Genomic DNA, 72,089 nt, shown 5'->3' with positions numbered 1-72,089 from the left:
GATATAGAAGTATCTGTCAATTAGGGGATTGATGCCGTCAGTTACATCAAACTTTACAAGATCACGCATGCCTTCCTGTCCATTGTGTGTGTACAAAATGAGCCCTCTGTTCACCTCATTTTGTGTAAAGTTCATGCCAACTGTTATGTTCTCTGTAGATCCAGCAGATCTCTTTTCCACAGATCCTGCTGATTTTCTATACAGTAAGCCTTGAGCTGGGCCGTAGCGAATAATGAAAGTAAGGGACTCGTCGTCTGAGTCCAAATCAGTAGCTTTCAGCACTTTAGCATTTATCTCTTTTGTTTCACCAATCTCAATTTCAAGCCCATCATTTATGGCAAGCCTTGGTGTTTCATCATCCACTGGAATAATCATGATCATGACTGTGCCTTCAGCAGAATGTTTCCCATCTGTAAGAAGAACATCAAACTTGTCTTCGGTGGTTTCAGAATCATCATGTTCATAAATTATGCTAGAGGCTTCTTTGATTTGTTCCAGAGTGAAGTTTGTGACTGGGACAGAGCCACTGGCGAGCTGATTGAGAATGAACCCATGATTGGGAAGTTTGGTGATAATAAACATCAACTCTTGAACAGGAACATCAGCATCGACTCCATTCAAGAGTGGCGTGTCAATAATAACATTCATACCCTCCATTACAACAACCTCTCGCATGAAGATTTCTGGTTTTTCATCATTTGTGGGGATAATGACAATGGGAAAGAACTGTCTCTCTGAGAAATTCACACCATCAGAACATCTGAACGTGAACCTGTCCTCCACTGGCTCAACTCCTTTGTGTATGCTTTGGACATAATAAATATGACCTTCATTCACATCACTGATGGTGAAAGCACTCACTGCCGTTCCTGCTCTTGACTTTTCAGAGCCTGGAGCTGGAGAAATGTTCTCCACATATCCTGATGTGGGCTGAACGATAATGGTGCACAGGATGTCCTCGTTTGGTGTGTCGGCATCCTCGACTTTAATCTGATGGCTCCCGATAATGTTTTTATCTGCTTCAAAGACATTAAAAGTAGGGCCAACTGTGACCAATGGAGTCTGGTTATCTACAGGGAGAATGGTGACATGAACACGGACTCCGTGTACTCGGTTACCCCCTACATTCCACTCATCAGACATGTCAGAGAGGGTCAAACTGAAAAAATCTTCAATTGAAGTAAGACCAATCTCACCACTGGTGTGCGCATACACAACAAGACCACTGATGATGTCAGCTTGGGTGAATCTGCTTGAGGAAACTCCATTCACCAGAATTTCTCCAAACTTAGGTGCTTCTTCCACAATGAATGTCAACTGCAGGTCATCAGTGTCCTCATCTTTCCCCTGAATGACATTGGGAGTAATTTCTGTAGCCCCATTTTCCAGCACATCCAATCTAGAGCCAAAGGTGCCCTTTGTGAGGCTAAGTGTTGGTGTCTCATCATCAATAAGCTTTACAGTTATCTTCACAGTGATCGTTACAACATGAACACCGTCACTAACATCTAGTTTAAAAGAGTCACTTGTCGTTTCATCCCCATTGTGGACATATGACACCTGACCATCAGAGATATCCATCAAGTTGAAATGACTCCCTTTTTTCAAGTCAGTAAACGTATGTTGAAGATGACCGTGCAGTGGAGTTTGACTTAGCGTGAATGATATTAGCTTGATGTCAGTGTCAAGGTCATTGGCGTCAAGTTCGGCGCTCGTAATAACATGCACCCCTCTCTCAAGGACTGTGAATCCAGAGTTTGTTATCTGTGGGGGTTTGTTGTTTACAGGCTGCAGAAAGATTGTAAAAACTCCATCAGCACCATTTCCAGCAGTGTCCTCTACTGTGAAATGGAACTGCACCACATGAGGTATGATGCCGAGTTCAAGGTCTGGCGGGCTGTAGGAAATCTTATGATGGTTAATTTGCGCTTGGGTAAATTCGGTTACATCAGTATCGGGGCTGTCAGTTAAAACAATAGAGCCAAATTTGACAGGATTGTTTTCATCCATATCAGTTGGTGCTTCAGTTATTGTGTATTTCAGGTCACGGTCCTCTGAGTCCAAGTCGGTGTAACGAAGAACATTCTTGCTTAAATGAGTCAGCTGGTACTCATGTACTGTCATCTGTAAAGTAGTGCCTGGGAACAGCACGGGTGGAATATCATCAATAGGCAAAATTTTAATAATAAAATTATTCTCACTGGACTGGTTGGGAGGATCAGCGTCATCTTTCACTTTAAACACAAACTGATCTGTAACAGTCTCTGTGATATGTGGACCCGTATGCCTATAGAAGAGCTTTTCATCTGTAATATCTTTCTGGAGCCACTCTGTCACTACTTTCTCATACACACCGTCGTCTGCATTAAATTTCCAGGATGACGGATCCTCTGGTGCTTCAGATTGCCTCAACACGACCTCGCCAATAGCTGAAAAGGGAGGCTCGATTGTAAATTTAATAATGGAATCTTCAGAGTCAATATCTGCTGCACTGAGCATGAGCTGCGAGATGGGCACCATCTGATTTTTGAATAATATCAGTCCAGTGTTTGCATTTATGATGGGTGGTTCATCGTCTGTGGGTACTATTGTGATGGGGAACAAAAACTCCACTTCATTTTTCCCGTCTGTCATTCTGAATATTATATTATCACTGTATGTGTCACTGCCATCATGCTGGTAAACCACAATGCCAACCTCCAAGTCAGCCGGAGTAAAATACTTTCTGTTGGAGCCCAAAACAGTTAGGACACCATGACGCAGCCCATCAACCACTGTTATTCTCACACTGTCCAGGTTGTCTTCGTCGCTAATTTCTAAATTGTTTTGAGTAAACAAAGACCTAGACTGGCCTTCATATAAAAGCTGGCCAGAATTTTTAGTGACTATCGGCGCTAATGTATTCATGGGCTTCACAACGATCATGAAAGCAAAAGGATCTGAAATGCCACCATCTGGGTCGATGACCTCAAACTCTATTTGAAAGATACGCTCAGTGTCTGAGTCCAAAGAGGGGGGTTTGTATGCTATTTTCAGATCTTTCAGATCCTTTTGATAAAAGGATGTAATAGGTAAATTCCTGTCATCTGTACTCACGATATAACCCTCCTCAATGGACAGAGGAGAAGTGATGTTGAAAATGAGATCATCAGTATTGGATTCAGTGTCCTCGGCAGCCAACATATCAGGAGTTAAAGCCGTCATTACAAACTGATCAACTTCCATCATCATCATAGCCACAAAACTGGGTCTAGGGGGAGTGTTTTCTTCACCCTCTTTGATCCGGATCATCACATGGAAAAACTCCTGTTTCAGCAAATTATTTTCTTTGTTTCGTAGCTCCACAACCATGGGGATGTAATCCTTATTGGGGGACTTGTGGCTAGACGTGTGCTCATAACGGATATTTGATTTGAGGAACAACTCACAGCTCATCATTTTCTCCAGCTTTCTATCATCAACAACTTTACCGTATTTAGGAAGAACACTGCTGGCAGCCAGTGACGTTACCTCACATTGTTCAGAGTCTTTTTCATAAGTGAAATCTAAAATCTTTTTATTAATAGGATTACTAGTTCCATGTAGTTTATCAACAACCAGAGGCATGTTCTTAGTAACAACCTCCAATTGTGTGAAAACAACCTCCACTTCCAGCATAAAGGGGATGATGATAGTTTCAGTCTGTGTGTCATACCTGAGTTGCAGCTTCACTCTGTCCCCTGCAGGGCTCCTAGAACCGAAATGAGAGTATCTCACATCGTTAGGACCGAATTCGCACGGGAACTTTTTAGGAGACACGTGTCCCGGTCTCTGAGACAGCGGATCATTATCCAGAACTGTTATAGTGCACCTGTCTCCCGGCTGAAGTTCAATAACCAAGTCGTTGATCGGATCTATGTAAACAGATCTCCCGAAAGGCACATGTATGCCGTTGTTTGCAACCAGTATAGCGTCCTCGGAGAGTTCAGGCTTGGACGCGTACGACAGTCCGTGCGTTTCAAGTGCGCTCACGGAACTGCCTGTCAGTGATAGCAGGAGGAGAAGAAATCTGTGAAGTTCCATGTTGAAGGCGAACGTAAACAGCCGCAGGAGGAACTTATGTAATTGAAATATCCAAATGGGGGCTCGATGGGGGGTTCCGCTTTATGTCCACGAGGGAAAAAGACACAAAAAGTTGAGAAATCCCACACGCGCGCCAGGATGCTCGCGCGTCATTCCCACAGACTCAGAGAGAGCTCAGCTTTAACTTGTGCGTGGATGGCAGCAGGAGGACACGCCCACTGATCATGCTATTGGACGGAGAGTTGGATTCCCACGTTTGCAGGTGAAGATCTCAAAGGATTTGTCTGTTATCTTTAGTGATGCTGTTAATTTAATAAGCGTGTCTGGACACAATTACAACTGTCTGCATTTCTTAAGTTACACACAATTATAGAGTGATTTATTCTGCACGTTATCAGTGAAATTATAATGAAAAATACGTTTCTTCTGTTTACATGCCTTTTGCCTTCATTTTATTTTCAAGTCGTTGGTTTAAAACATAACATGTTAAATTGATCTACTCATGTTTTGAAACACACATATAACTTCTTTAGTCATGCAATTTATATTTCCGATGTACCTCATTAATAGGATAGTAAACCATAAAAAAATCTTAATTAGTTGAAAATTTATTTGCCCATTGTGAACATCCAAAACAAAGCAAAGGTTACAGGCCCTTTATTGAAAGGGAAAAAAGATTAAAAAGAGATTAAAAACATATCCAGGCAAAAATCATTAACTTGCATCTTCACAATGTGTGAGGCTCTGTGAAGCTAAATGATATGCCTGTGCAAGAAACTGAACATTATTTACAACATTATTGCCTTTAATCCACATCCTTTGCAAACAATTCCGAGCACATTCACTATAGCATGATTATCATTTTATGATTCACCAAGGACCAGTTTCAACTGAAAAAAAAAAAATGTGTCAAAACAATTGTGAAGAAAAAAGTGACCTAGATGGATAGCCAGAGACTAAATAATTCAACTGCAAAATTGTGTGAGTATGTGTGTGTACTACTATACCTTTAAAGCTGTGGGTCCTCTACCCAGTGAATGCATGAATTATTGACAGTTGACCCTTTAAAGTGATGTAATTTACTTTAAATTAAAAAAGGCGCTTGACTTGCCTTAAGGTCCCCTTATAATAACACTAAGAAATTACACGCACTTATTCACTGTCCCTCCCTTCGGCATCTGGAATATCTGTAGCCCCCAGGATACAGAAAGCATTTAAGAGATCAAATAAACTTCACATATACTCACACTGTCACCGGGAGCCATAAAAAACTTAATCTTATCTAAGCTATGATGCTGGAGGCTATTGTAATGCTAGCTGTGAATTAAAAATCATTTGACTGATTTCAACTATTGAATATTTAAAATATAAAATTAACATGATTTCATTAAGGTGTCTAGACTTAAGTTGAATATATTTATCCCATTTTATATAGCGTACACAGACCTTTGCTTTAAGCACACATTATTCTCAACAGCTAAAAGAAATATATGAGTTCAACAATTATACTGCAATAGTAAACAGTAAATATTACAGTAAAAGTTAGTAACAGTAAATGTTAGTGATTAGTGATCTGATTTGGTTTGTGAAGCAGTTTTGATTTGTCTTTAAGATGCACTAATAAGGCAAATCTTCTGCTCATTTTCACAGATCTTGACACATTGGACAATGGATTCTTCAGGGGAAGAAAAACACAGGATAGAGAGAGGACAGGAGAGAGTCTTCAGAAGTTTGTTGGGACACATGTTTTATAATTACAGTATGAAAGACCAAAGTCTGTGTTTTCACGTGTGAAACAGAATGGCTGTTTCTCACAAACTCCAAACCTGTAATCAATCATCTGTTCAGACACCATAAAAACTCCTGATGGCTTGACTGAGTTAGAGTCTTGGTATTTTCTCTCCCCGACTCGGTTTTCAATTTAATTTTTTGTCTGAATGTAGCCCTGGGAAAATATGTCCACTTTATTGGTGGAGCTAGACAGAATCAATCAAACCTCTAATCTCTGTGATCAAGAATACAACAAACTTTGTCCAAAGGGAGAAAAAGTCTGCACAAAGTGGGGCAAAACAGTACTTGAAAACAAAGGAGAGAAATAAAGAAAAAGTGCCAGTGTTTAAACTAATATTTGAATAATAAGTATACGCTGTAAACAAAGTGATTAGTTGACTTAACTTAAAAAATAAGTAAACCTGTTCCTTTTAAAGCAATTAGTTGACTTTAATTTTAAAAATTAAGTAAACCACTTGCCTTCAAATTATTAACTAAATGAACTGTGCATGCAATATAACATTTAACTAAATCTAACAGTTTAAATTTAGCTACTCGCTTTTCAAAGTAATCACTTTTTTACAGTTTAGGTTGCTTAAAGTGATGCGATCATGGGATGATCTAAATATGTCAACCTCATATTAAGCTTACCGCTGTTGGTAGTCCAGTCCCAAGTTTCCTCTGTTCTCCTGTGGTGAGTCTGTCAGTTAGTGAGGCTACAGACTGAGAAATGTTCAGAATTACAATAGCAAATTGTACATGCCTAGTATATGGCAGGAGAAAATACCACCCAGACATTCTGAGCTAGCCAGACAGACTCACTGAGTCATGAATAAAAAAATAAACAGTTTTAAAACAATGTTAGAACTTTGATTCTACACTTTCTATGCAATTTATTTCAGACATTATTTAAAGTAAATTTGTATATTGACTATGTGATCTTTCAAATGCATGTGGCAATATCTTATTCTTGAAAGAGCAACAGTTTCTTCACAAACTGGTCTCACTTTATTTTATTTATTAATTTAGCTATTTGGCAGTCTGTAAAGATGCACACAGAAAAGACAACATTGGACTTTGCGCTAATCTTTTCTGCATTATATTGTGACATTATTTTTTTTTCAAATGTGAAAACATGAAATTGTCATTTGTTATTGGTTCTCATTTGAGTGCCTGGTTACAACACACAAACATGTCAATGAATAAATTAATGGATGGATAATTTAATGAATGAATGAATAAATAAATAAATAAATAAATGGTTTTGGGTTTTGATTTGTGGCGATATAAAAGACATTGGATGCTCTATCCAATAAAAGTATAAAAGTGTCCATTCTGGAACTTAATGGTACATATTAGTACCTAAAAATAGTACAGAAATGTACCTCTTGATTTTTTTTTTTTTGGAACTAACATATACCTCTGGGGTAATAATTTGAACCATTTAGCTACAAATGTAAACCTTTTAAGAAGGTCCCACCCCAGTGACAATGTACCCATAATCCCCGTTCTTCCCCAAATAACAGGATATACGAAACAGATCTTGGTGCTTAATTAACAAGACATTTTGTAGCTTTTGTCCCCCAGTGGATCTGAAAGAAGCTACAGCACAGTTAAAGATATCTCTTGTTAAAGTCGCTTGTCCATTTTTCCACCTTTAACATCATCCAAGGGATTTGTGAGAAAGTATCAAAACTTCATCATGTATTTTCTAAAAGGTCACTCGTTCCTCTTGAGTGCTGTTGCCATTTCTGGATGCTTGAAGGGAAGCGAAATATCCTCAAGTCAGGATAGAATGTGGTGTAAAACAGCTGCTAACACACTAAAGACATGAGAAAGGAGGATGGAGGTGTTGTTGCTCCTCTTTAGATCTTTAGGTTCAAATTAGACCTTTGTTTGGACCTTTAAAGACCATCATTAGTAACAACTGCTCTGCTGATGCCTCTGGGCTCGAGTCAGACCAGAAGTATGTTTGCTCTGAGGAACAGCAGTTGAGTACTTTTGCTTCTACTTCCAACTACTGTAAATTGCCTCCATCCAACAATAAATATAAGGAACAAATACAATGTATTATATATGCTCTAAAATGCTGAGTTCCACATAATTCTTTCATGTTGTCCCAACACAGATTTTAATTAACTTAATTGTTTTTGTAATTGTAAGTGGATTAAACAAAACTATCAAGTTGTCCAACAAAAAACTAACACAAGAATTGTTTGGATTTAGCTTATTTTGAATAAGCTGTTTGAACACCCAGTCAAAATAATTTGAGTGTGTGTGCACTACTTAACAAAAGTCTTGTTGCTTATCCAAGTTTTAGGAACAACAAATAAGAACTTAACTTCTAGTTGATCATTTGGTATCAGAAGTGCCTTATATGAAAGGCAAAGGTCTCTAGATTATGCTTATTTTACCAAAATAAAATCTGAAATCTGTGCAGTGGAAAAAAATATATATATTGTGTATGACTCCCATGAGCTTGAAGGACTGCTTCCATACATCTCTGTAATGACTCAAATAACTTATTAATAAAGTCATCTGCAATGGCAAAGTAAGTGTTCTTGAAGGACTTCCAGAGTTTATCAAGATTCTTTAGATTCATCTTCAATGCCTCCTTCATCTTACCCCAAACATGCTCAATAATGTTCATGCCTGGTGACTGGGCTGGCCAATCCCAAAGCAGCTTGACCTTCTTTGCTTTCAGGAACTTTGATGTGGAGGCTAAAATATGAAAAGGAGCTATCCTGCTTAAGAATTTGCTCTCTCTTTTTTTAAAGTAATGGTTAACACAAATGTACCTCTGGCTGTTGATGTTGCCATCCACTCTGCAGATCTCTCGCACACCCCAATACTGAATGTAACCCCAAACCATCATGGGTCCATGCAGATTCCAATAGGTCTTCTGCAGTATTTGTGATGAGTTAGATGCAGTTCAACAGATGATTCATCGGAAAAATCTACCTTCTACCACTTTTCCAAATGATCAACTAGAAATCGGGTTATTATTTTTTGCTCTTACAACTGGGGTAGATGACAAGACTTTTTTTCAGGTGGTGTGTATTTGCTGTTTATTATTAGAGTAGCATTAGAACAGTCCCCACAAAAGAGTGTGCATAGTTCTAAGGCAAACAAAGTTAATGAAAATCCATCATGGTTATTTCAGGTAAATACTGTAGAGCAAAAATATTTAAATTATGAATAAAAAAAGTAATAATTACAACATAAATGTCATTACTTTTACACAAAATATTGAATTCTAAAATAATAATGTAACTCTATGAGATACCAAGTTATAAGTATGACAATTGCAATTCAACTAATTAATAATTAATTTCGTAATAAATATTTTATTTGGAAGCCTCTATCCATTTGGATTGAGCTCTTTTTGTACTACATAAGAAAATAAATAAATAAATCACTGCTTCAATAAAATCATAATTAATGTCAGATTGATCAAAAACTTTCAAAACTATCAACTGCGAAGGTATAGTAAGTAAAAATTCTTTGATAAAAAATTCAGCATTGATTAATGTTGGTAAATGAAAAAGCTTGCACAATCAACAATCTTGGTATGCTTGGCTGCATATTAGTTCTATAGTTTCTTTAAATATTTTGGAATAATTCAGATGAAGTTAAAGCCAATAGAACCCATATGTCAGAGTCCTCCCTTTGGAAAGAAATTTATGCAGATATTACATTCACACCATTGACATTTTAGACTAATTTCTCTGTATTAGTGCTTCAGGGATGGAGTGGGTGGAGGGATAATGATCTTAATTAATAAATTGTTACCCTTATGTAAATGTCAACCTATGGTAAATATTTACATATCTCCCTCTACCCCAGACATGGCAGAAAAGCCCTCATTAATGCCTCATTTCCATGCATAACTATCAGTAAAAATGACTTGTAAGCTAGGAGTATTAAGGAGCAAGAATCAATGCCAAACCTTCAGCTCTTTATGGTCGAATATTAAAGTATATAGGCCTATATGGTCTACATACAGTATGAGTCAGTGAGGTATAATTTACAAGTTGTCAGCCAGCAATGTGTCACCTGCTGTTATTACCAAGGCTAATTTTCAAAAGTGACCTGCAGGAGAGCGAAAACTCGCAATACAGCTACCTGTTTCCAGAGATTAATTGAGTGTTACATAAAGGGTTGTGATTGTAGGGGCTGAGAAGTACAGACCTCATCAGCTTTGTGGCAGCCAGTTATAATTAGGCATCATTACAGCGTCACTGCAAATTTCCAAAATCCACGGGCAATAAGGGTAGTGTTCCAGAAGAGGGCACTGTTGTATTTATTATTCCACATCACGGGCTCTCAAGACTTTATGATCTGAAGAACAGCAACAGTGGATGATTAGTGTGTAGATTAAAGTTGTAATGAAAATTTGAAAGAAGGGCAGAAAAGTGAGATGAAATAACCAGTATCTTAACTGATAGGCCAGTCTTTATTTTCGAGTGAATTTGTGGATATTTTGAAAATGCTAAACAGAAATGTTTGTTTTCTCGTCACGTTCAGACGTGAACGTATGTTTTGTTCAATTCAAAAAGGTAAACATTTGACAAAAAGGTCTAGTTGTTTACAACCTCGTTATTACTAGGTCGTTGTACATTTAAAACACATCTTTCAGATTTTTAATATATTTCTTTAATAACTTACCTCAGGTCACTAGTTCGAGCCGGCTGGGTCAGTTGGCATTTCTGTGTGGAGTTTGCATTTTCTCCCCATGTTGGTGTAGGTTTTTTTGGAGCTCCAGTTTCCCCCACCGTCCAAATACATGCGATATAGCTAAATTGGCCGTAATATATGTGTGTGGATGCAAGAGTGTATGAGTATTTCCCAGTGTTGAGTTGCAGCTGGAAGGGCATCCGCTGTGTGAAACATATGCTGGATAAATTAGCGGTTCATTCCGCTGTGGTGACCCCTGATTAATAAAGGGACTAAGCTAAAAATAAAATGAATGAATGAATAACTTACCTCACCCTTTCATGGCCATTAAGAACTGAACAAGAACATTAAAGATTATCGGCTGAAATTCAGAACATTTTTAGCTGATTCATTAAATGTAATGGTTATTGGCAGTTTGAGTCTCTCTCTCTCTCTCTCTCTCTCTCTCTCTCTCTCTCTCTCTTTCTCTCTCTCTCTCTCTCTCTCTCTCACACACACACACACACACACACACACACACACACACACACACACACACACACACACACACACACACACACACACACACACACACACACACACACACACACACACAAACACACATGCACAAAACAACTCTTGTGAAGCAAGAACTGAACCTTTGATCCGCAGCTTCTGCAGTCATATAGCACATGATTTATATACAGGGCAAAAACTCACACATGAGCTCATGCTGTTTATTTACAACTAGCGTTGACAAGATTACTTCATAAATGTTAATATACTGCAGACTACTTACAGATTGCAAGTTACCCCTAAAATGAATATATATTAAATAAACCATCTGCTCACACTTTATGAGAATTTTTTTTCTGTTTAACATTAATACAGACATTTTGTAGATTTAACTATGTTTCCTTCCAAAGAAGCGATTTAGACTTGTGCGCAAAACAAGAATTTGATTAGACCACCAGTTGAGTCATTGAGAACAAAATCGTCACTTCCTGATAAACTGACACTAAATATAAAAAAAGTATAGTTGTATGCAGTAGGAGAAGGCACGGTGAGTCTGCTTATAATAAATGACTTGCACCTCAGAAAACTAAACACAATAAATGCGCAGTGGCTTTTGGAGATTCGAGACACTTTTTGGGAGCACAGCCACTCAAGACTGGTAATAATACTGAACCACTTTGTCTTTTAAGATAGACTATAGCGATTTTGGAAAGGCCAAAACAACATTGTTTCTTAGGTGTTAATCTGCTTTTTGTTCCATTCAACCTGACTATTTTTATCACACAACCCGTTAAAACAAAATCACATGTCGTTTTTGATGTGCATGCTGTAATTTTTTCAGTAAATGTGTTTTCATCATAGTGTATGCACATCTTTTTTATTATATTAAAAGTTTCTTATACTTAGTTGCAAGTTTTTATGGCCATTTTCAAAACATAGATGAAACAGCTATATTGACTACTATGGATGACAATGGCTACTGGTTTCCACCATTCTTCAAAGTGTCTGTTTTTCTGTTCAACTGGCGAAAAAACTCATAAAAGAGTGCAATCACTTGAAGCTGAGTAAATGATGAATTTGTTTATTTTTGGGTGAACTATTTCTTTAATGTCAAAACAAAAATAAAGCATATACATTAACCAAAATAGGATTTAAAAGTTGTTCAATAAGCACGTTTCCTATTCTGTGTCTTCAAATTCTGAAGCAATGGTCTCAAATTTTAGAGCAGTTATCGCAGTTTGGGAAATTCTCTTTATGTCCGCGTGCTTCTTCAGGTCCAGTGTTGAAACCTTAGATGCCAAAAAAAATTTAATAACTTGATAGCAACTATGAGACAGGTTGTCAGCTAAAATCTTTCAATGGCAATGTGGATTAATGTAAAATAACCAGCCTGATCTCACTAGAATTATCCACTAAATTAAAAAGTTACGAATTGCCATGAGATTGTGTTGAAAGTAACTGGCTTTAGCAATCAGCTATTAAATAGCAGGAGTCAACAAGGGTATTAGTTTAGGTGTTTCTGTATATATGTTTATTTATTTATTTTATTCAGTTACAATAGATGTTGACTTGCATTTGGTGGTTACAGCCCTTGTATTCATCCAAACAACTGACTTTCAAGCTATTGGTTTTTTGCTGTCAGATTGAAATTGAAAGACCAAGCTTGAAGTTGAGTGGAGAGGAATCAAGGAAGCTGAAGGCTTGAAAGAAATGTTTGTTTTTGGTGTGTGTTCAGACCCCGAGAGGTCTCTTGGATTTCCATTAGTGGCAGGTAATCTAAAATGAGATCTAATGCAGGCTCTGTGGAGAGCAGACAGATAGAGTCGCTGCTATCAGGACAGGCCACAGGCGAAGATCTGCTCAACCAGAAAGAGCTGTGCCACGGCAGAGCGCTAATAGTTTCTCATTTCACTATTGGAAAGAATGAAATTTAGTTTTCTGGTCAGACCCTTACTGTGAATCTGACTACTAATTGAAAGAGAATTCAAAGTCAAGCTAAGGTTTTTGAAAAAGACATGGAAAAATATGGACAACAGTATTTCACATACAGCTCAAATGCAAATGTGATGAATAAAAATTCTAATTATGATTATGATAGATTGTTTTTCAATTTTGAAAGTCAAATGTACACAATATGTGAAATGAAAAAAAATTTTGGTGAAAAAACTCATGGCTTTATTATTTGAAAAAACTAATTAGTTGGGCTGGATGAGAGAAATCAGTGACTCCTTTGAATAAATAACCAGCTCACCCTTGTTTAGCAGCAGTAATCTCCATTACTGTTTTTTTCTTTGGTAAACATGTAACAATGGGTTTTAACCACAGCGGTTCGAACTGTAGTTCTGCTGAATGACTAAAAAGTTATCAGTATTGATGGTAAAAAACTGTACATTTCTAGTCAAACCATTCTTCTGCAATCTCATACCAAAAACACAATTAGTGCAGGACAAAAATTAATCCGCATCCAAAGATTATTGATATAATATGTGTACTGTGTATATGTATTATGTGCAGTATATATAAATACACTCATACATGCATATATTTGAGAAAATGTATATAAAATATACATGTATGTTATACAAATTACATATAAATTTAAATATCTAAGTAACAATACAGTTTTATATAGTTTAATTAACCTAGTTAAGTCTTAAAATTGCACTTTAGACTCAATACTAGCATCTTGCAAAATAACGAGTAAATATGTAGTCATCATGGCCAAGACAAAACAATTATTAGAAATTGGTTATTAAAATGGATATGCTTAAAAGCATGCTGAAAAATAACTGTTAAACAGCACTTGGAAAATACTAGAAAGTATTTGCAATTGCTAACACACACACATTACTACAGTAAATAACAAAAAGTATGCATCATATCAACTAATTCTGAATGCTATTAGCATTCATAATACAGGTAAAATGACAGTGCTTTACTTTACTTTCAGAGATTAATACAAATATTATATTATTTATATGTGTATAAATGCACTACAAGCCCAAATTAAATGTATATTAAACTCCCACATATTATAGCCACAAATCACATTTAATACAGTTTTACCAACACTTATTAAAGGTGTTGTATGTAAGTTTTTGACTCTTCTAAAGCATAAAAATACCATAATATGTTTGCAGATATTTGAAAAACATGCTAAGTGAACACTTGTTTATTTGAAAAACAATGCTGAAGTTGGATATTCTGCTTTGAAAATGTCTGTTACGTGCCGGAAAGTCTGTCTTTGTTTTGGTCATTTAATTCAATTCAATTCAATTGAGCTTTATTTGTATAGCGCTTTTACAATGTAGACTGAGTCAAAGCAGCTTCACAAAAATGGTCATAGTAACTGGATCAGGGTAGTTCAGTTTTTTAGTGTTTAAGTTCAGTTCAGTTTAGCTCAGTTCAGTGTGGTTTAACGGTCCGTGTATCATCCGTTCATTTGATTATTCCTTTTATTACGGAAAACGAAACATCAGAAAAACGATTAATATTTCGTTTTTCTGTTTATTCTGTAGGCAGAAAAAACGGAAACTCATCTGTTATTCTGCTTATTAACTTAAAACGAAATATTAAAACAAACACAAAACCAAAACGAAATAATGAGTCAAAAAATGGTCCGTGTACGGTCCGTGTACGTTTTGTTCATTTGTTTTCCATTTTCAAACGGAATAAAGGAAATGGAGAAAACGGACGTTTTTCCGTTTTTCTTTTGCTCACGAGAAAACGAAAAAACGAGATTTTGGCTGGATTTTCGTTTTTTTGGTTTAGGGTAGGAAAACGGATAAACGACTTTAAAATTCATTTACACATGTAGGCGGTGCTGAAACGCCCACTTTCCTCTAATTGGTTAACCAAATCTGCGCTCGTGACGTCACCCTCAAAATAAAAGCCTTACACGCAGGCTTTTAATTATTATTATTTAATTATATATATAAACAAAGTTTACATATTCTATCATTTGAACCACACACAGTTAGCAGGCTTACATTCATTGCGTATGTATAAATTAAATTAAAACGTAAAGCAGTATTCTTAGACATTTGTCATTAAAATAAGGTCATAGTTCACTGCCAAGCTTCTTGCTGCTGTGCACCTGATGCTGAGCAAAGAAAGCCATTTCCGAGCAGCACCTAGTTTACATGATTGTTTCAGAGCTATTGTAGGCCTAAATAATAGCCTACTCTGTATAAAATAATAATTTATTATTATTATTATTATTATTATTATTATTATTATTAGGCATATTATTATTAGTATTGTTATTATTATTATTTACTTAGTTATTCAATGGTTGTAAGAACACATTAGACCCTGCATGGGGCTATAATAAATGGTACCATTTGTTTCTATTGGATTTTCTCCTATTTTAATTTAATATATGCCTTTAGCCTATTGTAAATATTTATTTGATAATTAATACTTTTTTATTGCAACGTCAAAGTAGGCCTGTCTTATTATTATTATTTTTTATTATTATTTTGTCGTTATTGTTGTTATTATTATTGTAGCAGAGACATAGCCACAGGTGTGGCAGAGTGTGCTGGTGCCACCCAAAGTGGCATCTTGCACCTGAAAATAGATACCTTCGCGCTCAAGCGCGCGCAAAAAAACTTGCACAGGCAAAAGTAATGATGAATGTGTTGAAGGAAAAAAAAAACATTCTAATTATTTGTTAATAAAATAGTGCAACATTATTCTCAGTCAGTGTAGGCTGAAAAAATTAAGATCTCCAGCATTTCAAGGGTGGTTTTATTTTTAGTTCATTGCTGTGACGCGCTATATTTCACTAAGGCTGCATGAGACTGCGCATCTTGCTTATTTTCTCTATTTTACATACAGAACATATCATACAGTCCAGGTTCTACCGTTCTAGTGAGAGTGGGGCATTGCTTTACAGTGGTAAAGTGGATTATTTCTTGGCAAATTCATAATGATTCACTTTGTTTAGTAATAAATTTCATAGTTATAAAATAACTACATTTCAATAATATGTTAACACTTTCAACTATTTAGGATTATTTATTGCATCAAAAGTAATTTCAAAGTAACATTAAATGTACGTATAAACTGCTTAATTGTGTGTGTAAACACCTAAGATGCAAAAAGCTTATTTAGACCAGAATAGGCCTACTAAATGCAACGGTCAATGTATGTAAACTTATGACCTAAAATGTCTTAAATGACTAAATTTAAGTCTTTTTAAGTTTTTAAATAATTTAAGTTTAACATAAATGATTTAAACTTTAAACTTCAAATTAACAGAGTATGGCAAATAAATTGTTTATTAAATGGAGGTCAGGTGTCTATCTTAATTATAATTATTAAATATTATGACACTACGGTGGTGTATTGGAGAGTACGCACCTTTTAATTAATTAATTTTAAATAAGTGGTTTATCCTAAATAAAATGCAATGGGATCGGTGTGCAATGAATAGTTTGAAAACCCCTGGTTCAGACTAGACGAGCTAGCTGTCTGTGCGCTGCGCTAATAACTTGGCATTTGCTCTTTTCGGTGCTGCCAGATGCATTTATAGTGCATAAAAAATATATATATGAATATGTCGAATTAAGTTCTCTTTTTCTTTAATCAAGACTTTTCCATTCGAGGAATTACAGTTATTAATAGCTTAGTCCTTATAAACGATCAGTTTATAAAATACACAATTTACGGATCAAGCCTAATGAAGAATAAGAAGAATATGCAACGCATTATGATCCTTGAATGATCAGAGCGCATTTATATAAACTATATATTTTATATAATCCATAAATATTAAAAAACATTATACATTTAAAGTAATGGAACATTATATGTTATAAAATCTAAACTATTATTTAGGCTACAGGCTAAATAGAGGCGCCTTTTCGGGGCTGTTCATCGCGTGCGTCAAAGAAAAGACATGACACAATCTCTATAAAAACTTGTTTATTTACAATATCTAAAGGGATATAAAACATCTAACATGCATCTCCATTCTCAACGAGTTTCTGTGTTCTGCATCCTTCACAGACCGAGGTCTCATTCCGAGGTAATCTGTAAATATTCTCATTTGGTTCTGGCACATTCTTGATTAAAGGTGAAACTGACCAGCGCAACGGATGATTTGTCATCTAGAGTGACTACAGTTATAATACAGGTTATGGAACTATTTCACTTTAATTTCATATTATTATTTTATTAAACAAACAAACCAGTTTTTGTTTTGGCTCTGCATGCAACGTATTGGATCTTTGAAGCATTGCACTTCAAATGTTATTCCTTTTTTTATTATTGTATTTTTAATATTTTTAATTATACAACACAAAATTGGTTCTAAAGATACATTTTCCTATAGGCTATGATGAAGTGTATATTTTTGTTCACACAGGTCCTATACAAAACTGTGTGGATGGATGATTTGGTTCTCTGTGAAAATCACTAATTTAATAAGCAAAACAGGCCAAAATGTTGTTTAGCTTGCGTCAAACTGGATGGACAATTTACAAACATATTGAATACAAAGGCTGGTTATTTTATGCAATGAGGGACCTATTACAAATTAAAGAAAATTATTTGCATATTAAAACGAAAATATATAATACAACAACAGATCCTATACCTCGTAAGAAATGACTTTAGATAATGTAAATAAGCATCAAGTTTTTTTTTGAGATTGTGTGTCTAATTCAGTAGTGTAGTGCGTTCGCGTGGGTTTCCTCCGGGTGCTCCGGTTTTCCCCACAGTAAAAAGACATGCGGTACAGGTGAATTGGGTAGGCTAAATTGTCCGTACTGTATAAGTGTGTGTGTATTTGTGGATGTTTCCCAGAGATGGGTTGTGGCTGGAAGGGCATCCGCTGCATAAAAACTTGCTAAATAAGTTGGCGGTTCATTCCGCTGTGGCGACCCCAGATTAATAAATGGACTAAGCCGACAAGAAAATGAATGAATAATGTGCAATACTAATTTAAAATATGTATCACTAACCTTATATGTGAAATATCAGGGCCCGCTGTAGCACTTTCTCAAGAAGAGCAAATGTCAAATTATTAGCGCAACGCACATGTAGCGAGCTCATCTGTTTGTCGGAACTACTAGACACAATTTTTTTTATCAACTATAATGTGTTTAATTAGTTAATTTGAAATTTATTTCATTATTCCAGCAATAATTGTTGAGTGAAAGAATGCGCTAGAAATATGCATTGCGGCTCCCTTTATTGTACAGGCTTATTGCACGTAAACTTTTTTAGGTTCGGCTCTCGAATTAGTAAGGTTATGAGTAAATGTTATTTAAAATATTTAAAGCCTGCCATCTAGCCTACAATAACAGCAAATTTAATAATAAAAAAAAATAATAAGACAGGCCTACTTTGGCGTTGCAATAAAATAGTATTAATTATCAAATAAATAATTACAATATATAATTAAAATAGGTAGAAATAAATGAAAACAAATGGTACCCTTTGTTTTTATAGCAGGGCCCAAAGTGTTCTTATTCTGGTTCTGGTAACAACTATTAAAAAGAAAAAAAACACACCAAACAATAAAAACACTAGTAACTGATAATAATAATAATAATAATAATAATAATAATAATAATAATAATAATAATAATAATAATAATAATAATAATTATTATTATTATTATAAAGCCCTTGCTCTGAAACAATCATGCAAACCAGGTGCTGCTCGGAAATGGCTATCTTTGCTCTGCATCAGGTGCACAGCAGCAAGAAGCTTGGCAGTGAACTATGACCTTATTTTAATGACAAATGTCTAAGAATACTGCTTTACGTTTTAATTTAATTTATACATACGCAATGAATGTAAGCCTGCTAACTGTGTGTGGTTCAAATGATAGAATATATAAACTTTGTTTATATATATAATTAAATAATAATAATTAAAAGCCTGCGTGTAAGGCTTTTATTTTGAGGGTGACGTCACGAGCGCAGATTTGGTTAACCAATTAGAGGAAAGTGGGCGTTTCAGCACCGCCTACATGTGTAAATGAATTTTAAAGTCGTTTATCCGTTTTCCTACCCTAAACCAAAAAAACGAAAATCCAGCCAAAATCTCGTTTTTTCGTTTTCTCGTGAGCAAAAGAAAAACGGAAAAACGTCCGTTTTCTCCATTTCCTTTATTCCGTTTGAAAATGGAAAACAAATGAACAAAACGTACACGGACCGTACACGGACCATTTTTTTGACTCATTATTTCGTTTTGGTTTTGTGTTTGTTTTAATATTTCGTTTTAAGTTAATAAGCAGAATAACAGATGAGTTTCCGTTTTTTCTGCCTACAGAATAAACAGAAAAACGAAATATTAATCGTTTTTCTGATGTTTCGTTTTCCGTAATAAAAGGAATAATCAAATGAACGGATGATACACGGACCTTTAACCCACCTAAGGCCAGTTTAGCCAATTAAATTTCAGCACCCCAGGTTACCTTGGTGGATAACAGCGTATTTCATTCATTCAGTCTGGAAGGCTTTCAAAGTGTGCATCTGTAACTGTAAATGTGAACTCTGGTGAACAGTAGCAAACTCGGATACGAGACGCAGATTCAGACTTCCACATGTGGTTATTATTTAGCAATTAATATAAATTTTACAAATGTAAGCATTTGATGAGCAGGTTAAATTGTTCCCTGTGTCCTAACAACACGATACATGACACGATTTGCAGTGATAAGCAATTTGTCTGTTTGAACCAGACCCAACACAGACATTTAAATGCAGCCAATCAGAAGCACAGAATATGTGCACTTACTGCACTCCAATGAAATTAATCACTGATATGTGTTGTCTTGCACTGAGTCACAGTTCTAAAGTTTCATTTTAAATGGTTTATTCATGGCATTCAAACTCACATTACTAGTGTTTAACACTGAATAAAGCTGAGGTGATCATGAGGTTTTTCTGCTGTTCGGCTGCAAGAAATAGAAGCGGCTTCTAAAATATAAATTTTCTGGTGTTGGTTAGAACAAAAACTCCTTTTACCGAAAATATTCCTTCTATCGCTAGCCATAGCTTTTATTTGGAACATGTTTTAAATCAGCCTTTATAGGCTTGAAAGTCAAGCCTAACTACTGTTGGTGTTGTCAATCTGGCAACCTGAGCTTGCATGTTTTGAACCAGGTGTGCAATTCCAAACATTCCAACTGCACACCGCCAGCAACAAGCCTCAGTCAGATTCATAATGAGCCCTTTTCTCTTTCTAATCAAAGATGCAATATTAACAAACAGCTAAACTCCAAAATGAATTCTTGACTCTGAGCATAGAGAGGATCAAACATCCTCGCAAATCACAACACGGATACATAATCGAATCGCAGACGAAGCACTCTGGACTGGACTGCGGTTTGATCTGTGCTTTCCCCAAATGCTTTTATGGACAGTAATACATCAACGAGACGCTCATTAACGAGCCTGATCCCACTCTCTCCTGCCCTTTTTACTGCAGCCAACTAACAACCTCAAGCCTTTGCTCTCTAAAGAAAATAGGCTGTTATAATTGGTGCCGCCACATCATACTTTTCCTGTCTAAAGTAATGGGAAGAAAGCAAAGGAAAGGGGAGTGGTGTTAGAAAGAAAGAGAGAGAAAGACAGAGAGATGGAGGTTAATTGTAGGCCACAAGCTGCAGATGGAGGGTCTGATCGATGCTGGCGAGTGACATAATGGCGTTTTCGTAAGGGTTTGCATGCTGCTTCAAGTCTGACATATCAAATAACACGTTTATATGGGGCTGATGAGGTTCAAATGCTTGTAACGTTTGGTAAACAGTGGTAAGGCGAAACTTAAACTGGGTTTGATGAGTTTTGAGGATGGTAGCTTACAGGGAACTCATTATTCGAGATGTATCTGATTCCAGGTTAATTGCGTTTGATGATTGAATTATAGACTAAATTACATTCATGAAGGGTTTCTGTGATGTTTTCAGGTTTGAAGAGGGTGCAATTTTGGTATCTGAATGTTCTACGAAGGTTTTGGTAATGTGAATATTTTGTTATGAAAATCTTATTAGCAGCTAGAAAAACTTACATTAAAAACAGAAAGTGAATGGTGGCTTAGTGCTCTGCAGAGAATACGTCCTAGTACAATTTGTGCTCGCCTTAGCCTGATACAATTTAAAGTATTTCATAGAATTCATTTCTCAAAAACCAGGGCATCTAGGAAATTTTTTCCAATACTGAAGACAGATGTCATGCACCTTCAGTGTAATTTAAGTCATACGGCTATCATGTTACAGAACTACTGAATTAATTATCTTACAATTGTCTACGGTGTTGCAGGTAGACCCAGCCCCTGATGTAGCCATTTTTGGGGTTCCAAAGATTTGGTGCCAGGTTAATTCTAAACCACTTGATATGTTGGCCTCATTATTATATAGGCACTGTATTCTACTTCACTGGAAATCAAATAAGCCTTCAACTACATCCTAATGGCTTGTGGATACCATGTGTTTTAGGTTAGATTAAGATCAGGTTAGATCAGGGATAGGCAAACTTGATCCTCGAGGGCCGGTGTCCCTGCAGAGTTTTGTTCCAACACTAGCCAAACACACCTGAACATGCTAATCAGTGTCTTCAAGATCACAAGAAATCTATAAGCAGGTGTGTTTGATTAGGGTTGGAGCTAAACTGTGCAGGACACCGGCCCTCCAGGACCGAGTTTTCCCACCCCTGGGTTAGATGCTCTGTAAAAAGTTTTATAACTTACTTTTACTCTCCTAACATCTTGCCTTCCATTTAACAGATGTACTCTCCTTCCTTTTAGTTAATTTATTTTGTAGTAATTTAATATTTGTTTGTTTTTTAACTATTATTGTCTTTTACTGTTTAATTGTAAACATTGACAACGTATCTGAACATTTGATTGTGATTGTTAAAAGACTGAATTCAGTTTTTGTACACTTTCATTATTTTATCGTTTCCTTTTTCTTTTCCCTTTATTATTTTTTAGTTATTTTTTTCCTTATTCTTTTAATCATTTTTCTTCTCATTTGTAAAAAAACAACAACAACAACAAAGATAACAACATGCAACAATTTGTATTGTAAAAGTGTTTGTTTTTAGCAATAAAAATACATAAAAACAGCAAGTGTTATATATAAAATATATTTTTGCTTGATTTTGGAAATATTGAGGGATTATGTCCTATTACTGTGCAAACATGATAGGAATATTTTATGATATAATTATATTAATATTTATGATTACATTATATTTATGAAATAATGTTTTAGGAATTCTTTAATATTCTAAAAATGTTAAATATATAATTACAATTGATAATTGTAATTGTAATCAGTGCTGGGTAAAAGTAATATACTGTATTTTACTAAATACTAAATAACTAAATGTGTTGTTTACTTTTTAAGGTAAGTAAATTGAAAGTACTATGTTAAGTTAATTTAGCATTTTTTAAGCTTAAGATTGTTAATACACATTGGTTATAGAAGTAACTTTTACCAACACTGATTATAATATATTACGTTTAGGGGATTTAAAACATTACAGGATTTATAATGGATTTTTTATCCCAGCAAAAACATTTATTAAAAAATGTTTATCTTTTTTTTTTTTTTTTTTTTACTAATGTTTCTTTTATTAAAACATTATTAATTGATAAATGTTTTTAGAATGTTAAGAAACTCCTTTTTAACATTTTGAAGTAGAAACATTTTTAAAACATTGAGACAAATATTGGTGGTGTTAAGATGTTCTAAATAGGTTTTGTTAACGTTTCCATTGTTATAAAAAACATAACTTTAGGAATGACAGTTGGAAACCATCTGTACTAAAAAATTCATTTTCAACATTCTACAATCAGAACAGTTTTTGTTCAACAGAAGACAAAAACAAACAAAAAAAAAAGATTTTGAACAAAAAAACAAAAGATGAGCAAACATTTTAAAAAAATTAACATTCAGTTTGATCATATAACATGCCATTATTCTCATTAAATTATAATATATAATAAACAAATGTTCAAAAACAGTTTTTTGAAATATTTAAATTTGTAGAGATAAATCATAAAACATCTATAATATATTGCAAACACTGAAAATGTTTGAATGTTCTAAAACGAAGTAAAACTTTGCTAAATTAAAGAAATGCTATTAATGTTAATGAACGTTATTAAATGCGATTTATTTTTAAATCTTTTCTAAACATTCATAACATTGTCTTAAGTAATGTTAAGTAGATTACTGTCATTTAAAAACATTAAAAAGTTTCTGTGATAACATTTAGAGAAAATCATTAAAGATGAGATAACATTTAGAAAACCTTTCTAGAATATTAGCCATGTAAAGAAACCCAAGTCATCACCATGAAAAGAAAGATAACTTATCATCTCTGCATGTCTAACATTTCTATCCCTTCAGGAGCATTTCGCTACCCGAGAGCTTTATCATCACTTGAACTGTCTGAGGCTTTTCATTTTCCTCAAGAACACTGAGACACTCAGTGTGTGACATTTGCCTCGAGCTGCATGTGCTTTTCCCGCTGATCTATGACCGACCCTCTAAAGGTGTTTCCATGTTATGTTAATAGCCTGATGCTTTTCCATTCCCTAGTCTATTTGTCTGGGATTGTTGTTTATGTGCAAACATTGGCTGGGCCATTTTACAACCGCTGATAGTCAGGCATTAGGGTGGTTTGCTGAAAAATGAGTGGCAAATGTCATGCAAACCATTTCAAAGGAATCCAGATTACAAGTATTGATGGAAGGAAATGGAATTTTTTTATACCAAATAATATGCCATTGAGAAAAAAAACATTACAGTGAGGGAATCAATATCTTTTTGCATGTTGGTATTGTTTGTGTTTTCATGCTCCACTGCTAAAGTTATATTCAGTCATTCCTGTCACATCAACTGTAAAATGACACTGAAGCTGGGCATTAAGATGGTGTAACCTCGCGCCGGCATGACATTTCATCTAATAGAATTTAAAGCAGGGCAAGACATGCCTAGAATACTGACGCAAAAATTAAGAGAGGTGCAAGGGTGAGGGACTGATCTCATATTGAAGGATGACCTCTCCAATAATAATAAAAACAGCTGGGTGAAGAAAATTGCACGGAAAATGTTTTATTTATTTATTTATTTTTAGCTCTAAATGGTAATGGAGTGGTAGTGGTGTGTGTAGGGCTAGACCATGCTAATTTGAGCAAAGTTTTGGATTTGAAAAAAAATCAACCAATAAAAAACACTTTATAGGGAATATTAATTATATTCATTACTAATATTAATTACTAATTCTCACTAGTGGCTTATTACCAGATATTGACTGCTTATTAGTATGTATAATGTGCATATTATGCATGATCTTTTTCTACATCCCTATAATCAAACCCATACAACTTCAATAATTATTAATAAGCAGCAAAACACTGTAAAAAATTCTGGGTTGCAAACAACTCTTTTATGCTGTTCCAATACAAATCGATAAGTTAACGTAATCGCTTTTACAAATTTAAGTGGATTGAACATAAAACAAATAAGTAGTCCCAAAACTAATTAAGAATAGTGTTGTTTCAACTCATTTAAAAAAAGGTAATAAGGAGGTTATTGAGCTAGAAGACATAGCTAATGGTTTGTTAACAGTGAGAACTGTACCTTTAAATAAAGTGAGACCAAAAGAAAAAACAAACAAATGTTCATTTGCTTTTGTTTGTTTTGTGTTCTGTTTTTGGATTGGTTTATTTATTTATTTTTTTTTACATTTTGTTTCTATTTTTACATTTTGTTTTTATTTTGGCTTTGATATTTTTCTTACTTTGCTTCAAACCATGTTTTGCTGTGAGCTTAATTATGTTTTGTTTTACTTTGCTTTGACTCAGCTGTGGCTGATTTTAGTGTACCTTCAGTTCCTTGACTATTTCAATGCTTTATGTAAACATTCATTCATTTTCCTTTAGCTTAGTCTCTATTTCAGAGGTCACAACAGCGGAATGAACCACCAGCTATTCCAGCATATGTTTTATACAGCAGATGCCTTTACAGCTGCATCCCATTACTGGGATACACCCATACAAACACACACACTCATATACACTTCGGACACTTTAGTTTGTTCAATTCACATATAGCATGTCTTTGGACTGTGGGGAAAACCGGGGCACCTGAGGAAACCCACACAAACAGGGAGAAAATGCAAACTCCACACAGAAACGCTGCGACTTGAACCAGCGACCTTTGGATGCAGATAATCTATCTTTTGTGAATGCTTTTATAATTTATTTTGTTTTGTTATGATGGTTCAGTGTTTCGCACTCGCAGCAAGTAGGCCACTGGTTCAAGCCCCGGCTGGGTCAGTTGGCATTTGTGTGTGAAGTTGCCATGTTCTTCTCCCTGTGTTTGTGTGGGTTCGCGTAGCGTTTCCCCCCACAAGTCCAAAGACATGCTGTACAGGTGAATTGAATAAACTAAATTGGCTTCCTAGTGCTGGGAAGCAGCTGTAAGGGCATCCGCTGCATGAAACATATGCTGGATAAGTTGGCGTTTCATTCTGCTGTGGCAACCCCTGATAAATAAAATACTAAGCCGAAGGTAAATAAATGAATATGTTTTGTTATAGTTTTTGGCTATGAGACGGTTTCCTTTTTATGCTTTGTTTTTGGATTTGTTTTGAGTTTTGTGCTGTCTTTATTGTAGTCTACAATTTATGTAGAAGAAATACCTGTCAATTATGATGTTAAACTCTTATCAAGTCTAAAACGTGTCATCCAGTGACAGAAAACTCTGATAATCTTTGATATTCCCTGAACCTTGTTTTTACAAAAAAGAGAGCTGTAGATAATACATTTTTGTGACTGAAAAAACGAACAGCACTAAACCATCTTTTCAAAAAGCCAAACCAATTTGCTGCTGTACACCTGAAAGCTACTTCTTCCTTTGCCTGAAAGAAATATAGCAAATTAATTACCTCTGTGAACTCAAGAAAACGAATCTGCTGCTTGAACGCACAAGCCAAATCTAAATGCACGCCACATATCATTTCATCTGAAAGATACATTGAGTGAGAAGCCGAACTGACAGGCGGCAGTAGCTTATCTGTAATACATGTGGACAACGTTTAGCCACGGAGGGGGAAAAAATGACTTATTTTGTCAACAGCAATTCAGAAGGATGGTCTTTTTGTGAGCGTTCAATCTCTCTGCGACCTCTCAGAAAGGTCTGAATTAAGAGCTTCTATAGAAACAGGAGAGGAAACATGTTTTCGCCGACACATAAAATGCCAAGACAAACACAAGACGCCAGTACTATACAACCATTCCTTAGGCTTAGCTGAGCCATATCTGTTCACCACAAGATTTTAAGCTCTAAAATAGGAAGCTTACTATGAAATAGGGCTAAACAGTATACCGTTTAAGCAGTGATATGGCAATGTACAAATCAGCAATAATCATGTAATAGTGGAGATTAGTTAATCAGGTACAACAGTTCATCATTGCAAAGTTTATCCACAGTGAAAGTTTATCATTTATCAGACCCATAAACAGCAAGCATTTGAAGAGATTAAAAGTAAAATAAATTATGTTTGTAGTTTATACAAAGATCAGTTATACAATTAAGACTATAATGTATATGATTATGTAAATTATGATATGCTATAATATTCTCAGGTTCTATCTGAATACTGTGAAACTCTTAGATAAGCTTTATTTTATTTGAATCAATGCTTATAAATAGTTTAGCGTGTGGGTAACACTTTAAAAAACTGCACATTATAAACTATTTATTAAGCATTATAGCAACTAATAATTCATCATTTGTTTAGCATTAACTCTACATTGACAAATTAGTAAGCAGTTTATAAATACAAATACGGTGTGTTATTGATTTATAAGTACAACTATGATAATAATAAAATAAAAATAATTATAAAAATAACTCCTTACATTTATATAGCGCTTGTCTGGGCACTTAAAGCGCATTACACATGGGGGGGAATCTCCTCATCCACTACCAGTGAGCAGGATCCAGCTGAATGATGCGATGGCAGCCATTTTGCACCAGACCGCACACCACACACCAGCAGATTGGTGGAGAAAAGACAGACTGATGAAGCTAATTATGATATGGGGAAGGTTAGGACTGGCCAGAATTTGGTGAAACCCCTATTTTTTTTTAAAGGACATCCTGGGATTTTTAATGACCACTAAAAGTCAGGACCTCAGTTTAACGTCTCATCCGAAAGATGGTGCTCACAGAGCAGTATAGAGTCCCCGTCACTATACTGGGGCATTAGGACTCACACAGATTTGGGCACCCTCACTAACACCACTTCCGGCAGCAACCTAGCTTTCCCATGTGGTCTCCCATCCAGGTACTGACCGAGCACAGCCCTGCCTAGCTTCAGTGGAGCCCATGTGAGAGCTGCAAAGAGCTATAGCTGCCAGCAATGATGATGTGCTTAATGATTGTGTTTTCATACTTTAATGATTAAGTATTCATTACTAAATGTATTGCATTATTACAAAGCAGTTCCTTAGTAGCTTGTTTAAGATTATTTAGAACGATTAAGTAAATGGTTAATACGCTATTTGAATTAATATGTGTATACACCTTATTTATCAGGCATATAGTAATAGGTAATTTCTATGGTAAGCAATGCCTTAATAACACAACTTTATGCAGTTCGACCTAATCTGAAGTAGGGTCTATGCTTTCGAAATCCCGTAAAAATGGCAATTAAAGGCTCAGTTATATCCTAAAAGGAAAAGAAACAGAGTGATTCATAACAAATAAAAATATAACTTTCAAAATAAATGAAAAATGACAAATGAAACTGCATTAAATTAAAAATCATATCAAAATATAAAATGACTGTAGTTTAAAAAACATTAAATAACAACAAAATGAATATTGCCATATTGTTCAATTATTATATTGTTGTTTTTATCAAATTATATTGCATTTAGGGACTGTTGTTTAGAAATGTTTAAACTGTACAGCAATTTTCTTTTTAGGTACAATTGCAAGGATTTATTGTTCATTTGATACAGTCTTATTTGCAATGTATAAAGGATATAAAAAGCATAAATAGTCCTTGCTTTAGATTAGTTTAAAAGACTGCATGAAGTTTTGTTATTAAAGCATTTAATAACATACAACGAAATAACTATATTCCTGAATAATAAGATCCATAAATGTTAAATTGAATAGTTACTAAATTATCTTAAAAACCCACCGATTTCTCTTAAATACAAAAGGTTTGTAAATATTGCATTGCTTAATTCATGAAAACTTAGTCGTTAGCAAAATATGATACTACAATCATTAAGCACATTATATTATATTAAATGAGGGGTATTTGCAGCATAGAAATCCTTTATTTTTTAAATTGAAGATAAGTTCAATAAATTGGTTAAATTTAAAACAGCAAAACTTATGTTAAAAGCATAGGAATAAATTACTTCTGAAATGCATACAAAAGTTATTGAAGAAATACTAGGGGGATATAATCTGAGAGAAGAACTAAATCTTAGGAGGTTGAAAACAAGGACAACTTTAAAAAATGTGTGTATGTCTATATGTGGTGTGAAGCTATGGAAGAGTCTGGAACAGATTCTTTAGGATATTAATCAATTTAAAAAGTTGCATAAATATACATCATTAAATAAATATAATTAATAATAGAAGAGATTGAAAAGAACAAATGAGAAAGGTATGATTAAACTTCAATTAATGGCTGTTTGCAATATTATGTATTATTTGGGTATGTGTTATAAAACGTAAATGTAAAAATGGAGTTAAACATATAATATGTCAAAGATGCCAAAAGGATCAAATACGTCTCATGTAAAAAAAAGATAAGTAAAATAAGAAATAAGTTAAAGTAATAAACGAATGATGTGTGTGATGAGGTGGGGAAAATAATCAAGTGGTGCTCACTGCAGAGCCATTTGAGGAGAGCTGAGCTCCAGCGAGGGGGAGCTTAAGCTTGAGCTCCAACTTTTTTGCACTTCTTCTACGAGTGATGTCACTGGGGGTAGGGTTAGGGGTGGGGTTGGTGTACGCATTAAAACAGCTTACAGGAGGAGGAGCGACAGCTCATGCTCCCCCTCGCTGGAGCTCAGCTCTGCTCAAATGGCTCGTGTAAGATTTTTCTGTTCCAAATAAATAAATAAATAAATAAACTAAATAAAAAATTAAATTCTACATGTGCTTAAGTCAAGAATACAGCATTTGTAGCTGTAGTGAACTATAATGCAGTGTAAATGCTTAACAAATAATGAAATAACTATTTGCTAATGCTTAAATTATTTAAAGTGTGCAGTTATTATAGTGTCACCTTAATTGAACTACTTTGAATCATCATATGAGCCATAACTATTAAAAATGTAATAAATCTTTCTAGTGTACGCTCACTTTTAGGAAGGTTTCTATGCACAAATCAGATCCCTGGTGAAAATGTATTTCTATAGCAAAATATAGCAATACTCATTTTTTTGTCAAATATCATACTGCCCTACTATGAAATGGTCTGTTTAAACCTCTGCAAATAACACAATCAACACAAACAACATCAAACTAAAACATAAATATTTAAGAGTTCTGTCATTCGCTTGCTTAGGTAGTCCTCTAACAAATGGGACACAATTTAATTTATGCAAATTGCTACGTCTTTGTGCTATAAAGGAGACTTCTGAAGCTTGTCTTCTTCATTTAAAGCTTTGAAACATGGATTATGTTTACACACATTAAATTAAGTGAAAAAAACGAAAAAGCAGCAAAAACAAGCAAATTTACATGCAGGCATGTAGTTTGATATTCAATGCTTTTTTAATGTTTTTGACATGAACACTCGTACTGTAAGTGTATTTGTAACTTTTTTGACTAGTCAATTTGACATTCCTCACATAAATGAAATTGTTAGTTTCTATAAAAGCACAGCTCTTTCCCGGCTAATGAACAAACCGCATCACTTCCTGCTAAATGAGGCTGGAGGCAAGTGATGCCTTTTCAAATGTGATCCAGAGTAACATGTCTGCGTTTGAATAATGTAGGCCTTGCTGTATTTATAATGCACTTTTCCCCTTTCCCCAGTAATGAGTGGCACGGAAAGGGCACAGCATGCCTGCTCTTTTATTAAAACAAATGAAAGATCCATTATGACACTGAATAGTCAGACACTCCTCCTCCTCCTTCGCCTCTGCCTCTCTGTAAATGTAATGGAAGGAGGGAAAGTGGAGGGTACAAAAAGCAAAGGTAGAGGTCCGCCATTCATTAGCCTGATGCACTATTCAGGTCTTGCAGTAAGTCATGATTTTAAGCCTTAATGAAAAGGCACAACCGCTGACTTGAGTGGGCAGAAAGCAACTTTTGAGAAATTGGATGTCAGATTGGTTTATGTAACACTATTTTTAACAACTATGGAAATGGTTCTTGTGTGTACATATTTTATCAAGTATGTACATTATAAAATGTTTAATTTGTTATGTTTTTAGAGATTAAGTAACCATACTTTGTATAGGAATCGATGTTAATGCACTAAAAAACAATATTCATTGGATTTACTAAATTTTTGTAAGGTAAGTGGTAGCAAACAATTGATACGGGCTGAATTTAAACAAATGAAGTTGAACATTGTTAAATTTGATTAGTTTGTTTTAATTCAGCTCATATCAATTGTTTGCAACCACTCACCTTTAAAAAAATAGTAAATCCAATGAATCATTCAATAACTGCAGAATTACTACAGGAGCTTAAAGCTAAATTGCTAGACCATAAAACAAAGAATGCAAAAACTTCAAGCCAAAATACGTTGCTTTCTATTAAATTGTCACATCTCAAAATGGACAATGGGAATTGTATTTTTTTAAACATTAAAACAGACATTTTATTTAAGACATTGAACTGAATTTATAAAATGTGCATTAAGACCACATCAAGTATGTTTTCATTTTCTCTTAGTTTTTATGTTAGGATTTGATTCTATTTTTTAATCTGAATTATTCTTATTTTTTGATTAGATTGTTGCAGTGGCTTTAATGCACATCCAATTTATTGTATTCATGCAGAAGACATTTGACAATTATGTTGTTGTTATCTGGTAAAGGTCATAATGCACATTTTTACAAGCAATGCATTATGTATGTATTCCTGTTAAACATTCTTTGACAGCTCATAATACCTAGTAATTCTGGTGCTCAAAACATCAACAATATTCTGCCAGTGTGTGTCTTCAGGAAGGGTGTTTGTGGTGGCAGCTTGGTGAGATTTATGAGGTCCTCTGACTGATCTGGAGCTGCAGCACTGCTTGTTTAGAGCAGCTAAGAGCTGAGACCTCAAGGCCGGACAATAAATACATAAGTATGTTCATCGTCTGTGACAGAAAACCACTGGATAGTCACATCCTGGGCTGGTGACCTCCTCCAACCCGATCTCTGGGAATGATTCGTAGTTCTGAGCCGTGTTTCAAAAACACATTTCCTGCAAAATCAGACAATTAATCAAATTACTGGTGGAATTCTTCATATAAAATGTTAGCAGTTATTTCACAGTTTAATACACACTGAAAAATAAACTACTAAATGTCTAAACAATAACAAGATCCATGAATGTTAATTTAAATAGTTTATTCTAAATTATTAAGACACCTATTACTCCTAAATACAAATGTGCATAAAATCAAATCACTGTAATCATTCATATAAAATGTTATCAGTTGTTTCACAGTTAAATCAACACTGAAAAATAAATATTTCAGATATATATTACGCAATGCCTCAAGAAAATGTAACATTTTCTCACTTAATATCATTTATTACATATAAATCTTTGCGTTGACAGTCTCTTTTTTCAAAAGGGTGAGATGTTTATGAGCTCTGCATTTAAAAATACACTTCATTTCCATAGAGATGTGTTCATAAGTGCTGCATCTTTCAGATCTCTCATTTTTATTCTTTACATTTTTTAAACACTACTATATTACTCTCTGCTTGTGGCATGAGTTTAAATATGGACTTAAAATTACTCCTCTTTGCCTCTGAGATGATTTTGGTCGGTCCTTTAGTGTGCGTTTATAGTGTTGATTTGCTCATAAACAAAACCTTTACGGAGCAAAGTAAGTTTGATATTGTATAATGACTATTAGTAAAAATAAACCCACCCAAATTACATAAATAAGGTTCTACAGCTCAATTGTGACATATGGCATGAACCATTTATATTCCAAGGTAAAGACTTATGGATTGCATTTAAACAGCAACTCTGCAATAACATGAAAAGTATAAGAAAAGAAATCCATTTAGATGTCTGAGCATAGTCTATATTTAGTCTGTGCTTATATAAGGTACATCTTCACAAGGTACATGTCTTCAGGCAATACATAACCCAAACTGGCTACATACACTCTCAGAAATATCTAGGGTTATTTGGGTGGTACCTTTTTAAAACATACACTTTTGTACCTACCACTGCTACCAGGTTCACATTTGTACCTTAAAAGTATATTTATACCTAAATAGCAAAAATGTATACCTCATATTTCTTAAATGTACAATTGTGTACCCAGTGGTGTAAAGTAACAAACTACAAATACTCAAACTACTGTTATTAAGTAGCTTTTCTTAGAAATTGTAATTTACCAAGTAGTTTTAAAAATGTGTACTTTTACTTTCCCTTGAGTATATTTTTTAATGCAGTATCGGTACATTTCATGCACTACTTTTCTTCAACCATAATGCACAATCCCTTATACTTATTTTTTTTTGTCTATGGGGATTAGAAAAATCAGTACTGTGATTTCTGTTCAATCAAATCGCACATAGAAGGTAAATCACATCATACTGAACTACCTCAAGACACGGGCGATTTATAATTTTTTGGAAGCATTAAAAGTGTCCAAAGAAGATGTCCAAAATCTTTTAACGCATTGAGCCAGAGACTGTTTAGATGCATTTTACTGATGAGAACATGACGGATGTTTACTGTGTGATGACAGAAATGGCCTTAAACACTCAGCAGGCACAAGATGCAATTTGTAAGGAAATGGAAATCGGGTTGACATCAGAACCTAACGTCATGTCGACGCCAATGTACAACGTCCAACCTAAAAGCAACCAAATATCAACGTCTAATAATGTTACAGCTTGACGTTGTGTGGATGTTACCACTATGACGTCTATCGGATGTTGGATTTCGGTTGCCACAAACGACGAATAAATATCAGTATTTGACGTCTAAATGACGTTGGTTCAACGTTGTATTTTGGGTCACTTTCCAACACAACCTAAAATCAACCAAATATCAAAGCCATTTGACGTTGTTATTGGACAAATTACATGTAAATGTGTCCCTTTTTTACAGCATACTACTCACTACTCTTGAAAGGGCTACTTTTTACTCATATTTTGAGTAATATTTACAACAGATACTTTTACTCTACTTGCACTAAATTTTTAGGCAAGTAATGGTACTTTTACTGAAGTATAATTTTTCAGTACTCTTTCCACCACTGTGTGTACCCTAATAGTATACAAATGTACTTTTAAGGCAACAGTATGCATTTGTAAGGTACTAACTGAGAGTAGTGTATCAGCAAGTGTACTATCTGAAAATGTAGCACCCCAGTGATGGGTTTTTGTAGCTTTTTTTTTCTGAGAGTGTACTTGGGTCAGGATAGACATGTTGCTACTGTAAAACTAATGAATTACAGCAAATTTGACATTTAGTGCTCAACCTCTGACATGTCTGAAAAATTACAGGTCATTTTTTTCTGTGATTACATACAGCACAGCACTCAGGCAAGAAAACACATACATAACACTACTGGGACTGCTTATTAAGACAGCGTGTAATGGATTACAGTCTTAAATGACAAGTAAAGCAGGATGGAAAACATCGGTAAAGAAACATTTAGTCAGGGGAATACACTCACAACAATAGGGAATCGTATAATTGAAGCGCATCATCAATATTCATTAGGCAATATGTGAGATTTACATGCGCAGCCTATTGAAGGAGTCTCAGGAAATCATTCGATCTCACAAAAGGTCCCTAGGCAGATAATCATGAACAATATGAGGCGGTAAACAGAAGGATCCTTTCATTTGCATGCAGATGATTATGAACTAAGGATAGCCTGGAAAATCTGAAGCGTGCAAGTAAACAGTGAGTGCGAGATGAGGGATCATATTTCACAATGCACAGATAATGCATTAAAGGTGGATTCAAACAAACAGGCATTCATCTGAACATGAAAAAAAAAAAAAAAACGACATCACTTTTTCCACTCTCGTATGATATTCTGATATATCCAAAAACTTTATAGCTGGAAAAAAGACATTTATCACAGCCAGATGCTGTTGAGTAAAGTAGTGACACCAACCTGCTGTCTGCGCCGGATTGATTCCAATGCCATCTACAAAAATAATGATCACATCAGCATCATCATCATCATCACAGAAATATGAATACACACATAAAGCAATCATTCTTAAAGACAATCAATGAATAAGACAGATGGGCAAGAGCACAGAAACACTCTGGCGTGCTGAAATGCTGAACAACCACAATACAGGACAACTCATTTACAATAACTGTCCTGTGTTGTGAGATATGAGTAATGCGTTCGTAGTGGTTATCATTTCTTCAATAATTACTCAACATGAAGTATTAAAGTGCTTTAAAGTCTCCTATTAAATATGTATAATTACACTAAATGGTTGATGTAGGTACAGATTTAACGGAGTTCATTAAATTGGCCAGATCATGCACTGTAAGAAATTATATGATAAAAAGTAATGATGATAAATGTTTTTGTTACTTTTACTTTGTTTTTAAAATAATTTATGACATTTCAACTAATTTTCATTAGTTATACAAAGTTTACAATAAGGGAATATGACTAGCAAAGTTTATTGGATTGAACTAAAAGATTTAAGGCAGCAAAAAGAAAAATTACCGTGTGGGAGTTAGTGGTTTTGTTACATTGCCTAGTGTAGTTGCACTATTTTTAATACAGCCACAAAAAAAAATTAGGATGTCCAGTGGTTTTGGGTCTTTCATTTAGTTTTTTGTTCCCTGTATTTTTGTAAGTCTGGCCACCAAATGTAACAGCACACTTTATTATTTAAAGGGACAGTTAATGAACATAATGAAAATGCTTTAACTAATTACCCACCCTGCACTTGTTTCAAACCTTTACGAGTTTCTTTAGTTAAACAAAAAATGGAGGTTTTTTTTAAATATAACTATTGACTTCTATAGTACTTGTTTTTTCAACAGTGGAAGCTTTTTCAAAATATCATCTATTTTGTTCAACACAATGCAATGGTTAAAACGTTATTCTTTAGTGTTAATGTTTAAAAGAAAATGCCAAGAATCGCAAATTTTACAAAAATTATTGCCAAAAAAAAAAAAATATATATATATATATATATATATATATATATATATATATATATATATATATATATATATATATATACATATATATATATATATATATATATATATATATATATATATATATATATATAAAAATATATATATATATATATATATATATATATATATATATATATATATAAAAATATTATATATATATATATATATATATATATATATATATATATATATATATATATATATATATATATATATATATATATATATATATATATATATATATATATATATATATATATATATATATAAAATATTATATGCACTGAAATTAGGTACTGTTACTTTGGGGACAAGTGGGGACAAGTGTTTGAGAACCACGCTTAAAGGTTTAAAAGGTTTAATCAAATACAGGCTGCCACTGCCTACTACTACTACTACTACTACTACTTCTCTTAATACTAATGACAATGATAATAATAACCATTATCATCATCATCATATAAAAACAACTTACCATTTGTAATGATGGCACTGGTAGCTGCAGGCACTTTAAACTTAAATCAAAGAAAAAAGAAAAGTTTTATTATTCATCAATCAACAACATATGCTGACAGCCAGACACAAGCCATAAACAGCACCGCTGTTTGTTCTGTCAGGTAGGGATAAGAAAAACCTCAGCTCGACTCTGTGTTTGCGTTAGGTGATTTAAAGAGTCGAAAAGAAACCTTCAAACGTTTGAGAAAAGACATCCCTGGGCTGAGCTTTAGAAGAAACTGTCACAAAGAGCTACAGAAAAGTTTATATAAAAAAATGGCCAAATACATTCAGAATGGGCTTTGAAACTCTCTGGGTTTCCTGAAGGCACTTCTATTACACTATTGAACAGCATAAAACTGACGTGAAGAAAAATGCAGATTTACTGGGCAGAAAAAAAAAACAAGTGGATGATTTTGTGTTTCTAACTCTCCGTAGGCTACTTTTTCTATCTGTTCTTGTCAAGAGGAAAAAAATCTGTGAATGATCACATAACTATAATCATCTAAAGCAGGAATACAAAAAAGGATTTTTGAGAGGCCAAAAAAAAAGAGGGTGAAAATAAGCCTGTGCCTTTTTAAAAAGGCACTTCATCATTTGTTCTGGCTTCCACTTGATGCATCACATCTTCCTATTATGAGGTTGTCAGAGTTGGCATTTCATTATGTCAAAAAAGGAGCGACGACCCAAGATAATCTGCAACGTCATCCGACCATTGGGTCTGCGTGCCTTGAATACAGCCGTTAATTCAGACCAGACAGTCCACAGTAAATTAAGAAGCTTCTGTCAGACTTGAAGCCATTTCTGATAGACTTATGCCTAATATTTTATAATTTATGGCTATAGGGTAATATACAGCTGAAGACAAAATTATTAGCCCTCCTGTAAAATGTTTATATTTCTCAAGTATTTCTTAACAGAAAGAAGATTTTTTAAACATTTTAATCATAATACTTTTAAAAACAAATGTCTAATAACTAATTCCTTTTGACTTCGCCATGATGACAGTATGTAATTTTTTTTTTTTTACCTATTTTGCAAAATACTAGTTTTTAGCTTAAAGTGCAATATAAATGCTTAAATAGGTTAGTTAGGTTAACTAGGCAAGTTATTGAATAACAGCGTGTTTGATTGTCTAACTGTAGATAATCAAACATGGGTATATTTCTTAAGAGGGCTATTATATTCAACTTAAAATTGTTAAGTTTTTTTTTTTTTTTAGAAACTGTTTTTATTCCAGCCTCACAACCAAAAAAAAGAAGATTTTCCCCAGAAGAAACAAATAATATAGGAAATACTGTGGAATTTTCCTTGGTAAAATATAAATTATCTCTAATTCTAATGACTTTTCCACTAGCATGAAATACTAGATTCTGCATTGATCCTGTTCTGATTTTAACAAGAAAGGCTGTGGACACCAAGATAAGTCTGATTTATGCTAGAAAGAGGATAAATCATTACCAGAAAAGCCTTATTTAATCAATAGGATAAAACTGAGCAAATGTTTATGATCCATGCACGTAATATAAACATTTTTAATCAATGACTTTCAAAAAGTGAAGAGTAATAAGACAATCATCCTTGAAGATTACTATCATGCAGATATTTTTATTACGGTTTAAATAAGTAACAAAATATCAGCTAATAACATGTTTATGCCATCAACTCACCTCTTCTGCTGCAAATTTCAAAACCGCTGTGAATGGTGTGCTCTCAGGAACACTTAATCTGAAACACAATAAGATCAACATATTACAAAACCTAAAACAAAACCTCAAAGTAAATTCTAATATTTGGTTGAACTATCCCTTTAAACACTTGCAAATTTTAAACTGTAATGTTAACGATGGAAAAACTGTGCAATTAATGTAAAATTACACTGATTTCAAAGTATGGAGCTTGGTCACCTATGATAATCATTTTGATTTTGAATAATCTCTTCTTGACTTTGGATATCCTGTGATGTGACTATTTCAGATGTGCACAATGCCATGTCAATATGGTGCCACCCTAAATACTAGCTCACTTCCAAATCCGAGCATTAAAAATAAATTTGATGTTTTTTCAAATGATCTTCTGCTATATTTAACCAGTTGATCTCTTAAATGGTCTAATGAATTACATTTATATAATTAGTCACCTGAACTGTAAAAAACATCCAAACTGGCTGGTGTGTATTGAAATCAGAATTATTAGCCCCCCTAAATGATTAGCCCCCCTGTTTATTTTTTCCCCAATTTCTGTTTAACAAAGAGCAAATTTTTTCAACACATTTCTAAACATAATAGTTTTAGTAACTCATTTCTAATAACCGACTTAATTTATCTTTGCCATGATGACAGTAAATAATATTTGACTAGATATATTTCAAGATGGTTCTATAAAGCTTAAAGTAACATTAATAGGCTTAACTAGGTTAATTAGGTTAACTAGGCAGGTTAGGGTAATTAGGCAAGTTATTGTACAACCGTGGTTTGTTCTGTAGACAGTAAAAAAAATTGCTTAAAGGGGCTAATAATTTTTACCTTAAAATGGTTAATAAAAAAAAAATGTAAAACTGCTTTTATTCTAGTCGAAATAAAACAAATAGGACTTTCCCAAGAAGAAAACATATTTTCAGACATACTGTGTTAAAAAAATTATTTAATATTTATAAAGTATAAAAAAAGAATTTTAATATTTAAAAAAGAAAAAAATTCAAAAGGAGCTAATAATTCTGACCTCAACTGTATATCAACAATGCGGGTGTTTAGAGCCAAGTTGGTAAATCAGTCTGTTTGAATGGCCCTTGACAGAGCAATCTCACCCACTTAGCATGTGCATCTGCCGACCCACCAGACACAGTATGACATCTATAGATTATTACAGACCACAGCAGTGATTGCGATCAATACTGTAAACAGACTAAGAGCAACTGTCACAAGGGAAGACATGACCTTCTGCTTCATGCACTGACCAATTTGAAGATTTCTCACTGCTTTGCTTCCATAAAATGTCATCTTTTAGGATTAGTGGAAAGAACAAACATTTAAGCGATTCTTTTATTATATTTGATCTATTTGCATCTGTAGATTTGAGTCACAGCGCACATCTTTATAAAGGTTGTTTTCTCCAGAGTTTCTGCAGGTTTCTTAAATTCAAATGTAAGACTTTTTAAGACCCTTTTAAGCCCATTACAACATAAATTTTAGACATTTACAGGACTAAACATTAGTAAAAAAAATTTTTATAATGGCCCGGTTGGTTGCCACAAAAATAAATAAATAAATAATTAAATAATGTAATTATTTCTTAGTGCAATATTTAGTGTCAAAACAAGAAAACTTTTGTTGTATACACTTTTTTTAAACTATAAGTTTTACATTGTTAAAAGTTAATTTGTTTAGACAGTGACATAAAAAATCAAAAATATGCATTTGTTGAATTTTGGTCCAAATTGAGAATTTAATTAAGAGAAATTGCTGTAAAAAAAAGTCAAACAGCTTGTAAATTGGATCTTTTTGCAATAAAAAATACATATATATTAAAAATAAAAGTTTCATTGAGATGAATTGTTGATGGTTGTCATTTCGATTGGGTAGCTTTACTTGGACAGATGAAAATTAAGACCTTTTTAAAATGATTTAAGATCTACAGCACAATATGTCAGTGAATTTAAGACTTTTTAGGGCCTAAAAGCTTGTTTTTGAAATTTAAGACCCCGCAGGAACCCTGTTTTTAAAAATGGAAATATAATTTTTATTTTTCAGGCAGAAATTCAGTTCAGCAGCACAAACATGAAGATTCCACATAATTATTGACGAACTGCCTCACTGACCATATATTGTATGTTTTATTTGATTAAATTATTTAAGAGAACCATTATTTAAGACATTATTTTGCAGCATTCACTTCAAATATGAGAAATTTTGGAAATGTTCATCAGGGATGTATAATTGTAATGTTTGAAATGCGCTGTTTGACTGCTAACTTTAATTTTATGCCAAATAAGAATCACATTATGTTCATGAAAAAGAAAAGGCTTTCTTTTTAAAATTTATGTTCATTCATAAAGCAGAAAATTTAAATATTGCTGTAAAGTAAACAAAAGATTGATTTTCATATTATATTATATTAAATTATATTATATTATATTATGTCCAAGTATGAATTAAAGAGGAGTTTAAAAAACATCCCTTTTTAAAAATTAATTACTTCCAATTCCTTGTTACATTATAACGGTTAATTTTACTACAGAGTAATTTTTTTTATTTTACTGAAAAATGGAATTGGCTTTATTGACAGATTTTACAGAGACTAATTTAGTCCTCTTGCTGTTCCCCCACTGTGCCCTTCTCGCTGACATAAATCCCATCCAGGAACTTCCAGATGTCTTTCTTTCTCACAGTGGTGGCCTGCTAGATCAGAGCAGTTGATTTTGATACCAGCTACATGTAATTATCCTCCAAAACCAACTCATCTTTTTGAGTGGCAGACACTGCACACGCAACTCCTTGCCTCATGCGGACATGGTGGATGCACTTCTCTCCCAAGAAGTTTCTGATCTCCATCAGTGAGCCAGACTCTTGGATGACCACATTTATGGGAAAATGGTCATATACAGATAGTAATTTGAAAGCCCAGGTTGACCCCCTTGATCATGTTTTGGACATGACTGCAGATGGTGCGGACTGTGGCCAACTCTTTTCTTTTACCCCACCACTTATCCACACGCAGCTTTTTTTCTGTTTCTTGCTCAACAGACTGAGGTCCAGGTTAATGTGGTTGAACTACTGGTAGAGAGCAGTACTGAGTCCCTAAATATTAACTGTGCGGCCCTTGAGGGACAGCGTGACAATGTCAGGGGTGTCCACTGTCTGCTTACTGAGAATGGTCTTCATTCTCGCAGATTAAGGGGGAAATCTCGCTGCTTAGTAAATGCTAAATACTTTTATGCACACTATTTTTTTCAAGGTGTTATTTACAAAGAGGGGTTTGTTCCTTTAACATTTAATAATATAACACTTTATTCTCCAACATATGGCGACATATTTACTTGCTGAATGCATGTTCAGAATTATACTGTAATGCAAATGTCAGTAAAGAATATATATATACAGTGAAGCCTTCAATGCATTAACAAAATGAAACAAGAATATTGACCTGAGTTTTATGAAGTTATATTAAAATGTGTGCACACTTAACTAACCTGTAATACAAAACAGTTCTCCTGATGTACTGTGATAAGTTAACATGGGGAAATATATGGTTCTATACATAAAAACATGACATATTTTACCATGGAGTGACTCATTCCTGAGCTTACACTGTGCTAAAAACATTAATACCGTTCATGTACATTTAATTAATCAGTTGGGTTATTGTTATTTAATAGATCACGCGTTTATTAAAAAGATTTATGAATAAATTAATATAAGAATTAAGAAAGTAAGATAAAAAAGTCAGCTCCCCAAACAATACAGTCTTGCCACATGATCACAAACGTTCCTAGTAAAACCAACAGCATTTAGCAAATCAAGGCGAATGAAACAAATAAATGGGGAATGTTAATATTGTGTGTAATATGTTGAATGATGTGGCACTCACACTTTATATGGTAACCGCGGGTCCGACGTCAGCGTGATTTTAAACGTTACTTTCGACCTGATGCATACAGAGAGTTTATTAACAGATTATAGACATTACATAACAAAAAATAATGTGCTGTTACAAGATAAACGTCTTTACTTACATTTTACAGGTTTGTATGAGAGATCCGCACACTGTTTACACTGACCCGGAAGACCCAGGGACCCGCTGTAACACGTCATCCGTTTGATGGACCTCTCTTTTCCGTTTTTCTTAATTTATCCTTTATTAATGGGCTAAAGCTATATTTAACGACTTGGATTATATTAATGTATTTTAGCAAAGTGGAAAAATATGAGATAATAAAAAATAATATAATGCGTTATGCGCATTTCACTCAGGCATATTTCAAGCGTCCCCAAGATGGACATACCGTAAAACATGTTGTTAATGCACCGGGAAATGAGTGTAAGCAATGAGAGCTGGAAAATAAAGAAAAGCAGAATTGCAAACACAGCAAGAAGTATTTGCACACCATAGACATTCTTTAAAATTATTATCATTTTTTTTTTGAAAGGGGTAGAGAGAACATAAGTAAAATGTTTTAAGGTGAAAGTGCGCTTGTATTACATAAACGTTTACAAGTGAACTTTAGAAAGATAAATAGCCAAAATATTAAATTGAAAGGATTTGATATTTCATTACATGCGTTAGAATTATTAGAGGGAAACAAAGCTTAAATAAGTCCAAATAATGAACCATTACATAGATTAGAAATACTGGAATCTTAAATTAGTATTAAATGCAACTTCAGTTACTGCAAAATGCAGCTGCCAGAGTTCTTACCAGGCCTAGAAAATATGATATCACCCTAATTTTATCGTCCATTACACTGGCTGTCTGTTCCTTATCAGTTCAGCATTGATTATAAAATATTGCTTCTAACCAATAAAGCTTTTAATAATCTAGCTCCTGTTTATCTAAACAATCTCGCTACAATCCAACCCATTCTATAAGAGCTCAAAGCTTCTGGAGGAGATTGAGCCTTCTCATTTGGCTACTAAACTCTGGAATAGCCTTCCTGATGATGTCCGAGGCTCACACTCTCTTAGTTCAAAACTAGATTAAAGACCTATCTGTTTAGTAAAGCATACACACAATGCATCGCATAATGGTATGATGCATGAGTGTGTGACAACCACCTGTAGGACACACTCCTCTTGTTTTAATGCACTACACATTCATTTTATTGTCAGCTTAGTCCCTTTATTTATCTGGGGTCGCCACAGCAGAATGAACCACCAACTTCTCCAGCACGTTTTTACGCAGCAGATGCCCTTCAAGCCACAACCCATCTCTGGGAAACATCCACACACACTACAGACAATTTAGCCTACCCAATTCACCAATACCACATGTCTTTGGACTGTGGGGGAAACCGGAGCACCCAGAGGAAACCCACGCGAACGCAGAGAGAACATGCAAACTTTTCACAGAAACGCCAACTGAGCCGAGGATTGAACCAGCGACCTTCTTGCTGTGAGGCGACAGCACTACCTACTGTACCACTGCTTCGCCATGCACTAGACATCTTGTTATAAGCAACCATACTGTATGCTTAACATGTTTGTTTTCATGTTTGTTTATATAACTACTATTCTCATTTATAACACTCCATTTTTGCAGCTCGTTAATACACACTATGAAGACTGATTCCTGAAAGATAACAGTGACAGACAAGTCTTCGCATTGATCCAGCTGGCCAGGCCGATTACCCGCTGGTGACCTACTCACACCTGCAGTTCTCCACGATAGACGTCAAGCGTTCTCCAGCCTCCCACGTCCAGACTGCAGCTCCACACAGGAAGTTTGGCTAGAGGAATGATGGTCATGCCCAACAAAGCCTAGTTTCTCTCTAGGTTTTTTCCTTCACTTCATCAATTGTTGAAGTTTTTTCCCTTACCACTGTCTCCACTGGCTTGCTTGGTTTGGGAGTTGTGGAGCTGTGCATGCACGAATTTGCTCGCTTTAGTGTTAAAACTTTCAACAGTAAAGTTTATACCACACTAAACTAAACTAAACTGAACTTCAACTCTAAATCTGGACTTTACTAGAACTTCTATGTTAAGCGGCTTCGACACAATCTACATTGTAAAAGTGCTATAGAAAAAAAAGATGAATTTAATTGAGTAAATGAAATATTAAATCAAATTGTTTAGGTAGGCTTTTAAATTAGAATGACTTGAAATGTTAGAGAAAATTGAGAGTTAAATGTGTCTAAAAAGGTATATAAGAAATCTTATTTAGTCTAAATTTCAAAATATGAGATACTATAAATTTAATAATAATATTAGATACAGACAAATACAGTTGAATTATTAGCCCCCTTTGATTTTTTTTCTTTAATAACAACAACAATTTTAATATTGATATTAATGTTTATTTATTCGTTTTCCTTCGGCTCAGTCCCTTATTTATCAGAGGTCCCCCAAGATTATTAATAATAAAGGTCATTTTAATAATAATAATTATAATATATATATATATATATATATATATATATATATATATATATATATATATATATATATACATATATATATATATATATATATATATATATATATATATATATATATATATATATATATATATATATATAGGGCGAGGCAGTGTAGGTAGTGTTGTCATGAGTTTGAGTTTGCATGTTCTCCCTGCCTTCGCGTGGGTTTCCTCCGGGTGCTCCGGTTTCCCCCACAGTCCAAAGACATGTGGTACAGGTGAATTGGGTAGGCTAAATTGTCCGTAGTGTATGAGTGTGTGTGTGTGTGAATGTGGATGTTTCCCAGAGATGGGTTGCGGCTGGAAGGGCATCCGCTGCACAAAAAAACTTGCTGGATAAGTTGGCGGTTCATTCTGCTGTGGCGACCCCGGATTAATAAAGGGACTAAGCCGACAAGAAAATGAATTAATGAATATATATATATATATATATATATATATATATATATATATATATATATATATATATATATATATATATATATATATATATAGTTGAAGTCATAATTATTAGCCACTCTAAATTACGCAGCGGATGCCCTTCCAGCCGCAACCCATCTCTGGGAAACATTCACACACACATTCACTACAGGCAATTTAGCCTACCCAGTTCACCTGTACCACATGTCTTTGGACTGTGGGGGGAAACCGGAACACCTGGAGGAAACCCACACGAAGGCAGGGAGAACATTCAAACTCCACACAGAAACGCCAACTGAGCCGCGATTCTTGCTGTGAGGCGACAGCACTACCTACTGTGCCACTGCCTCGCCCTCTGTTAAACATCATTTGGAAAATATTTAAAATTAAATCTTGAAAAACCCGCATTATTTCTTAACAAATGTTCAGAGGACCCACAGTTGATTATTGATCATTCATTATTTTGATGCATCTTCAAACTAGATATCTAAAATTAACATGTTTAAATTAGGCCAGAACAAATAGAATTATACTAGCATCATGCAAACAAGTAGGCCTGTGTGTAATACTCACCACATGTGTTTTTCATATGTAAAAGCTCACTTAGGTCCAATTAGAAATCAGGGTGGAACAATTGATTAATCACATTTTAAATACTCATACTCTATAATCACTTTGGCCCAGAGGCCTGTTTTCTGGCTGGTCTCGGTGCGAAGCTTATACATCGCTGGTGGCTGCTGGATTTATGGAGGGCTGTAAGCTAACTTGAGTCTCATGAGTCATTCTCATAAAGCCAAGCCTGATTTCTGGCACCGTAGGGCACACTGCCAGCAGCTTCCCTAGAGGGACATGTGGGTGTTGAAGAAAACAGACTTCTCAGTGTGACTCAAAACCCAAATTCACTAGATGCTGACAGTTCGCAGGAGTCCATTACGCTTTTGTCACAGGCTTATTGAAAGCACTTGAAAAGTTATTCTGCTGAATACCAACCAGAAAGCTGCTTTGTGTTGATATTGGCACTGAAAAAAGTTATTTAGCATAAAATGTGAACTATTAAGGACCCCTATGAATCTATCAAATCTTTAATATCAAGTCTAAAAACAACATGACAGCAGTATGACAGCATCAGAACAATTCTTCTGTTATGTGTAGTTATTAATCTTATAGACATAGAAAGGCCTTTGAACAAAAGCTGCTTCCTGACAAACATCTCCTCCAGGAGTTTCCAGAGTCTGGCGTCTAAATTTCTCCTAATCATGAAGCCCACAGTGAGTCATTTATGGCGACTAGCAGCTGTGTGGTTCCTGTGTTAAGGGGGACGAGATAGCGAAAACATTGCTCATGCTGTCAGATGAACTTTTTATAGACAATCTAACAAATAATTCAGCTGTGACAACTGAAGGCAGATGCGGTGAACACTGTAAACAATGCAAATTAAAATTCTTTGTATGCCAGAAGTCGTGTTCACGTCTGTTAAATGAAGTTGAAACAGATTCACTATTGAACCCTAATATTTATCTATTTGATCATTTACACGTGGGTATGGGCTGTCTTTTGGGGGTTTACATAGTGGATATGCAGTGGATGCAAGCTGTTGTTTTAACACAGCTTTATTGTTTTAACAGTTGTAAGCACTCCTGTGAAACCGATCAAGGGAATTGTTTCAACGTGTTTCCTTTTTTCTAGAGATTTTTTTTCTGTAAGTTTGACTAAAAACATTATATATACACTATATTAACTGCTATGTACACTATATAAACTGCTATGGTCAGCATTATTAGAGCCTTTTTTAAAGTGGCTACAAAACAAACCCCTGTTGTCTAATGACTTGGTTAATTAAGCCAACTTGCCTAGTCAACCTAAATAAACTAAGTTTAATTAAGTAAATGAAACGTTATGAAACTACAAAAACATCGGCTGCGTACAAAGCCGCATACTCCCCTACTATACAGAACGTTAAAATCAGTATGTGAGCCGAGTAGTATGTATGCGAAAATCAGTATGCGAGAAGTTACCGAATGACATACTATTTCCGGCAAGATTCTGAAGTACGCATCCCATGCACGCTGCGCTATCCCATGATGCCCCGCGAGAGAATTCATAAATGGGAGTGAAGCGACGCAACTGATGCAGGTAGGGCACGTGACCAAAATGGCGGATGTAGTACCTCCGAATTCCATTCATACTTTTCACATTCAAACTGTATAGAACGTACTTTTCCAACGGCCGAGTAGTATGTTTAAATTCAAATGTAGTACCTACTGAGTAGTAGGCGGTTTCAGACACAGCCATAGTGTATTTCTAAGTGTAGAAACACTCTTCTCCCCATATGCACCTGACACAACTCCACCTTTCAAGGACTCAAAAAGAAAAACAATGTTTACTTATGCGTGTACCACAAATCATATTGCTCTACTTGTTTTTATCAACTTTAAATACTTTGTTTGCACAATATTCTTAGTATAATTATACTTGTATAGTCTGTCTAAGGTTATGAGTATAGTATAAGTACTTATAGTATATTATTACGCTACCTGACAAAAGTTTTGTAGCCTATCCAAGCTTTAATAACAACTAAAAATAACATAACTTTTAGTTGATCATTTGGTATCAGAAGTGGCTTTTTATGAAAGGCAAAGGCCTCTAGATTACGCTTATTTTACTAACATAAAATATTATCAGGCCTTGATTTTTTATTTTATTTAATTAGGACAGTAAAGTTTGACTTTGGTTAGACAAAAGTCTTGTCACTTCACAGAAACAATGTACAGTATAGAATATAAAGTCATGGTGCAGTGGAACAAGAATTAATATTGTTTATGAATAGCAAAGAAAGTCTTCTTACAGAACTCCCAGAGTTCATCAAGATTCTTTGGATTCATCCTAAATGCCTCCTCCATCTAACCCCAGACATGCTTAATAATGTCCATGTTTGGTGACTGGGCTGGCCAATCCTGGAGCACCTTGACCTTCTTTGATTTCAAGAACTTTGATGTGGAGGCTGAAGTATGGGAAGGAGCGTTATACTGCTGAGGAATTTGCCATCTCCTGTGGTTTGTAATATAATGGGCAGCAAAAATGTCAGACTCTTGATGTTACCATCCACTGGCTGATCTCTTGCACACCCCCATATATACTGAATGTTTAGTAGACTTAAACTTGAATTAGTAACATATCATGTGCAGTCATCATGTCAAAGACAAGATAAATTATTATTATACCTATATTGTGTATAAAAATGTGTTGAGTAACACTTACCTCTGTTAAACAGCTCTTCAGATATAAAAAAGAAAGACAGAATTTAGAAATGTAAAAGTTTAAAATAATTTTTATTTCGTCTTCAACTCTACCTAAGCATAGCTGAGCAATAAGTGTTTGGTACATGGTAATGGCATACCGTCACCCTCAGCATTGTTTCCTGATTCTCACATAAATTCCATAATTGTGCATAGTTAAAAACAAGCCAATCAGAACAAGTCACTGACTCTGGCATTACTCACAGGATCATTATTATGCACAACCCCAGCAGCATTGCATTGGTTGCAATGTATTACAACTATTATATTTATACATATTCCGTATTTTTACCACAGCTTTTTATACACTATGTCTTATGTATATTGGACTCTTGTCTTGAAATTGAAAATAACATAAAGGTATTGACTGATTCATTTAAGTGATTTGTTTATGATTTATTCAGGATGAGGATTTAAAAACAAGTAAAGGAGAGCTTCTCAAATTGAGCAGTCCATCTAAACGGGGTTGCACAAAATGACAATTATATATCTTTTTTTTTCTTTTCACTCTTACTTTCTTTGGACAGGCTTTTGTTTAAGACCTGCTTCTTTCCATGTAAACTTGTTAAAGATTAAGCACTGATTTAAGTAGGACGTGCTTTGAAAAACTGAAACAGCCATTTCTGAATGTGCCACTGTCCATGGTGCTGAAATTCATTACAATCTGAAGCAGAAGACCTGAAACAGCCTGACTTGATATCACAAAAGCAACAGCATTGTACAGGACAATTATAGAGAAGGCAGTGTGACTCAAGCAGTGGCAGTTCCAAGTTTCAATGTCTTTAAAATAATGGCTTGCTTTTTTTCTGCACAATATTCAACGGATTTCAACGAGTGAAGAAAACGTGTGCGATCCAAGCACTGGAATTTGCAATTTCTGATTTTAAATGAGTCATAATTTTGGAGGATGAGGAATCTTTGTTTGCTTCGCTCCTAAAAATAAACCGCTCACACCTACATGTTTGGTCCTGCTGCACTGTTATTTCTCAGCCATTGTCTGCATTCTCTACAAGATTTTTACAGGCAAGCGACATCGAACCAAATCCATTTCCTTTTCTATTGTCTTGAGTGTGACACCTCACCTGTGCTATAAATAACAAACAGAGTCAATTTGTGGTTCCTCTGGGCTTTACAGCAGAATCTGGATGGCTATTTCAGGCAGAATCAGGCTGGAAGAAGGAGGATTTGGACAGGCTTAGAACATCTGCGGGCTCTTGATAAGGGCAAAGGAGAGCTGTATCCTCAGTGCAGTGGAACAGATGAGCATTAAGCAGGCCCGGGGCTGCCTTGAGGGATATGAGCACCTAAATATCTCCACTTGCTCTTTCGCACAGTTTTATGTCTGTTCTTGATACAAAAAATAAAATGTCTTCAGGAGAATTCGATCACTTTAACTGTGAAGCCGCCAGTATACTCATGGTGAAGCTCTGTTTGGTTTGTTTTTGCTTAAAGGGATAGTTCACACAAAAATGAAAATGACCTCATCATTTACTCTCCTTCATGTGGTGTTAAACCTTTAGAGTTTTTTTATTCGTTAACACTTTCTTTTGATGGTCCATTTGAGTATTGGTAGACTGTCTGCTTAATATCTGAATACAAATATCCAACAGAAATTTAACTGACTATAAGAAACTTTGCAAGTACATGTCAACTTACACTTAACCTCACCCTAACCTAACAGTCTACTTATAATCTAATAAGAATTAGTTCGTATGTAGATGCAATGTAACTTAAATTCAACAAACAGACCGTCAAAATAAAGTGTGATCCATTCTTCTGTTAAACACAAAATAAGATATTTCAACAAATTTGTTCATTTTAAAGCAGGGGTGTCCAAAGTCAGTCCTGGAGGGCCAGTGTCCTGCTGATCTTAGCACCAGCTTGCTTCAACACACCTGCATGGAAGTTTCTAGTATATCTATTAAGGACTTGATTAGCTGGTTCAGGTGTGTTTGATTAGGGTTGGAGCTAAACTCTCCAGGACACCGGCCCTCCAGGACCGACTTTGGACACCCCTGCTTTAAAGCAAGATGCTAATAGTTTCATCCTATTTATTGATTTATGCTTAGCTAATAGTGCCCCAGCAGACCCAGAGATTGGCTGGGTATATTAGGCTGTGGTAAAACCCAACTGTTTCAAGCTGCAATCACATTAGAGTTTGAGCATGCAAAATTCTGTTGTGCGGCGCTGCGAAAAGGGGTGGGATTAAACAAGCTTATTAGACATTTTTAAAAGCGAGCGATTGCTCCATGTTTTAAATTTCTGCCCAGAGATGTCATGTTTTTATCCTCGATTGGTCTCACGCAGTCAAGTGATGCGATTTCGCAGGTCAGAGTTCACCAAGCTTGAACTTTGCACCGCAGCAACCTGCGAAACTTGACGCATGACCCCGCATTTCCGGTCTGACGCATTCGCATGTGTATGAATGGAAGTCTATGGGAAAAGCCCAGTGTAACCGCAGCTTAACTCTACAGAAACTTAAAAATGTTTCGATTGCCAGTGGGGTTGAGTTTCCTATATAGGAGACTAACACTGAGCGGACTCCAACTCCCAGAACCCCCTGCGCTCATCAACCCTGATAACAGCTGATAATACTCTGCACACAGACACAGCTGCTGCTCATTTACACTGATTACATGGACTATATATACACCTCTTATTCAGTCATTCAGGGCTGAGTCTTGTTTTATCCATGAACATTACAAAGCATTTTCCTGGTTGTCTTCCTGTGTTTTGATCCTTGCTTTGTAGTTTGTTCATCCTTGTCTGCCGCCTGTATTGTGTTCCTCTGCTTGTACTACTGACTATGACTCTTGATTACCTCTACATACCTGTGTGCCCTGTATTGACCATTGCTTTGCTGAACTTTCTATTAAAACCTGCATTTGGATCTGCAAGTCTGCTCCCAGTGTTTCCTGCGTTGCAATAAAATAAACGTATTTAAAAATATATTTTTATTTTAATACTTTACAAAAAATTTATAAAATGTACTGTACAAAAAAAGTAACAAAAATACACCAATTGTAACAAATTAAGATGCGATTTTAAAAACAAAACAAAACTGGTGTACAGTTAAAGGAGACACAAATACACATACATTAAGGAAGTTTAATCAGCAAAACAAGTGAGTATACCGAGGATATACGCGATTATTGATCCTCGGAAGTAATACCCAAACAGCTCATGGAAAAAAAGTAGGCCTACGGAGTATATACATATACACACATGATACATCCTATACATTAACTCACATGATACACTGTAAACAATTACACAAATAATACATATCCATACATATGAACACATGATACACTCTATACTTATACACACAATATACTCCTGTCAGGATCTGGGATAGAACCTGTCTCTGGTGTGGGAGATGAGTCACGTAACCACTGAGCTCCATACATTTACACATGATACACTCCTGTCAGGGTCTGGGATAGAACACGCATGCAAACATAATACACTTTATACATATACACTCATGACTCTACACATATACAGTCTATACATATGTAATACACTCTATGTATGCACACATGATACACTCCGGACAACAAATCACTTTATACATAGACTCACATGGTACACTCTTTACATATAAACTCATGATACACTCTATACATACACACACGTCATATTCTACACATATAGACACACTGTATACATATGCACACATAATATTTTCCATACATGCACTCTAATACACAGTACACTACATATATAATCACACATGTTACACTGTATACATATACACATATGATGCAACATCCATCCATATATATATACAACATGCACTCTATACATAAAAACTCATGAAACACTTCTAGGATAGAACCTTGGTCTCTGGCAGGAAAGCTAAATCACTTAACCACTAAGCTATTGAAAGTTGAAATGGCTGAACAACAAAATGTAATAAGAGACAAAGTCAGGCACGGCAAATATAAACACACGATACAGTCCAGTCAGTGTCTGGTAAAAAACCTGGTTCTCTGGTGTGAGAGGTGAGTTATGTAACCACTAAGCTACTGGAATTAAAGAATACTCCAGACATTTACATACGATACACCACTGTCAGGGTCTAGTATAGAACACACATGATACATTTTATACACTCCAATCAACAAATCACATGGATTGACATGACACACTCTACACATATACATACACATCATATATACATGTACAGATGATACATTTTATACACAGTATATATTTTTTACATTTACACAATACACTACATATGGCCACATGATACCCTTTATACATATACACACAAGATACATTTCATACATTATACATTATGCACACATGATACACATATCCACATATAATACATACACATGCTGCACTCCATACTTATACACATGACATACTCCTGTCAGCAGGCCCGGATTGGCTAATCGGGAGAACAGGGAGAAATCCCGGTGGGCCGGTACGTTTTTTTTGCCGCGAGGGCCGGTGTCCCTAGCTCCAGAATCTGTTGTTCTCAGCAGTCACACTTTTTAAATTAATTAATTTATTTACTTGACCACAGTCTTCTTATTCATTATTTTACTGCAGCTCTGCTCTTTTTATATATAACCAGCCTGCAGGTTAATGATGATATAACTCAGATGAGTCACATCTCAACAAACAACTGTTGTGGCCCAGTGGTTAGCACGTTAGATTACGATGCTGCCGATCCGGGTTTAATCCTTGTCTGAGTATGTAATCATTTTTATTGTTACGACATACAATACTGTAAGTGTTGTTGAACATTTGAAGTTCTACAGCAGCTGTACGCTTAAAAAAAGACGTGATAGTGTCATTAGAAACGGAATTGAAAATGACCTTATTTTAATATTGTCAGTCGTGAACTGAGGTGGGCCGGTCCGAGGCTTGAAACTCCAGGGCTGAAAAGGAGTCCCACTCCAGCCCTGCCTGTCAGGATCTGGGATAGAACCTGGGTCTCCTGCATGAAAGGTGAGACACTTAACCACTGAGCTGCGGTAAGTTAAAATAGCCAAGCAACAAAAGGCAATAAGAGACAAAGTTAGGCAAGGCAAAAAAAAAAAAAAAAACACAACACACTTTATAGATAAAACTCATGATACACTCTATAAATATACTCATCTGTCAGGATCTGGAATAGAACCTGGGTCTCCAGCATGAGAGGTGAATCACCCTACCACTGAGCTACAGACAGCTGAAACATACAGACAACAAAAGGCAATAAGAGACAAAGTAAGGCACAGCAAAAAATACACGATAAACTCTTTACATAGAGACTCATGATAGCCTCTGTATATACAATACACTACAGTTTGGTTCTGAGATAGAACCTGGGTCTATTGCGTGATAGGTGAGTCACTTAACCACTAAGCTAATGGAAGTTGAAGCATCCAACAACAAAAGGCAATAAGAGACAAAGTTAGGCCAGGCAAAAAATACACACTACCCTTTATAGATAAAACCCATGAGACACTCTACCAGGAAGTGGGACAGAACCTGGGTGTAAAGAAACTTGAAATAATGTGTTACTTTGTTTATGATTTTGAATTTATTTATTTCTTTATTTTTTATGTTTTGTTGTATTTTGTATACGGGTTGATTTTTTGAATGAATTACGTTGTTTGGGGACTTTGATTATGACGTCAAAATTGCGGAGTTTACCGGATGTATAAATTGCGTGTAGGAGTGAATGAAAACTATGGAACGCTAGGAAAAACACGGTAAAAGGGGTACATGTATATGGTAGCTTCACGGGTTCCTCCTTCATGAGTTATAGCTCCTGGTTTGATGGAAAAAATAAGGTAATTTGGTTTATTTGTTTATCGTTTAATTGTTGATGTTGACTTAGCGTTAATTTTCGGGATTTATTTGTATTTGTTGTTTGTTTTCTCTCTAGTTCTTACGGTGATTCACGAATGAATAATGTGAACAAATTCTATGAAGTGTGACCAATAAACTAATCGTGAACATCAGTGGAAGACTTAGTCATCTTTTAACCAGGACGCAACAGTAAGAACTTATTTTATCAGCCCGGCAACCTTGTCAACAAGATGAGCTGCGTTGCTTCACTTGGAGGAAAAGGCGACGTTGCTCCTTCTGGCTTTTCTGCTTTCGATTGCGTTGGGAACTGCGTGATCGTCGCGGCTGATGATGGATCAAAAGATCAACTAAGTTAAAGGACTCGGCTCAGCGTGTAGCAAGCAAACGGGGTCGAATGAACTGGATAAGGAAGTCCGGTTTGTTTACATGGACCGCAGTGAGTACTATGGATTGAACTGTTTATCAGATGAGTTCTGAATGGACAACTTTGCTTTAGGTTTCATATTTAAGCTTGCAATGGACATTAGCGTGTTTTCACTTTATTAATGGACTGAATATTGAGTAATTTCATATTTGTGTGATGATTTCTTAATGTGTTCAGTTTGTATTTTCCTGATTGTCACACCGATTGTGTACGTTACTGAATGTGAATGTTGCCAATATTTGTTCTTTAAGCGTAAATATAAAAAGAGAAAATGTCGAAGTCAGATGCAGGTGTAAACGATCTAAATAAGCAAGTGGATGATTGTGTTGATACTCAAAGTGAAAATGTGCGTCACTCAAAACGTGTTCCCATTCTTACAGAAAAAATGCAGTCATACCAACAGGAAGAGTCACAAAAAAGAGAAAAAAGAATTACTCGTTTATATGATAAGTGGAAAGTTGAGGCCCGTAGTGCTCGTGAACGTCTTAAAACTGATATTACAGTGACTCAATTAACTATGGTAATTGATGATTTAGAGGCAGCAAAAAACAATGTTTTAAAGGAATATGATGATTTCAGAAACCGTATGTTACCCACTATGGAAATGAGACGAAAAATTGATGCGTGTGAAGCTGTCACCGCTGATATCATTAAAATAATTCATGGAAGGATATCAGGTGTGGATGAAGAATTTGATGCTGAAAGGGAAAGGGGGCGTCTTCAAATGTTGTTAGATCACAAGCATGCACGCTCAATTTTTGGGTCAACTGTTTCATGCGTCAGTCAAGGGACTAGCAGTCATTCTAGTCAATGCAGTCATTCTAGTCAATGCTCTGTCGTTTCTAGTTTAGCAGCTAAAAGAGTAGATGCTGCTGCAAATCTAGCGGCTAAGCAAGCTGTTTATGATTCTTTATTAGAAGAAACAAAACATAAGGAAAGGATACAACAATTGGAAGAGCAGCATAAAAGGGCTATTGAAGCAGAAGTGAAAGAGTTGGAGCGGATACAAGCGAAAAAAGATGTAAAGGCTGCACAAGCTAAATTGGAGGTTTATGACAAAGAGATCGTTAAAGAAGCTATGTCATTTTCAGAATGTGTTAAGATTAAAAGCAAGCAAGATGCTTCTTTGGTAAAACTTGAAAGAAAGCAAGGTGCATCACAAACTCAAGTGACTTCTGGGATACCCATTTCAGCTTCTGTCTTTCAGGACAGTCTTGCCTTAAATCGATTGCCAGTACCGGAACCTCCAGTTTTTACAGGAGATCCTATTCGATTTATTGAGTGGAAAATTTCATTCATTGCACTTATTGAAGGAAAATGTACCTCGTCTGCTGAAAAATTGTTTTATCTTAAAAGGTATGTGAGTGGCCCTGTGAGTAGAGCTTTGGAGGGCATTTTCTTTCGAACTGATGACGAAGCATATCACGACGCCTGGGAGAAACTAAATGGTCGCTATGGTCAGCCATTTTCCATTCAAAGAGCCTTTAGAGAAAAATTAGCTAATTGGCCAAAAATTAGTTCAAAGGATGCAATGGGTCTTCGCAACTTCTCTGACTTTCTGAGTGCATGTGAAAATGCCATGCCTCATGTCAAAGGCCTTCAGATTCTGAATGATTACCAAGAAAACCAAAAACTTGTTCAGAAATTGCCGGACTGGGCAGCCAGTCGATGGAATCGACAAGTCACACAAGTTTTAAGTCAAAATCAAGAATTCCCGGACTTTAAGGAATTCTGTGCGTTTGTGTTGACAGAGGCAGAAACAGCTTGTAATCCAGTAACATCCTATCAAGCTCTTCATGATTTAAGTCCCATCGTTGACAAACTCACTTTGAAGGAAACAAAAAGGAATAAGGCTCAAGTTTTTAACACTCAAATGAAACATGAAATTCAGAAATCATTTAAATCAGAAACAAGAGCTCCTTGTCTGTTGTGCAAAAAAGGTAATCATCAGCTCAATAACTGTCCTGACTTCTATAGTAAATCATTGGAAGAACGGCGAAGGTATGTTCAAGAGCAAAAACTGTGTTATGGGTGTTTGAAAACAAGACATATAGCAAGTGAATGTCGTCATCGTCTTGCTTGTGATGTTTGTCAAAGAAAGCATCCTACGTGTTTGCATGATGCTAACTTTGTAAGAAGAATTAAGTCGGAGCCTGTGACGGAGTCTTCATTTCGAAGTATTCCTAATAACAGCACGGATGCAGTTGCTTTGAGTGTAGCAGGTGAAGGGCAAACTGTGAATACTTCAATGATTTTGCCCGTATGGATATCGACTAAGGAGAACCCTGATTGTGAAAAACTTGTGTATGCGCTTCTTGACTCCCAAAGCGATACCACATTTGTTGATCAAGAAATAAGTAATTTCCTTAAAGCACAGTCAAGTCCAGTAAAACTGAAACTAACTACTATGCTTGGTAAGGATACCATTGTACAAAGTGAGAGAGTATTAGGGCTACAAGTGCGAGGGTATGAGTTTGGTGATTTTGTAGATCTTCCTCCTGCTTATACCAGAGATTATATCCCTGTGAATCGTCAGAATATTCCTACTTGTGAAGTAGCAAAAAATTGGAATCATCTATCAAGTATTGTGGATAAAGTTCCACCATTAAAGGATTGTGAGATTGGTTTATTAATAGGGTACAACTGCCCTCGGTCTATGGCTCCTCGAGAGGTGATCGTTGGGAAGAAGGACGAACCTTTTGCTGTACGAACTGATTTGGGATGGAGTATCGTTGGACGTTCATCTCCACGTCTTGATTTGCCAAAGGAGAGTAGTTTATGTCATCGCCTTGCGGCCAAGGAACTTCCTCCTGTCACTCCTGCTGACGTAATTCGCGTTCTTGAAACTGACTTTAAAGATATTAGTGAAGAAGGTATGAAGGTATCACAAGATGACATTCTCTTCATTAATAAGTTGAAAGAAGTCATTCACAAAAATGTGCATGGGCATTATGAGATGCCATTACCTTTCAAAGAAAGGCCTATTCTACCAAATAACAAACAATTGGCTGTAGTTAGGCTTGACCATCTCAAAAGAAGGTTGGCGAAGGATGAAAGATATAAGGAACAGTATAAGGAGTTCATGAGCGAGATCATTCAAAGAGGGGATGCGGAAGAGGTGATTGATAACGGAAAAGGAGGAGAAACATGGTATTTGCCTCATCACGGTGTCATTAGTCCAAAAAAGCCCAATAAGTTGCGAGTCGTGTTTGATTGTTCAGCAAGGTTTAACGGTTATTCATTGAACGATCACTTACTTCAAGGGCCTGACTTGATTAATAGTTTGATTGGCATTCTAATGAGATTTCGGCAACATCCTGTTGCGCTTATGTGTGATGTAGAGAAAATGTATCACCAATTTCATGTGAATGAATCTGACCGAGATTATCTTCGATTCCTTTGGTGGAAGGATGGAAAATTCAATCAGAATCCTCTTGAGTTTCGTATGAAGGTCCATATTTTTGGAGCCGCCTCTTCTTCAGGGTGCGCAAATTTTGGCTTGAAGCACATCGCAAATGAGAACAGTCATCTATATCCTCTAGGTTCAGAATTTGTATTGAAGAATTTCTATGTAGACGATGGAGTTACTAGTGTGAAAGACGCAGAGATGGCAGTTAAGGTTGTTGATGAAGCAAGGAAGCTTTGTGCAATGGGTGGTTTGCGATTGCATAAATTCATGTCGAATAATGACACCGTCTTGAACGATATTCCTATGTCTGAGCTTGCATCTGATGCTAAGGAGTTGGAGTTTGCATCTGAGTTGCCATTGGAAAGAGCTCTTGGAATACAGTGGCAAAGAAATTTGGATTGTTTCAAGTTTAATGTCAAATTGCAACAACAACCTGCCACTCGTCGTGGAATATTATCCACCATTGCATCCGTATACGATCCATTAGGATTTATAGCTCCTATTCTATTTAATGGAAAGAAAATTTTGCAGGAGATATGCAAGCGTGGTGCTGGATGGGATGATTTTTTGTCAAAGGAAGTTCAGCTACGGTGGGAGCAATGGAAGCAAGATCTTATCAACTTGCAAGAAATAAACATACCAAGAACATATGTACCTAACGATTTTGGTACTATTGTTAAGGTAGAGTTGCATCACTTCTCAGATGCTAGCACTTCCGGGTATGGCCAATGCTCTTATTTGAGATTTTGCAATGAAGATGGAGATGTGCACTGTGCTTTGGTTATGGGAAGATCAAGAGTATCACCTCTGAAGGTCGTCACAATCCCCAGACTAGAATTAACAGCTGCAGTCATTTCTGTTGAAGTAAGCAATGTGCTTAAAAGAGAGCTTGATTATGTTGATGTGGAGGAATTATTTTGGACCGATTCAAAAGCAGTGTTAGGATACATAAGGAATGAAGCTCGTAAGTTTCAAACTTTTGTGGCAAATCGTGTACAGAGAATACAGCTTAGCACAACCCCACAACAATGGAGGTATGTCCCTTCTGAAGAAAATCCTGCTGATCATACCTCGAGAGGATTAAATGTTCAACAATTGCTGTCGTCAATCTGGTTTTCTGGCCCAATGTTCTTATGGAAGAAAAACTTACCAAATCCAGAAGACCCAAAGGTAGAGATCTCCTTAGAGGATCCAGAAGTGAAGTTCGCACAAGTCTTTAAGACTGAAGGCACTGACGAAGTGAATTTGATTGATCGTATAGCTAAATTTTCTTCGTGGTCACGAGCAATTAGGGCTATTGCTCGACTTATGAGAAGAGCTTGCAAAGATAAATCAAATCACCTGAGCACTACATCTGAACGACAAAGGGCTGAATTGCATATTGTTAAATGCTTGCAAAGTCATGCTTATAAAGGTGAGTTGGGGAGGCTGGAGAAGGGAATGGATGTTTCGCCCCAATCTCAACTGTATCCTCTTGGTTCAGTCATTGATGAAAATGGAGTGCTTAAGGTGGGAGGTCGACTTCGTCACTCAGACTGTTTAGAGTCTTTAAAATATCCTGTCATTATTCCAAAAAATCACTCCGTTACCAAAATGATCATTGCACATTGTCATGAAAAGATCAAACATCAAGGAAAGGGATTTACCAATAATGAAATTAGGTCTTGTGGATATTGGATTCCAGGGATTGGTAGAGCTGTTGCTTCGTATATCAAAGGATGTGTTACATGTAGAAAACTTAGAAGATCCACAGAGGTGCAGAAAATGGCTGATTTGCCATCAGAGCGAGTAATTCCATCACCTCCATTCAAGTATACCGGTATGGATTGTTTCGGACCACTCTTTGTCAAACAGGGAAGAAGTGTGTGCAAGCGGTATGGCCTAATCTTAACTTGTTTGTGCTCGCGCTCTGTGCATATTGAAATGCTCACGGACATGTCGACGGATTCCTTTATTAATGCATTACGCTGTTTTATTGCCATCAGGGGTGCTGTGCAGCAAATTCGATCTGATCAAGGAACAAACTTCGTTGGTGCAAAAAATGAATTCAAAAGGGCACTTGAAGAAATTGACGCAGAGAGATTGAGAGTATTCTTATCTGAAAGACAATGTGACTTTGTGATGAATGCGCCACATGCTAGCCATGCAGGTGGAGTATGGGAGCGTCAGATCAGAACTGTGAAATCAGTTTTAAATTCCATACTCTCACTTCATTCAGCGCGATTGAATGATTCTTCTTTGCGAACCTTTCTCTATGAAACTATGGCGATAGTAAATAGTAGACCTCTCACTGTTGATTGTTTAACTGATCCTGAAAGTTTGAGACCAATCACTCCAAATCATCTACTTACGTTGAAGTCAACAGTTGCTTTACCCCCTCCAGGCAATTTTAAGGATGATGAATATGCTCGCAAAAGGTGGAGACAAGTGCAACATTTATTGGAGCAATTCTGGAGTCGCTGGCGCAAAGAATATCTTGCAAATCTAGCAGTCAGACAAAAATGGCACGTTCCTAAGAGAAATATTCAGATTGGTGATATTGTTATTGTGAAAGATGATGATTTGCCGAGAAATCAGTGGAGATTGGGTAGAGTAAAGGAGGTTACTGTTAGTACCGACGGATTGGTCAGAAAAGCAAAAATATGTCTAGGGGATTCAAAACTAGATACGAAAGGCAAACGTCTTGGCAAGCCCTCAGTAATTGAAAGACCTATACAAAAACTCGTGCTGTTGCTAGAGTTCAACTAGTATCCCAATGTTATACTGTTTTTTGGGTGTAAAAATTGGTGCTTTGCTTAGACTGAGCTTTCAAATTCTGTGAGTGCTAGAGTGTTTGTGTGGAAATCATTTATGGCTTATATGTATTGTATGATTTGGTGGGAGTGTAAAGAAACTTGAAATAATGTGTTACTTTGTTTATGATTTTGAATTTATTTATTTCTTTATTTTTTATGTTTTGTTGTATTTTGTATACGGGTTGATTTTTTGAATGAATTACGTTGTTTGGGGACTTTGATTATGACGTCAAAATTGCGGAGTTTACCGGATGTATAAATTGCGTGTAGGAGTGAATGAAAACTATGGAACGCTAGGAAAAACACGGTAAAAGGGGTACATGTATATGGTAGCTTCACGGGTTCCTCCTTCATGAGTTATAGCTCCTGGTTTGATGGAAAAAATAAGGTAATTTGGTTTATTTGTTTATCGTTTAATTGTTGATGTTGACTTAGCGTTAATTTTCGGGATTTATTTGTATTTGTTGTTTGTTTTCTCTCTAGTTCTTACGGTGATTCACGAATGAATAATGTGAACAAATTCTATGAAGTGTGACCAATAAACTAATCGTGAACATCAGTGGAAGACTTAGTCATCTTTTAACCAGGACGCAACACTGGGTCTTTGGGGTAAGATGTGAGCCATATAACCACTAAGCTTCTGGAATTAAAGAATCCAAACAACAAAAGGCAATAAGAGACAAAGTTAGGCAGGGCAAAAAAATATATAATAAATAAAAACAATATGCACTCTATACATAAAAAATCAAGACACACTCTATACTTATACACACCTGTCCCAACCTGGGTCTCTGGCAGGAAAGGTAAGTCACATAACCACTAAGCAATTGGAAGTTGAATTTCCTGACCAACAAAAGGTAATAAGAGACAAAGTTAGGCAAGGCAAAAATATACTTGATACACTCTATACCAGGGGTGGCCAACCCTGTTCCTGGAGAGCCACCTTCCTGCAGATTTCAGTTGCAACCCATGTCAAACACACCTGCCTGTAATTATCACGAGGTGTTCAGGTCCTAATTAATTGGTTCAGGTGTGTTTAATATGGGTAGCAACTGAAATCTGCAGGAAGCTGGCTCTCCAGGAACAAGGTTGGCCACCCCTGCTCTATACATAAAATCTCAGGATACACTCTAGACATACACACTCCTTTCAGGATCAGGAATAGAACCTAAGTCTATTGCATGAGAGGCGAGTCACATAACTACTGAGCTACTGGTAGTTGAAGCAACCAACAACAAAAGGCAATGAGAGACATTGTTAGGCAAGACAAAAAATTAAACAATACTCTCTATACACAAAATCTCATGATACACTATACAAATACAGGATCTAGGATAAAACCTGGGTGTATCGAATATTGAATTACTCCATACGTAGACTCACATGATACACATACTCATTCTACACATATAGACACACTCCATTAGTATGCACACATGATATGTTCTATACATATGAACTCATGATACACTCTATACATATACACTCCAAACATAAGCACACATGATACAACCTATACATGGACTCACGAGAAACACTTTATACATACACATGATACATCATCCAAATATAAACACACAATACAGTCCAGTCAGTCATGTAACCACTGAGCTCCAGATACACCACTCTCAGGGTTTAGTATAGAACACACATGATACATTTTATACACACGATACACTCCAATCAGCAAATCACATGGATAGACATGACACACTCTACAGATGATACATTTTATACACAGTATACATTATAACCTGTACACAGTATAACCTGGGTCTCCAGCATGAGAGGTGAAACACTTATCCACTGAGCTACGGGAAGTTGAAGCACTCAGACAACAAAAGCTAATAAGACACAAAGTTAGGCATAGCAAAAAAATACACTATAAACTCTATACATAAAATCTCAAGGTACATTTTAGGGACATAAACACCTGTCAGGATCTGGGATAGAACCTAAGTCTATCAAATAAATACCCTTCCTGGTAGGTGTGTAGAGTGTATCATGGGTTTTATCAATAAAGGGTAGTGTGTATTTTTTGCCTGGCCTAACTTTGTGTCTTATTGCCTTTTGTTCAAGGAATATTTCAGCTTCCGGTAGGTCAGTGGTTAAGTGTCTCATCTTTCATGCAGGAGACCCAGGTTCTATCCCAGATCCTGACAGGAGTATGTGGAGTGCAGCATGTGGATATGTGTATCATGTGTGCATATATGGAGTGTATGTATAATGTATGAAATGTATCTTGTGTGTATAAAATGTATAATCTGTATATGTGTGTCATGTCAATTCATGTGATTTGTTGATTGGAGTGTATCATGTGTGTATAAAATGTATCATATGTGTTCTATACTAGACCCTTAAAGTGGTGTATTGTATGTAAATGTCTGGAGCTCAGTGGTTACATAACTCACCTCTCACACCAGAGACCCAGGTTTTTTACCAGACACTGACTGGACTGTATCGTGTGTTTATATTTGGATGATGTAGCATGTGCGTGTATGTATAAAGTGTTTCTCGTGAGTCTATATAAAGGTTGTATCATGTGTGCTTATGTTTGGAGTGTATATGTATAGAGTGTATCATGAGTTCATATGTATAGAGCATATCATGTCTGCATACGTATGGAGTGTGTCTATATGTGTAGAATGAGTATGTGTATCATGTGAGTCTACGTATGGAGTGATTCAACATTCGATACACCCAGGTTTTATCCTAGATCCTGTATTTGTATAGTGTATCATGAGATTTTGTGTATAGAGAGTATTGTTTAATTTTTTGTCTTGCCTAACAATGTCTCTCATTGCCTTATGTTGTTGGTTGCTTCAACTACCAGTAGCTCAGTAGTTATGTGACTCGCCTCTCATGCAATAGACTTAGGTTCTATTCCTGATCCTGAAAGGAGTGTTTATGTCTAGAGTGTATCCTGAGATTGTATGTATAGAGCAGAGGTGGCCAACCTTGTTCCTGGAGAGCCAGCTTCCTGCAGATTTCAGTTGCTACCCATATTAAACACACCTGAACCAATTAATTAGGACCTGAACACCTCGTGATAATTACAGGCAGAGTGTGTCTACCACTTTATACATACACGCAGATGATACATCATCCAAATATAAACACACAATACAGTCCAGTCAGTCATGTAACCACTGAGCTCCAGATACACCACTCTCAGGGTCTAGTATAGAACACACATGATACATTTTATACACTCCAATCAGCAAATCACATGGATTGACATGACACATTCTACACATATACATCATATATATACATGTACAGATGATACATTTTATACATTCACACTATATCACAAGATACCCTTTTTACATATACACACAAGATACATTTTATACATTATACACATACTCCATATATGCACACATGATACACATATCCATCTATCCATATATAATACATACAAACACATGCTGCACTCCATACTTATACACATGACATACTGCTGCCAGGATCTGGGATAGAACCTGGGTCTCCTGCATGAAAGGTGAGACACTTAACCACTGAGCTACCGGAAGCTGAAATGTCCCTTGAAGAAAAGGCAATAAGAGACAAAGTTAGGCCAGGCAAAAAAATTCAATATGGACTCTATTCAGAAAAACTCATGATACAATCTATACACTCCTGTCAGGATCTGGATTAGAACGTCGGTCTCTGGCATGGGAGGTGAGACACTTACCACTAAGCTACCAGAAGTTGAAATGGCCAAGCAACAAAAGGCAATAAAAGACAAAGTTAGGCAAGGCAAAAAATACACAACAAACTTTATAGATAAAACTCATGATACACTCCATAAATATACGCATCTGTCAGGATCTTGGATAGAACCTGGGTCTCCAGCACAAGAGGTGAATCACCCTATCACTGAGCTACATACAGCCGAAACATTCAGCCAACAAAAGGCAATAAGAGACAAAGTTAGGCACAGCAAAAATTACACGATAAACTCTTAACATAGAAACTCATAATAGCCTCTGTATATACAATACACTACAGTTTGGTTCTGAGATAGAACCTAAGTCTATTGCATGAAAGGTGAGTCACGTAATTACTGAGCTAATGGAAGTTGAAGCATCCAACAACAAAAGGCAATAAGAGACAAAGTTAGGCCAGACAAAAATACACACTACCCTTTATTGATAAAACCCATGATACACTCTACACACCTACCAGGAAGGGGGAGAGAACCTGGGTCTCTGGGGTAAGAGGTGAGCCATATAACCCCTAAGCTGCTGGAATTAAAGAATCCAAACAACAAAAGGCAATAAGAGACAAAGTTGGGCAGGGCAAAAAAATATATGATAAATAAAAACAATATGCACTCTATACATAAAAACTCAAGATACTCTCTATACTTATACACACCTATCAGGATCTGGGATAGAACCTGGGTCTCTGGAAGGAAAGGTAAGTCAATTAACCACTAAGTTATTGGAAGTTGAAATATCTGAAGAACAAAAGGTAATAAGAGACAAAGTTAGGCAAGGCAAAAAAATACATGATACACTCTATCCATAAAATCTAAGGATACACTCTGTAAATATACACAGCTGACAGGATATGGAATTGAACCTGGGTCTCCAGCATGAGAGGTGAACACTTATCCGCTGAGCTACGGGAAGTTGAAGCACTCAGACAACAAAAGCTAATAAGACACAAAGTTAGGCATAGCTAAAAAATACACGATAAACTCTATACGTTAAAACTCAACGTACATTTTAGGGACATAAACACCTGTCAGGATCTGGGATAGAACCTAAGTCTATTGCATGAAAGGCGAGTCACATAAATACTGAGCTAATGGAAGTTGAAGCATCCAACAACAAAAGGCAATAAGAGACAAAGTTAGGCCAGGCAAAAAAATACACACTACCCTTTATAGAAAAAACCCATGATACACTCTACACACCTACCAGGAAGTGGGACAGAACCTGGGTCTCTGGGGTAAGAGGTGAGCCATATAACCACTAAGCTTCTGGAATTAAAGAATCCAAACAACAAAAGGCAATAAGAGACAAAGTTGGGCAGGGCAAAAAAATATATAATAAATAAAAACAATATGCACTCTATACATAAAAAATCAAGATACTCTCTATACTTATACACACCTATCAGGATCTGGGATAGAACCTGGGTCTCTGGAAGGAAAGGTAAGTCAATTAACCACTAAGTTATTGGAAGTTGAAATATCTGAAGAACAAAAGGTAATAAGAGACAAAGTTAGGCAAGGCAAAAAAATACATGATACACTCTATACATAAAATCTGAGGATAGACTCTGTAAATATACACAGCTGACAGGATATGGAATTGAACCTGGGTCTCCAGCATGAGAGGTGTAACACTTATCCACTGAGCTACGGGAAGTTGAAGCACTCAGACAACAAAAGCTAATAAGACACAAAGTTAGGCATAGCTAAAAAATACACGATAAACTCTATACATAAAATCTCAAGGTACATTTTAGGGACATAAACACCTGTCAGGATCTGGGATAGAACCTAAGTCTATTGCATGAAAGGCGAGTCACGTAATTACTGAGCTAATGGAATTTGAAGCATCCAACAACAAAAGGCAATAAGAGACAAAGTTAGGCCAGGCAAAAAAATACACACTACCCTTTATAGAAAAAACCCATGATACACTCTACACACCTACCAGGAAGGGGGACAGAACCTGGGTCTCTGGGGTAAGAGGTGAGCCATATAACCACCAAGCTTCTGGAATTAAAGAATCCAAACAACAAAAGGCAATAAGAGACAAAGTTAGGCAGGGCAAAAAAATATATAATAAATAAAAACAATATGCACTCTATACATAAAAACTCAAGATACTCTCTATACTTATACACACCTATCAGGATCTGGGATAGAACCTGGGTCTCTGGAAGGAAAGGTAAATCACTTAACCATTAGGCTATTGGAAGTTGAATTTCCTGACCAACAAAAAGTAATAAGAGACAAAGTTAGGCAAGGCAAAAAAATACTTGATACACTCTATACCAGGGGTGGCCAACCCTGTTCCTGGAGAGCCACCTTCCTGCAGATTTCAGTTGCAACCCATGTCAAACACACATGCCTGTAATTATCACGAGGTGTTTAGGTCCTAATTAATTGGTTCAGGTGGGTTTACTATGGGTAGCAACTGAAATCTGCAGGAAGCTGGCTCTCCAGGAACAAGGTTGGCCACCCCTGCTCTATACATAAAATCTCAGGATACACTTTAGACATACACACTCCTTTCAGGATCAGGAATATAATCTAAGTCTATTGCATGAGAGGCGAGTCACATAACTACTGAGCTACTGGTAGTTGAAGCAACCAACAACTAAAGGCAATGAGAGACATTGTTAGGCAAGACAAAAAATTAAACAATACTCTCTATACACAAAATCTCATGATACACTATACAAATTAGGGATGGGAAGATTAACCGATATGTATCGATACGCGGTTATGCGCGTTCACGATGCGAGTGCATCGGTTCAGCAGCAGAGGATGAATGAAATTTTGGAAGCAAATCGAGATGCATCGGTTTTTGCGAGATGCATCGATTTTTCCGAGATACAGCTTATATTTTTAATATAGAATGTATTTTTTATTTATTAACAAGTGTTGTCAACCTGTTTTTGGCGCATAATTTAATCGACCTACATAAAGTAAGCCTTAGCAACGGATTTGCGGATGTGCACACACTACAACTCAGTGTATCAGGTGTGCGGATGAAGCTAGTGGAGCGCCCTCAGAAAGCGCGAGAAGCAAAACAAACATTTTATTCCTCACTGAGTTTTAAATCTAAAGTATGGCAAGCAACATTATGGATTTAAGGATGGACGACATGACAGGACAGATGCAATTTGCAAAATGTGCCGCGCATCTGTAAAATACGCGGGCAGTACGACTAATCTGATATCTCACTTGAAGCGGCGCCACGGTGTTGTTGTGAAAGCATCTTCCAGTGTTTCTGCATCCCCGGCTTTCGCACTGCTTCAACCAGCTCCAAAAGTGGTGAGAAAAGCATTGCAAGTTTTTTTTTTTCCATGCGCAACAGTTCTGCTCGCTCTACGCCAATAACGAATGCTATTGCATTGTTCATCTTCAAAGATATTCAACCTAGTGTCACGGAGAACGAAGGTTTTAAACACCTCCTCCTGTTAATTTTTATTTAATTATAATAATAATAATATTAATAATAATAATGATAAAAATAATTGGGTGTCACAGTGGCACAGTGGGTAGTTTGACCACCTCACAGCAAGAAGATTGCTGGTTTGTTATATTTTTATTAGCCTGTTGTTTACAGTGACAGTGATGTTTCAAAGCAGCATAACACTGCTAGTTCACAACCTTAAGTTTTGAATAATCAGTGGCAAAATATATCTTTGTAAAACTTGTTTTCATAGTTGAAAAGTTAAATCACAATTCTTGTTGTGCAATGCTAATTTTATTTATGTTGAAAGAGTGCAAATATATATATATTTTTTTAATATATATTGCACTTATACATTCTGTTTATCTTGAAAATACTTAAATAATATGTGCTATATGTTCTAAAATGGCCCTCTACTGTAAACTGACACTCTGGTTCTGAGAGAAAAGCCAGTTTGTAAAAAAAGTCTTGGTTTTGCTTGGTTTATAAATAATCAAACTCATTCAATGGCACAGCATCCTCTTTCACATCATCTCATAAACTTGATCTAATTAGTTAGTGCTGAAATATCGCATCGTATCGTGATATGGGTGTGAATCGTATCGTGTTGCATCGCAATATGTCACAAATGTATCGCTAATATATCGGATCGTATTCTTTGTATCGAGATGCGTATCGGATCGGCATTATAGCTTAGATGCCCAACCCTAATACAAATACAGGATCTAGGATAAAACCAGGGTGTATCGAATATTGAATCACTCCATACGTAGACTCACATGATACACATACTCATTCTACACATATAGACACACTCCATTAGTATGCACACATGATTTGCTCTATACATATGAACTCATGATACACTCTATACATATACACTCCAAACATAAGCACACATGATACAACCTATACATAGACTCACGAGAAACACTTTATACATACAAGCACATGATACATCATCCAAATATAAACACACAATACAGTCCAGTCAGTGTGGCATGTAACCACTGAGCTCTAGACATTTACATACGATACACATCTCTCAGGGTCTAGTATAGAACACACATGATACATTTTATACAAACATGATACACTCCAATCAGCAAATCACAAGGATTGACATGACACACTCTACACATATACATCATATATACATGTACAGATGATACATTTTATACACAGTATACATTTACACTATATCACAAGACACCCTTTATACATAGGCACACAAGATACATTTTATACATTATATATATACTCCATATATGCACACATGATACACATATCCATATATAATACATACAATCACATGCTGCACTCCATACTTATACACATGACATACTCCTGCCAGGATCTAGGATAGAACCTGGGTCTCCTGCATGAAAGGTGAGACACTTAACCACTGAGCTACCGAAGCTGAAATGTCACTTGAACAAAAGGCAATAAGAGACAAAGTTAGGCCAGGCAAAAAATACACTATGGACTCTTTTCAGAAAAACTCATGATACAATCTATACACACCTGTCAGGATCTGGATTAGAATCTCGGTCTCTGGCATGGGAGGTGAGACACTAACCACTAAACTACCAGAAGTTGAAATGGCCAAGCAACAAAAGGCAATAAAAGACAAAGTTAGGCAAGGCAAAAAAAATAAAAAAATACACAACACACTTTATAGATAAAACTCATGATACACTCCATAAATATACGCATCTGTCAGGATCTGGGATAGAACCTGGGTCTCCAACACAAGAGGTGAATCACCCTATCACTGAGCTACACACAGCCGAAACATACAGCCAACAAAAGGCAATAAGAGACAAAGTAAGGCACATCAAAAAATACACGATAAACTCTTTACATAGAGACTCATGATAGCCTCTGTATATACAATACACTACAGTTTGGTTCTGAGATAGAACCTAAGTCTATTGCATGAAAGGTGAGTCACGTAATTACTGAGCTAATGGAAGTTGAAGCATCCAACAACAAAAGGCAATAAGAGACAAAGTTAGGCCAGGCAAAAAATACACACTACCCTTTATAGATAAAACCCATGATACACACCTACCAGGAAGGGGGAGAGAACCTGGGTCTCTGGGGTAAGAGGTGAGCCATATAACCCCTAAGCTGCTGGAATTAAAGAATCCAAACAACAAAAGGCAATAAGAGACAAAGTTGGGCAGGGCAAAAAAATATATGATAAATAAAAACAATATGCACTCTATACATAAAAACTCAAGATACTCTCTATACTTATACACACCTATCAGGATCTGGGATAGAACCTGGGTCTCTGGAAGGAAAGGTAAGTCAATTAACCACTAAGTTATTGGAAGTTGAAATATCTGAAGAACAAAAGGTAATAAGAGACAAAGTTAGGCAAGGCAAAAAAATACATGATACACTCTATACATAAAATCTGAGGATACACTCTGTAAATATACACAGCTGACAGGATATGGAATTGAACCTGGGTCTCCAGCATGAGAGGTGAACACTTATCCGCTGAGCTACGGGAAGTTGAAGCACTCAGACAACAAAAGCTAATAAGACACAAAGTTAGGCATAGCTAAAAAATACACGATAAACTTTATACATTAATTCTCAAGGTACATTTTAGGGACATAAACACCTGTCAGGATCTGGGATAGAACCTAAGTCTATTGCATGAAAGGTGAGTCACGTAATTACTGAGCTAATGGAAGTTGAAGCATCCAACAACAAAAGGCAATAAGAGACAAAGTTAGGCCAGGCAAAAAAATACACACTACCCTTTATAGAAAAAACCCATGATACACTCTACACACCTACCAGGAAGGGGGACAGAACCTGGGTCTCTGGGGTAAGAGGTGAGCCATATAACCACCAAGCTTCTGGAATTAAAGAATCCAAACAACAAAAGGCAATAAGAGACAAAGTTAGGCAGGGCAAAAAAATATATAATAAATAAAAACAATATGCACTCTATACATAAAAACTCAAGATACTTTCAATACTTATACACACCTATCAGGATCTGGGATAGAACTTGGATCTCTGGAAGGAAAGGTAAGTCACTTAACCATTAGGCTATTGGAAGTTGAATTTCCTGACCGACAAAGTTAGGCAAGACAAAAAAATACTTGATACACTCTATACCAGGGGTGGCCAACGCTGTTCCTGGAGAGCCACCTTCCTGCAGATTTCAGTTGCAACCCATGTCAAACACACCTGCCTGTAATTATCACGAGGTGTTCAGGTCCTAATTAATTGGTTCAGGTATGTTTACTATGGGTAGCAACTGAAATCTGCAGGAAGCTGGCTCTCCAGGAACAAGGTTGGCCACCCCTGCTCTATACATAAAATCTCAGGATACACTCTAGACATACACACTCCTTTCAGGATCAGGAATAGAACCTAAGTCTATTGCATGAGAGGCGAGTCACATAACTACTGAGCTACTGGTAGTTGAAGCAACCAACAACTAAAGGCAATGAGAGACATTGTTAGGCAAGACAAACAATTAAACAATACTCTCTATACACAAAATCTCATGATACACTATACAAATACAGGATCTAGGATAAAACCTGGGTGTATCGAATATTGAATCACTCCATACGTAGACTCACATGATACACATACTCATTCTACACATATAGACACACTCCATTAGTATGCACACATGATATGCTCTATACATATGAACTCATGATACACTCTATACATATACACTCCAAACATAAGCACACATGATACAACCTATACATGGACTCACGAAAAACACTTTATACATACACGCACATGATACATCATCCAAATATAAAAACACGATACAGTCCAGTCAGTGTCTGGTAAAAAACCTGGGTCTCTGGTGTGAGAGGTGAGTTATGTAACCACTGAGCTCCAGACATTTACATACGATACACCACTTTAAGGGTCTAGTATAGAACACACATGATACTTTTTATACACACATGATACACTCCAAACAACAAATCACATGAATTGACATGACACACATATACAGATTATACATTTTATACACAGTATACATTTGTATACACACAAGATACATTTCATACATTATACATACGCTCCATATATGCACACATGATACACATATCCACATGCTGCACTCCATACTTTTACACATGACATACTCCTTTCAGGATCTGGGATAGAACCTGGGTCTCCTGCATGAAAGGTGAGACACTTAACCACTGACCTACCGGAAGCTGAAATATTCCGTGAACAAAAGGCAATAAGAGACAAAGTTAGGCCAGGAAAAAAATACACACTACCCTTTATTGATAAAACCCATGATACACTCTACACACCTACCAGGAAGGGTATTTATGTGATAGACTTAGGTTCTATGCCAGATCCTGACAGGTGTTTATGTCCCTAAAATGTACCTTGAGATTTTATGTATAGAGTTTATAGTGTATTTTTTTGCTATGCCTAACTTTGTGTCTTATTAGCTTTTGTTGTCTGAGTGCTTCACTTTCCCGTAGGTCAGTGGATAAGTGTTTCACCTCTCATGCTGGAGACCCAGGTTCAATTCCATATCCTGTCAGCTGTGTGTATTTACAGAGTCTATACTCAGATTTTATGTATAGAGTGTATCATGTATTTTTTTGCCTTGCCTAACTTTGTGTCTTATTACCTTTTGTTCTTCAGATATTTCAACTTCCAATAACTTAGTGGTTAAGTGACTTACCTTTCCTTCCAGAGATCCAAGTTCTATCCC

General features: G+C 35.8%; 3 protein-coding genes and 1 pseudogene across 4 annotated transcripts in view; 1 reads left to right on the top strand and 3 right to left on the bottom strand.

Moving 5' to 3' along the window:
- Positions 1 to 4,231, bottom strand: part of frem2a (FRAS1 related extracellular matrix 2a) — a 142,512-nt gene extending 138,281 nt beyond the window's left edge. Inside the window, exon 1 of one of the 2 annotated variants that reach the window (XM_087269524.1) lies at positions 1 to 4,231. This exon is cut by the window's left edge and continues 943 nt beyond it. In XM_087269524.1, coding sequence (XP_087125650.1) covers positions 1 to 4,062 — 4,062 coding nt within the window. In that variant the 5' untranslated portion in view covers positions 4,063 to 4,231. 2 annotated transcript variants of the gene reach the window in all.
- Positions 4,232 to 29,770: 25,539 nt separating this feature from the next.
- Positions 29,771 to 41,658, bottom strand: ufm1 (ubiquitin-fold modifier 1). Its single transcript, NM_212627.1, is given in 6 exon segments — positions 29,771 to 31,439; positions 34,339 to 34,371; positions 35,875 to 35,914; positions 37,565 to 37,622; positions 41,481 to 41,537; positions 41,626 to 41,658. Coding segments are annotated over 6 exon segments (273 nt in total). The 5' UTR covers positions 41,628 to 41,658; the 3' UTR covers positions 29,771 to 31,356.
- On the bottom strand, positions 40,053 to 40,795 carry LOC798685 (large ribosomal subunit protein uL6 pseudogene; annotated as a pseudogene).
- An 11,761-nt stretch (positions 41,659 to 53,419) lies between the features above and the next one.
- On the top strand, positions 53,420 to 60,744 carry LOC147842093 (uncharacterized). The gene is made up of 2 exons (XM_087270699.2): positions 53,420 to 53,538; positions 53,634 to 60,744. The coding sequence occupies exon 2, from the start codon at positions 54,253 to 54,255 to the stop codon at positions 60,136 to 60,138; it is 5,886 nt and encodes a 1,961-aa protein (XP_087126825.1). The 5' UTR covers positions 53,420 to 53,538; positions 53,634 to 54,252; the 3' UTR covers positions 60,139 to 60,744.
- The last annotated feature ends 11,345 nt before the right edge of the window (positions 60,745 to 72,089 follow it).

This window comes from Danio rerio, chromosome 10, assembly GCF_052040795.2.
Source record: "Danio rerio strain M-AB ecotype USA chromosome 10, GRCz13ab, whole genome shotgun sequence".
Lineage (NCBI taxonomy): Eukaryota > Metazoa > Chordata > Actinopteri > Cypriniformes > Danionidae > Danio > Danio rerio.
Note: the sequence above shows the minus strand (reverse complement) of the source record. Positions and strands in the feature narration are given on the sequence as shown.

What these genes read in the sequence shown, in the direction of transcription:
- LOC147842093 (XM_087270699.2), top strand. Translation starts at nt 54,253, where the DNA reads ATGTCGAAGTCAGATGCAGGTGTAAACGATCTAAATAAGCAAGTGGAT.